Source organism: Embiotoca jacksoni, unplaced genomic scaffold (assembly GCF_022577435.1).
Source record: "Embiotoca jacksoni isolate LCO1_2020_lvr unplaced genomic scaffold, fEmbJac1.0.p SCAF_12, whole genome shotgun sequence".
Taxonomy (NCBI): domain Eukaryota; kingdom Metazoa; phylum Chordata; class Actinopteri; family Embiotocidae; genus Embiotoca; species Embiotoca jacksoni.
Window position 1 is genome coordinate 4,984,281 of NW_027185252.1, and position 72,089 is coordinate 5,056,369.

At 40.2% G+C, this 72,089-nt stretch overlaps 2 protein-coding genes and 1 long non-coding RNA gene across 3 annotated transcripts; 2 read left to right on the forward strand and 1 right to left on the reverse strand.

Annotated features, from left to right (window-relative positions):
* Positions 1 to 18,417: 18,417 nt before the first annotated feature.
* On the forward strand, positions 18,418 to 21,794 carry six2a (SIX homeobox 2a). Its single transcript, XM_069144364.1, has 2 exons — positions 18,418 to 19,362; positions 20,873 to 21,794. The coding sequence occupies exons 1-2, from the start codon at positions 18,803 to 18,805 to the stop codon at positions 21,183 to 21,185; spliced, it is 873 nt and encodes a 290-aa protein (XP_069000465.1). The 5' UTR covers positions 18,418 to 18,802; the 3' UTR covers positions 21,186 to 21,794.
* A 21,162-nt stretch (positions 21,795 to 42,956) lies between these two features.
* Positions 42,957 to 45,978, reverse strand: six3a (SIX homeobox 3a). The gene is made up of 2 exons (XM_069144368.1): positions 45,157 to 45,978; positions 42,957 to 43,298 (listed from the first exon to the last, which is right to left on the reverse strand). The coding sequence occupies exons 1-2, from the start codon at positions 45,846 to 45,848 to the stop codon at positions 43,106 to 43,108; spliced, it is 885 nt and encodes a 294-aa protein (XP_069000469.1). The 5' UTR covers positions 45,849 to 45,978; the 3' UTR covers positions 42,957 to 43,105.
* A 2,624-nt stretch (positions 45,979 to 48,602) lies between these two features.
* On the forward strand, positions 48,603 to 57,639 carry LOC138195188 (uncharacterized). Its single transcript, XR_011178001.1, has 3 exons — positions 48,603 to 49,077; positions 49,306 to 49,432; positions 50,611 to 57,639. It is a non-coding gene; the product is annotated as an uncharacterized lncRNA (long non-coding RNA).
* Positions 57,640 to 72,089: the final 14,450 nt, after the last annotated feature.

Consider the following 72,089-nt stretch of genomic DNA (forward strand, 5'->3'; position numbering starts at 1 on the left):
AAATTAAGAGTACATAAGACATTTTAGATGCTTTCTCTTTATTTATTTCCTAAAACATTATCTGGTCTCTGATCTGAATTCAGATCTGAAGCCTTGCACTGGGACTTTTTACAGCAGGTAGCATGGGGAGAAGATTTGCTCTTTTCCTGTCAGATATATCTTTACCCTGCGCTGCCCTGCAGATCGCTGCACACACTCCTTTGACTATTTATGGCAGCAGTTAACTCCCAGCACTCTGGTAAAGAGCTTCAGCAGCAGGTGAAGTCAGAGATATAGCGGAGAGCCATACCCCAGACTTGACACAACATTACAACGCATAAACTCACAGAGATGAAAAATAGCGCAGGCCCGACTCACCAGGGTTAAAGATTAAAATGTGTGTGTTTGTGTGTGCTTTAGGGCTAGTAGTGTGATACCAGATTGATTCCAGACCGGTGTTTCTGTGGTTTTTGGAAAGGGAATACGCTCTGGCCTCTCTTTTTGCTGTCGCGCTGCTGTTGCACAGCCTCCATCCATTCACCTGATGGATGTCGCCCAAGAGACTCACAAACACACTGCAACCTGCAACAACAGGAGGGAAGAGGGGACAAAAGAAGAGAGGAGAAGGGAAAAGAGGACAAAGGAAAAATAGAATAGAGATATCAACGCAACAAAGCACAATGTCATTGAGATTGTGCAGCCAGCCACTTCTCTGCTGCTCCATTCTACTTGATTCTGTTCTATTCTTCTGTGACACGCAGCTTAGTGTCCATTTTCTCTTCCTCATTCCAACAGAGGGATCCATCCCTCAGGCCATAGACTGTTTCAAAACAGCCTTTATTGTAGCACGCTGTTTCTTTTGATTACAGGAAGGTCTCACTTTACCCCACCACTCCATAGCTGCAGCGTATCGTATTTCCAACTGTCCTGTGAGCGTGTGTGTATCTGTGTGTAAATATGCATGTGTATGCAGGTATGTAAGCGTGCAAACTACATGAATTCTGCTTGTGTTGCAGATTAGGGTCTCGTCTCGCCCCGAGTCGAGACGTGCAAGTTGGATTTTTCCTTTTATTTTCACCTTGAAATTTGGGCTATTCCTCACCTTGCACTGTTCGTGATATATCATGTTTGATGCGTTCGTTTGTCTTTTTTTGAGACAAACATCCTCTGATACTTTCCGAATAATTTTTATAGAATCTGCCCTGGGTGATTTGTCTTGCTTACTACATGCTGGCTTTAGTTTGAGCTGAATACTATTCAAGTGGGTTAAAACATGTCTAAAAAAATACTAAAAGAGTACTTAATTACTTAAGCATTTGTATTATACGTTCTCATGTGTGGTAGTTCTTCTGAAAATGCTGTGAGGAAAATAGCATGTATCCCAATTAAGATGCCATCAGCGGTCAGAGAAAAGGCAGAAACACTTTTTACATCTTTTCCAAATGCATATCACAACCACATCTAGAAGTGGAACTAAAAAGCAGAGAATATAGTTGCATTAAATGTTCCATAAATTGAAACAGACGGGCCAATAAAACCCTGCCGTCTGCTCCGGAGGGGTCATTCGAGGGTCAAAGGCCGAGGCCCTGATCCAGACAGACAGCCTCGATTCCATGTTTTCTGCAAAACACAAACGGGTGAAATTCATACTTCAGCAATGTCAACTTCCCTCTGCAGCGCTGTCACTTACAGCACGGGCCTCGGAGAGTACAGAGAGAGAGAAACAGAGGATATATCCTGTATCATTTCCTGTTCTGCCAAGCGATGCCTCTCTGACCTTGTTCATGATATGCCTCGGTGCTTCTCAGTATCCTCCTCCCTGGCGCTTTTATACGTGATTCTGTCTGCCTGTCTTCCTCACTGATGCTCTTTTTATCTGTCTCTGTCTCTGTGTGTCTCCCTCTCGACTCTACCTGTTTCCCTCCATCTTTAACTTGCTCTTCTTCTACTCCCACGGCCTGCAGCTGGCAACAGAGGGGGCACATTGCGGGCCGAGGCGGGTATATTTGCTCCCCCCTTTCATTCCAGGCGTCAGGCCAGATGCCGCCTCTCCCTCTGTACCCATTTTTGACCACATGGTCAAGAGGGAGTGTTTTCTGTTGCTCTTGGACGGGGCTTTCAAAAAGCCTTTCCTTCGCCCTGTCTGTCTGCGCTTACACGTCTGACGAAAACTCAGACCCCTTTTTTCCAACCAGAAGTGCTAGTTCTGGCATTGCGAACGGCCCTCTGCAACACCAACCCCACCCCTCCATGCATACACACACACACACACACACACACATGCTAACCACACCTCACCCCCCTCACTAAAACACCAAATATTTCATTTTTGAAGCAGCGACCAGGAGGCAAGAGATGAGAAAAAGAAAAAAGAGAAATACAGTATATTTATGAAAACAAACTGGGCTGATGCTTTAACAAGTGCAGTTTAGATTGTGGGTATATACCAACAGGAAAGGTGAGAGGCAGGTAAATGTAAACGTTCATTAAATTACCATCGACTGCTGGGCCTCTGATGTACGTTTGCTGGTTTCTTAAAAGCTCTCCTCTGACCAAAGTCTAGCTTCTTCTAATTCCACACAGAGCTCTGGGAATTTATTAAATTACCTAAAATGATCACATAAGAAAAAGGGCTTTAGAATTTGCTGAGGTGCACAGGATAAGCTTTCAGAGCTATCTTCAGAATCTCTTTAATTCACCAAAAGTGTGTGTGTTTTAAAAAGTCAAAGTGCCTCAGAGCACATATTTTGCTGAGTTGCTAAAATCTCCCACATCCCTCTTTTTGTAAACAGGAATATTATTTGCTGTGTCGAGTGAACCAGTCTGCATGTGCGTAAATACTGAGTGAATTATTAATTTATATTTCAATGCCTTTCATATTTCTTCTTACTATAAAAATATATTGTCAGTTTTACTTATAAAATAACTATGTATTTCTTCCATCTTATTAGAATATAACACATCAAAGGCTATTTTGCAGTAATTACATGTAAATAAATGCTCATATAGATTGTTTTAGGGTTGCAAGTAATAATTATCCTCATAAGCAATGCCAATTGATTAATTAATTGATTAATCATTTGGTGCATGAAGTGTGACAAAATTGTGGGGAAAATAAAAAAAAATTACTATCAAAATTTCATAAAGTCCATGAAGTATCTTCAAATAATTAATTTTATGTGACCAGCACTCTAAAACCTGAACACATTCATTCAAGTATCAAATCAGAGAAGCAGAAAAATCTGAAATAAGTTGACTTATTGAGCAATTTATCAGTTAATTCATTGCTTTAGTGCTGGGTGATTTACAGTCATTTCATGCCAGTGTTGTAAAGTGTTGTTACAACTACAATTTTACTATCTTTAATATCCCAGACTGTTGAAGAATGAATCATCTGAGAGACAATGGGCAGTAAAAAAAAAAAAAAAACACACAATATCTCCTCTTCTCACAAATACAGCGTGGAGTTTAAAGGTTCTGTCCAAATTGAGGTTAAAGAGTATCTTTTCACCATTACAAGACTTGGCCTGAGCACAAAAACACCACCCAGACAGCTACACACACACACACACACACACACACACACACAAACACAGAGCACTGTGTTAATGAGAGTGTACTCTCCTTCTGTTTTGCTCTCGCTCTCACCCCATCAGGGAATATAAAGTTTAACAAGCATTTTGCTATCAGTGACCCTGAGGAGGAAATGTGTTCACCACTGAGAAAGACTTCTAATTACACCAAACTCTGTCGTTGTCTGTGCTGTTGTGTGTGTGTGTGTGTGTGTGTGTGTGTGTGTGTGTGTGTGTGTGTGTGTGTGTGTGTGTGTGTGTGTGTGTGTGTGTGTGTGTGTGCTGGAGAAAAGGTGGAGGTGGTAGTCAGGTTTTAGATGGGTTGGTGGATTGGGGGCGGCAGGCTAATTTATGTCAGCACTATAGTGAGCTCTTAGATTTATTGATGGTAAGGCAATACGGAGAGATCTGCTTCTTCAAAAATGCTCTGCAGCTCTCCCTCCGCTCCACTCGCACGACTTAATGCCCTCCACCTTCCACCTCCCACCTTCCATTATACAACATGTCTGTCTTTCACACCGAGCCCGACTGTAACTGTAGAGGCCGTACTGCTGCTGTGCTGACGCAAAGGACATATGGTCCCTCAAGAAACCATTAGAAGTATTTGCAAATAGGTGAGGTGGGAGTATCAAGACGAGGAAGGAAATTCCCTGTAAATTTTTGGACGCGATGTCTGTTTCTCACCATCAAAACCCCACAACTGTATTTTGTAGTACTTCTGTTAAACATTTATACAGTTATTAATGTCCAGAGTACAGTAGAATATGAAGTATATAGGTCGGGATTCCTATTAAGGTCCTCTGTTACATGACATAACTCATTTTTAGTCCCTAATATATCAGACTTTCTGAATTCTCAAAGACTTGAGGGTTTCACTCTTTGTTGGGATTCTCACTAAAAGTCTGAACTTTATCCATTTCTTTACATGTTTGAATCTCTTCAAACTAACCTCGCGTAAAAAGTGCAATTTTGAATAAGTGTATATTGTTGTTCACTTTTAATATTTGCATGGCCACATGTGTCCACAGTGTCCCTGATTGTCTCTTTGGTTGAAGTGGAGCAACACTTCAAAGTCTTGCTCCAGAAGGCTCAGTATTTTTATATGCAGGCCTGGGTTCTCTCCCAGCTCATGTCGTTTCAAAAGAACTCAAGGCCTATAAAAGCCATGTTAGGGTTATTATGTACATCCTATCTGCTTCAGCCTTCACTGACCCTCAAACTGTGTGTGTGTGTGTGGGGGGGGGGGTCATTAGGCAGAGCTACAGTGGAATCCGTTTACTCTCAATAATTTCGCTGTTTGGTTTTTGTGAGCCTGAGAGGAGGAACGAACATCCTGAGTTTATTGGCCATTAGAGAGCTCTAGACGTGTGTGTGTGTGTGTGTGTGTGTGTGTGTGTGTGTGTGTGTGTGTGTGTGTGTATATGCTGGTGTGTATATATGTGAATGTGTGTGTATGTCAGGAGAGCCAGTTTGTTTGGCTAAGTGAGGCAATTTTGGTCTTTAAGTATCTCATGTCACTTCCCCTCAAAAGGAGGCAAATGATACAAGCACTCCATTCTTAGCAGCACACACACACATACATGCACGTATATGCACGCACACACACACACACACACACACACACACACACACACACACGCCTCATGCACATTATTCAGAGACTCCAATTTAACTTAATTTGGTATCTAACATTCATTTCAAATAGTGGATTTGTATTTAAAATACTTTTTGTGTAATAATATGACGTTTCAATATGAGGCTTTAGTGCTCAAGAGTTTATCATGTTATGAATCAGCTCTAAATTATTTTCCTCCCCTACAGTTGTCTCACTCTCTATTGTTTTGTGTGCGTATCTATTTCCTTCGAAGCCCAAATTAAGCAAATCAAAACGACTAATCACTGATGGAATTGAATTCAAAATATTGGATCCTTCAAAGCAGAATCATCGGCAGAGAAAACAGATGAAGCTCAAACATATACTTTGGTGCATCACCGGAGGAAACATACAAAAGCGGCATAATTCCTTTAAATCCAGTAAGACATTACCTGATTGGTTCTTCGGGGTGGTCCTCTGATTAACCTGACCAACCGGAAACAGGACGACTTTGATCTTTGATTGGTGAGGTCACTCGATGAGGTCAGCCAGCGTCTGCGTGGAAACTGAGACTGCCGATGATGAAGTATTTGAAGAGCATCGTTGCAAAATGAGATGTGACACCTAATTTTACCCCCCCCAAAAAAGAAAGAAGAAAAAACATGATTGCCGGCATGCATGAAAGGGAACTCATTGATTCATATTGAAATCATCAGTTCACAAAAGTCCAGGACTTTTGCAATCAGAGGTTCATTGACATGCTATGAAAGTGGATAAACGGTTGGGAGATACAACTGATTTCATAGGAATATTATTTTCTTATCCAGATTTTCATTGTATCATTAAATGGCAAATACAATATGCAAAATAGGTATTTAAAGTGATCAAAATGATTTTCAGTTGAGAGACGTTTGCTACGTTGTTTCCATTGTTTATTACAGTCTACTAACAGTTATGAGTCAAATCATTCACTATGACAACAGAATTTTGTTAAACAATAATATGATAGGATCATATAGACATAAATCATTTCACCAAAAGTTGAACTATGAAAAGAAAAGCCGAAATGATTGGTTAGTCAGTTGGTTAGCTGACTCAGAAAGTTAATCTGTACTTATTTTGATTGTCAACTATGATTTATGGACTAAAAATGTCAGTCATTCTGTAGTTCTGGCTTCTCTACTGTTGTTTTTCTCTTGTATACCATTTTGATTTTAATATTTTCAGAATTGTTACCATTGTTTAGACAAAACAAGACATTTGAAGATGAAACGTTGTACTTTAGAAATTGTGATGGGCATTTTCTTTAGACTTTTCCTGATATAAACAAATAGTCTGCTGAATTATGAAAATAATCATCCATCCTGGTGAAATAGCTCTTTGAATTAGTATCACCTATTGTCTTCTTTTGTGCCTTTATCTGTCCTCTATCCTTTACATTTGCCTTTTTTTTTTTTTTCTTTCTTCTCCACTGCATCTTTGTCACCGCTGTAACTTTTCTTTTCATCTCCTGTGCTGCTTCAGAGGAAGATGAACTCTGAGCAGCTGTGGTGCGCCCTGCCTGTTGTGAGTTATGGCGAGCTGCTGTCCTCTTGGCTTTTATTGATAATATTACACTGGCTGATGTAAATATGACTCTGGCTGCAACAACCCTGCCTGCCCCTTCTGTCAACCTGATACAGAGGCCAAGCATCTGTGTGTGTGTGTGTGTGTGTGTGTGTGTGTGTGTGTGTGTGTGTGTGTGTGTGTGTGTCAGAACAAGTTAGGACGTCAGGAAAAGATTCACTGTGTATCTATATTTCTGCATGCGTGTTATATTCACTTCCTGACCCCAGGACACTCCTTCCCAAGGTAGAAGCACAACGTCAGGCTACATGCAGTTTGCAGGAAACAGCGAGCTGAGCTCCAATATGATAAATGCCGCTGAGCTTCAAGCTGGCTAAAAGAAGATCCTGCCCTCATACATCTATATATATATATTTTTTTTTTTTTTTGGTCTGCCTGTACAGGGCCATGACTTCCCGCGGTGCTCTAAATAATATCTCTTTTCATGGGTTGATGTCTCCATACGGTGCACGTAGGAACATGGCCAGATTTTACAGCCACATCTGATTTAATGGCTGTAGTTTGTCTTTACATTCCTCTTTTCTTCCCGTATTAAAACATGTAAGGCAAATCTGTAGAAAAAAATTGTGATCAGAGTGCTTAAGAGTTAGCTAGTGTGAGCTATAACAAGTGTGAAAACACACACGCACATATACACAAACACACACAGATTTTTAGCTGGCAGCTGCATTGTAAGCGCTGATTAGGTTTTTGTTGCCCTGACCTCAAGGTGTAAATTCTACATTAATTCCTCGTCTATTAGCTTGACTAAACTCTGATTGTGTTACCACTGAAAGATACAACACACACACACACACACACACACACACACACACACACACACACACACACACACACACACACACACACACACAACTAACCACAAGCATACATCCATATTCAGAAAAGCACACAGTGTCATGCAGCTGCTGTCCACCCACACACTCCAACCATGTCACCTTCCCACCACACACACACACACACACACACACACACACAGGTCCACTGCACCACATTCACTGCATTCTGCCATTCCTCTAACGCAGACGGGCAGGAAGCAAATGTGTCATTTATTAGGGCCTGTTTCCAATCTGTGCTGATGATGAATATCTCCGATCTCCCCCATGCTGCTGCTGAATATTCTGAGACAAAAGCCTCTTATGCAATTATACTGTCATTAGAATTGACTGCTCTGATTAGATAGCGGGACTGGATTAACCATCTGCTTGGCTGTTTGGCAGAGTAATGATATGATCAGAACTAATTACAATGTATTCCTTCATGAGAGCAAATTGAAGGATTTAGTTTCAAAATAGGACACGTCGTATTCGTTTTTTGAGTTGCTGAATCATTTCCTGTGTAGTGGAATTCTTTAATAGAGTATCATTCAGTATGATGGGATGCTTTGTTATTGATAAGTTTGAAATTTGCATTTATAAAGTGTATGTCAACCTTCAACAAAAATTATGATCTCATTAAAACTGTCCCAAAAACAAACAAGTCAGTTTGTAAAATGTTACAGAACCCACGATAAAGATTGTATGATTTAAGATCTGTTAAATCTTAAAACATGGGGTGTTCGGCGTGTTTCTTTTGGCTCCTGAAAAGAATCATCTCTCTATTTTGAACCTCCATACCAAAGTTAACATTTCAGATTTGCAATGCTTCTTCCGGGGGAAGCTGCCTAAAGAATGGAGCTCGTTGTGGGCAGTGTGTGCTGCTATAAGGAGTCGCCACTGTGGAATGGACATATGTAGCAATTTATCACTTGTCTCTCAGCACATGTGTGGGTGGCCCAGCAGTGGGTATTACTGCAATTTGGGAGCAATTGACAGTAATCCCCTCTTTCTGCCTGTGTGAAAGCTCATCATCCCTCTGCCCGCCGACAGGCACGTCTTCACTAGAGATGCCGTCCAGAGCTGGTGGAAGCTTTGGTTCTGTCGCAGCTCATGTTCTGTATCAGCTCTAACTTTATCTTGGTGGTCTGAGGAGGCCTCTCAGAGTAAAACGATTCACTTTCGATGAAAAAAATGTGACGGTAATTATGTGCAGAGCTAGTCAACGGACTCTGTGACAGAGGAAATACTTTTGCATAAGTTTTAATCACAAACATCACAATAATAACTTGTGTACACTGGACATTCAAAACACATGCAGACAATCTGGCCATGACTCCTTAACAATCAACAGACAAATGGCTACTAATTCATCTTTTTTTCTTTTTATTGGAATACAGCAATAGTCTTCTTCCTGCATTGCAATTTAATAAAAACAGAGCTAAAGAAAAATGTCTCACAAGTTTGATTTAATGGAAAATGTAATATAGCTCTACTGTATTGGTCCATGGCTGTGAAGAGAGCTGACCCACAGAAGAACCTCAGTTCGGTGGTCATTCTTCTTATACCTCTAAAATTTGTGTTGTTGCTACAAAACAAGATACTAAAAGGAAGTATTTTTTGTCTGGGTGGCATTTGGTGAACATCTGAGAGGACCTAAAGAGTTAACCTGCTGTTACGTTGATTAAAATGTGTTTACTGGCAATGTCTTTTTCAATCAATGAAGCAGGATGTGTTGCAGCTACTGTCCAGAAAACAAAGGGAGGAGGTCAGGGTGGATGGTTTGGCCTTCAAAACACAAGCCTTAGACAGCAAAGACCAAAGTTTGCTTCCCACATGTTATTTAGTCTAGGATACCAAAACACTTGGTTAATGCAGGAAAAGATTGCGGCTTTGGTTAAATATATAAAGTCAGTACAGACTGTCTTGAACTTCAGATCACTGGTGATATTTTGGATGTCTAACCAAGACCACGACACTTCACCAACCTTAAACTTAAGTGTTTTGACTTCCTATTTGTTGTTTCCAAATGTTGATAGAAAAAAAACATGTTCCAAATATGTATGTCCTCATTATGTTGTTAAAAACCTGTTCCTGGCAACATTACTTTTCTAAACATGTTTCCTTCAAAAAATTAGTTGCATATGAGTACTTCTAAATGTCTTTAAGCCATATGGCCATATATTACAGAATGGTAACAAATAAAACCCATAAGCTATATTGCCCTGAACAAATTTAACAGAACATAAATGTAGTATTTCAATATTAGATTATGAGTTTCCCAAACTTGCAAAGTGATCACAGACTATCAGAGTTTAGGGCTTAAATGGTCTTAAAAAGTACGATCCAGGGACCAAACATGTACAGTATGTATATCATAATAAATGTATAAAATAAAACTCATTTTGTTTTCTACCAATACAAAAAAAACTTCTATTGGACATCAGGCTCACTGATGACTCACTGGCTCAGACAAAGTGCAGTAACGATCATTTTACAGATATGCATGCTTTTTGTTAAATAATGAGAAATGTAATACTATTATAGTACAAATGTAATTTGCTATAAATGGAAAGTTTAACTTTGGCTGTAAGAGAATATTTTAAAAGGTAATACGTTGAATCACTGGCACGAACAGCAAAACTGTATGGAGAAACTAAACCTTAGTAAAGTGTAATGATGCATGAGGTAGTTCCTCCGCTAAGCCCCATCCTTTCTTTCAAATAGCTGTGGTTGCCATATGCTCAGATTGACTATAATTGTTAGTTTCCTGGACAAAGTGTTCAGAGGTTTGCAGGCATTTAATATACCCTGTAGGCAGAATTAAAATGCAATAATGAAATTCTACGCTTCCACATAAAAACAAATGAGTGATGCACTGTGCCACACTCCTATTTACAAAGTAAACACTTGCCTTCATCTTCACAATGTCCCATATTAGGCCTAATAGTGAGCAGAATACAACAGAAGGTTTGACGGATGGTTTGGTTTAATGTGAGCGAAGTCATTTAGACGATGAAAGACGAAGCGCTATTAATGGGGTTTCTTGTGGGCTTCAGAGTAGAAATGGGATTTGCAGATCTTGAATAACTAACACACTGAACACAAGAAAAGATAAAAGTGAAAGGTTCACGTGCTCTCTCGCATGTTATCACTTTTTTATTGTTAGCTATGTTAGCATCATAGCTTCATGGATGGTAGTGCTGGTCTGTTGGTTGGTTCATTGCTTTGATTCAGACTGAAATATCAGAACTACTGGATTTCGATGGATTACTGTCCCCAGAGGATAAATCCTGCCTAAATAGGGCATTCTCAGATTTTTTTCTTGAGCTCCACCAGATGGCTGACATTTTTGCTATCTGGAGTAAAATGTCTCAAAATATATTAGACGGACTGCCCTGACACTTACTTGGTGCATTCACGGCTCCAAGAGGATGAACCCTACTCACTTTGGTGATCCTTTTTACGTGTTTGTTGAAATATCTCAACATCTATACAATATACTTTTTTTTTCCCCAGCAGCTGGCATTTTATACCAGGAATAGCATAAATATAACTGTGATATTAGTAAAATACCTGTCATGAAAGTGTTCTATGAACTGGCACTGAACTTTGTACTGACATTCGTGGCTTCCAGATGATATATCATGGCGACCCTGACTTTCCCTCTAATGCCAGGCCATGTGGTTGACATTTGTAGTTTTGAGAGAATTATCTTGACAGCAACTCAAATTTTATGTCTTCTACTGGATGGATTGTAATAACTTCGACGTAATTACTTGAATCATTTTGCGCCACCATCAGATCAAATTTTAATATGTCCACTATTTTAGTTTATGATCAAATACTTGCAAAACTAATAACATCACAATAAGCCTCAGCTTTACATTGTGTTTGGTGCTAATTAGAAAATAATGCTACCATTCTAACACGCTAAACTTAGAACCTGCTAAATGGCATTGTCACTGATATTTAATTTACGAAATCTCACATAGCTGCTACTGTAGCATGACTGTTGACAATTGAGGTGTGTTGCAAAAAGTAAAACTCTTTATACCAGTGCATCTGAAGACAATAAAGCGAAGCTACAGTCACATTATCAAAGATTCATTGTCAGTCATCTTCATACCATAAAAACACCATGTAGTGTAATACAGTATAGTATATTAAGACAGCTCTCTCTGGTACAGTATCAGTACAACCGCTGACTCTATCATGGAAGTATTTACTGCCCATATGGCCAGTGACACGGGGTCAGGCGTTGTGTTTCAAGTGAAACCACCAAGTGTTGTAAAAACCCCGCATATAGGAATGGATACAAATTCAAGCATTAGCACATTGCTAATTACTGCGGTCGCTTTTAATAAATTCTTTCCTGACATACGAGTTCCAGCTCTGTAAAAAAAAAAGAAGAAAAAAAAGGAAGAAATGTTGCATGAGGAAAAAACATTAAGGAATGCTGCAGACGTTTACTATAAGAAAGCTTAGGTTGTGTAAGAAGGAATAGTACTGTAAGATCTATAAGCTTCACACAGGATACTGGACCCTCTGTTTGACTTAAAGAGAATACTCAGCTTAATAATTCACACATTTTCTTGAACTAAAATAGACACCCAGCTCGCAAAGATATTTTTTCTGAGTAAGTTAATAGTTAGACACATTTTAAAACCAGTCCTTCAGCTGTAGAGCCCTCTATGGATATTCTGACATGTTATTGTTTTCTGTGTCCATGCTTTCTTCGCTGCTTCTGTGAAACCAGCTTCCAAAATAAGTTATGATTCAAGCTTTGGCCTAATTCACCCTGAAATAACATTGTGGTATCATAGTCAAGTCCTCTTTTTATTTGTTTTAGGGGTGGAGCAAACTCTTCCCTCGTGTTTTCTGGCCAGAAGAGGTATTTGTTTGCTGTTTCGAATGTTACATGATCAGAAGCAGTTGGTTATCATGATCCAATTATATGTCCCAACCTTCTGTCTACTTTGATGCATAGCAGGCCGAGGTTTATCTGATCCTACATATTGGTCCCATGGTGGTTTCTTAGTTGCCGGCGTAACAAAATCCTCCAAAGGAGCAGGTCAATCTTTAGCTGGTTTTGCAATTCCTGCAGAACTACAATCTGTATCAATTTTGCATGATAATTCATATAAACTAAAGCTATTTAGTAAATGCCTTTATCAGATTAGACACCCAAAAAAAGTGTAAAAAGTGATATCTATAACAGGTCTAACTAATCCCTTCACAGAAAATCACAGTAACAGCCTCTCAGCTTATACAAAAGAAAAAACCTGCATGGAGCGAGTGCATGCTTTGGCCTCTGCCCTATTTGCCAAATTATAGATGATAATAATACATAATTCCACACTGGAGTGTGTTTGCAGTCATTTAAAACAAGCCCACAGCGTTGATATAAATCAGTGTACGTGTGAAGCCCGTGTACCTGCGTGCCTGCACGCTGCCAATTTGACATGAGACAGGTCTGAGGGGATTTCACCATAAAGGTTAGAAACCATGAAATATCTGAGAAGTGCTGGAACCGCTCTCCTCTCCAAATTATAGCCAAATGCATGCTATACAGTCTGAGGGGGTTGAGGGGAAACGCCTTGGCAGCGCATAAAGGGCTCAGTGTGCGTCTGAAATGACCATGCGACTCCTGAAAATAAACAGGAATCAAATGGAGTGATTGATCGAATAAATTAACCTCAGCAGAACTCTCTCACTCTCTCTCTCATTCACTCACACGCACTCTCTCTCTCATGCGCGTGCGCGCGCACACACACACACACACACACACACACACGCTCAGCTACTCATCTGCTCCAAGGAACAGCCTTGTAGAAAAACAGACACTTGTTGCTGTTTGCTCCAGTGGTAGGTAGTGGTGGTGTTTGTTGGCAAAGGCTTTTTGACCAGTGGGTAATAGATGTAAATCCATGAGTTTATAGTCTGTGCTTAATGGTGGGGATTAATTTGTCTTCTTAACTCCAGAAAATGCTCGTATTGCAATTATATTAAATATATATGCATCAAAACCGATTTTTAACATCCTGTTTATGTTAAATTTACCGGGTTTATTTATTTAGCCATTTTTATTTATGTCCAATACAGCAGGAAAAGTAAAAATCTGATATTTACTCTTTGAGCGTCATATCCATCCATGTCCACATCATATGGCGCTTCATATCCATATTCAGCAACCTATATACAAAATCTGGAATTTAGCTGATTCAGTAATATCTTTATAGTTCATTTATACTGTGTTGCATTTAAGACCGTTTCCACAGTCATTTCCTGGGGGCCAATACTATAGCTCGGCTTTATAAAAGATAAAAAAAACAATATCTTTTCTATCTGGTTTTGTTTATGCTGCTGTGTGTGTCCCCTGTGGTGATCATCTGATGAAGGTGATGCTCCACTCACCTTTTAACTGCCTTTTAGGTTGTTGTGTTTTGTGCAGGCCTAGAGTGGGCCTGCAATGTAAACCGTCCAATCTGATGAACCTGCCGACTGGTCAGAGCCTTCATGAAATGAAGACAGGGCCCCCACACAAGCATAGACACACACACATACACACACACACACACACACACACACACACACACACACACACACACACACACACACACACACACACACACACACACAACCCTCCATCCCCCTCCCTGCTGCTTGCCAGTGTGGTTTAGTGAAATCTCCTCCTTGCGCTATAGGATAGCCCTGGCCTCTGGGGTAACAAGATAGATGTAAACAACCAATTATTGGATAGGCCCTCATTCATATCCAGTTAACCGGGATAGACACAGAGGTTCTGGCTTTAATAATTTCTCTCTCTCTCTGCTCAACATTTGGATGTCTGTCCAAAAAAAGGATACTAATCAACCCCTTGTTGCGCTTGTCTCAGGTCAGTGTATGTAGCAGCCTTTAAAAATAAAAGCCACCTCCCAATCATGCCCCAACACATAGTCCATGCAACACATACACTACAACACACATCTTGCAGTAATCAGCTCAATTAGAGGAGGTCGTGGTGGAGAGTGGTCGAGGTGAGCAGTGGGAGGTTGTGAAAATAGGGAGTTGGCTATTAGGAGAAACGTGATCTCCATTCATCAGTGGCCGTAATAATTACCGTTTCAGAGCCAGAGCTCTCTGATCAAACTGATCCGTGGAAACAAGTGGTTTACAAACACTGTCAAGGGCCAGACATGGGACCCCTTCACTGCCGGTAAACACATCCAACAGTTCTGACCACGCCAAGCCCGATACAGCGAAGATACTTTACACTTATATTCATATTTCTAATGCTTGTTCAACTTGCTTTGATAGATCCTCTCTGCTGCAGTCACAAGCCACTTCCCTGCGCATTAATCTTCGCCTTTCAGAGGCCTCTCAGATATAACAAGCTTATCTAGGGGCAACAAAGATTGATGCGAGCAGGTGCTGATTGAAACACGTCAACAGGATTGACAGTTGAGTGACAGTTTCTTCAGGGTGGGATTATCTCAAAGATTTTTATATCAAAAGCCACAATTTTATTCATCAGAACTCCGTCTGTTCTAGATTTATGTTTGGCAGTGATTCCGAACACAGGATACCTGCGATAAGGCTTAGTGAGGTGATAAACTGCTATTATCCCCACATTCATATTGCATCATCTCATAAAAATAACATCTAAAGAGACCCATGATGGTCTCAAACAGATGGGCCCCGACCCTGTTTTCATTAAACCGAGTAGTGCCCATCATCCCTGAAAATAATTCAAATGATTAAAGACAGAGTCACCTGAGGATGACCTGTTCATCAGCCTTCATGTATCCACTGCTGACTGCAGGGCTGCAGCATCAGTCTGCAGGGACACAGTTGTCACAACTTAAAGCTGAGATGAAGAACTTTGTCCAAAAAAAAAAAGATGAAGAAAAATGAAATCCGATGCAAAATACAGCAACAAATCTATATAATTTTTCTCAATAACAGCTCAGTCTGTAAAGTCAAGCAAATAAATGATCAGGCTTTAGGACACACACTGAACGACCTTTGATATGAAATGTAAAAACAAGACGACACAGGAGAATACTGTATACTGTGTAATTGCAGCACCTCTCTCACCAGTGGGAGAGCCTGCGGAGTGTTTGAGGCTCAATTACGAGGTATTTGGGTGTTTGAGTTAGATGGATGGAAAGATAAGTTTTATCTGAAATCAGTTTAAAATGTCATGTCTGTAAAACTGCGTTTACAGCCGCTCATATTTTCACTCATCGGCCGCCAACTTTCTGACTTTCATCAGATGTATTTATAGATTTGCTCGTTTATATTAGCCCACAATATATGACGGCGTAATGTAAACACAGTTGTTATTATTATTATTATTATTATTATTATGGGAATACAACTTTATTAGTGGAGTTATGGGGTTTAAGAGCCATATGTATATAGGCTAGGCGAGATCAAATCGGTTCTTTGTTTTTCTCTCAGCCAACCCTCGGTCCCCTGACAATTACCATCAGTTAGCCTAATGCCGTAATACTCTGAAAACTGCGCTTCAGGCAAAACCCAAGTCAATTTATTAAACAGAGGAAGAACACAACGCGGAAACAGGGATCAGGCTCCTCTTACAGGACTGTGGCGATAAACTCACTTCATAATTACACTGATAATTTCTCTTAAACAGCCGCGACTGAATGATTTTATGAAATAGCTCGTCACAATATACAGCAAAAAATATTAACAAATTGCACTTGATGTGGAGCAAAACTGAACGCTTAGTAAAATAAATTGTACATAAAAAGATGCAAAGATTTTATGTTTTATAGGCTACACCTGAGATTTAAGGCAGCTGCATGCTAGGAATTTAGATTTAGATAAATATTTGCAACCTTTTTTTCTTTTTTTTTAAATGTAAAATTGTACATTCAATCTCGGCTATTGAATAAGAAAAATAATGATAATTTAGATTTGTTTTTACCTATTATTAAACAAGCGTCAGTAGTTCATTTTCGGTCTGAAGTGTAATCTGTTGGATCTTATTTGCAGGTAACATGAAGGTTTTTTTTAGATGAAAGCTGCTGAAACCGATCTGCCGGAGGAGAGAGAGGCTGCGTGTGTGTGTGTGTGTGTGTGTGTGTGTGTGTGTGTGTGTGTGTGTGTGTGTGTGTGTGTGTGTGTGTGTGTGTGTCTCTTAAGTGATGTGATACTGAGTGTGGGTGTAGCTGACAATCGTATCTCTAATGAAGAGGTCCCATGGTGAGACGATAGAAATCTACCAACTGGTCAATCTTTGGCCCAACAGTCAGTAACACACATGCCTGACCGCGTGACACACGTCTCCGTGTACCTGAGTCAAACACCACAACAAACCGTGTAACTGTGTTTATGCGCTCATCATGCTGCATGCCACTTTCATTTAAGCTGCACTTTCATTGCAAACCAGGACTCACATCGCTTTCTCCCCATGAATCTGAAACCATCTCAATCTTTTTACCTCTTAAATCCATTCACTTACTTTTAACTACAACTTCTGTTTTCTCCAATCATTTTAAATGTTCTTATTAAAATAGCGACTCCGGATTTGTCAGCAGATCTTATCTTCCATGTCCCCCTTACTGTTGCACTAAACCGTGTCAGTCAGATGAACGGATTATTTTTTGTTTTTGTTTGTTTGTTTTTTGCCTCACCGGTGTGCTGCTTGATTTCTCCTCCGCTGCTGCCGACAGACTTTCCTTCTCTGCTGTCAAACTCCACAGCGCACACGACCCCTTCATTCCTCCATCACACCCGCTGCACACCTTCAGATTGTTTGCCTTTCTGTGCGCGCCTGCAGTTACTGACTCACCCCTCGTTTAGATATTCATCACCCTTGTCATCACGTGCATTCAATAATAAACATCACGGCATTATTATAATAAATTAGCGACATAGCAACATATAGCTTACTTCATATAGAATTATAACATTTATTATGGGATCATGAATATACAAATGTAATTTCAATTTGTTGAGTTAAGTGTACAACTGAAAGACTCACTTTGGGCTCATCATCCAACTTTTGGAAATCGTCTACTTTTGATGAATTGCTCTCTGTAGTTTTCGAAGGTTTCTTTTTGTGGCTATCATTGTGGAACACATATGTCACACAACGCACTTCTATGATTATATCAGTGACATGCAGTCAATTTTCACTAATGTAGGCTATTATGGCGTCAAGTTGGATCAGCTATAGCCGACTTCACCAACTTCAAATGAGCTTACAGTGATTCGAGGTGAGAAAAATATGACTTGCTGTCCTCTGTCAGACTTAGTCTAATTTATTTTTGTATATATTTACATAAATTTTGCTTCTTGGCAACCACCATAACCAAATGGTACTTTGGATAACTTTCCATTAAACATCACGTAACTTGTCGGCAGCTGTTGAGAGTTATTTTACTTCTATTAAATAATAAAGTTACAGCCTTTAAGGAGATCTTGATTGATTTGTGAGAGCTGCCAGGGGCTTGAAGACATACTGCAGCCGGCTCTGTGCGCTCTGGCGCCATCCTTCCCCCAGCTGAGGGATCAGCGCGGCTCCTTTACTCCACGCTCCCCACAGCTCTGCGCTCTTTGGCTGCCCGAGGTGTCTGTCAAAGTGAAGGGGAAGAAAAAAAATGTTTTAGAAGAAAAAAAACTGAGCAATATTTCTATTGGTACGCGGGCTGCTCGTGAAGGGAACAATCGGATTGACTTTGCCAGGGAGCCACCTCAAAGCATATCAGGTTACTTTGAGTGACAGGGTAACCATGGCAAATAATTTGACTAAGGCTATTGTCTTATCCTCACCATCCCCGGGTCAGATAACCGACCAATCAGAGTTCATATAATCGCTTGTCTTGCCAGTTTAGAATAATATTATTAAAACAAGCCAGCGAGCCCGGTCTCCGAGAGTAGTTTATGTTGAAACGGTGTAGAAAAGGTGGAGGAGGACGGTGAACGGAGGAGCAACTTTCTCTCCTTCTCAACAACTTTATGAGGAATTGTCGCCTGGGGTTTTGCATGGCTGAATGGACTTGACTTTATTCCTCAATACGCAGTTGGATATTGCCTAACCTCGGGCACTTTAAACTTTTACGCAGTTCTTTTGGGGACCTTTTGTCGCTTATGGACTTAATGCGTTTTGATTTAATGAGAGACTGAGAGGAGAGACGTGGAAGTAAGGCACAATATAATCTGTATTGGTTTACGTTGTCGCCATGTCCATGCTTCCGACGTTTGGTTTTACGCAGGAACAAGTGGCGTGTGTTTGCGAAGTCCTCCAACAAGGGGGGAACATCGAGCGGCTCGGGCGCTTTCTCTGGTCCCTCCCGGCGTGCGAGCACCTCCACAAAAACGAGAGCGTCCTCAAAGCGAAAGCCGTGGTTGCCTTCCACCGGGGGAACTTCCGAGAGCTTTACAAGATTCTGGAGAGCCACCAGTTTTCGCCGCACAACCACCCGAAGCTGCAGCAGCTGTGGCTCAAAGCGCACTACATCGAGGCGGAGAAGCTGAGAGGCCGCCCGCTCGGCGCCGTGGGGAAGTACCGCGTCCGGAGAAAGTTCCCCTTACCCCGCTCTATCTGGGACGGAGAGGAGACCAGCTACTGCTTCAAGGAGAAGAGCAGGAGCGTCCTGCGGGAGTGGTACACCCACAACCCTTATCCATCCCCACGAGAGAAAAGAGAGCTGGCAGAGGCCACGGGACTCACGACCACGCAGGTCAGCAACTGGTTCAAAAACCGACGGCAGCGAGACCGAGCAGCTGAGGCGAAGGAAAGGTAGGAGTATCTTTACTTCTTAAAGCTAAGGCAAAACATGTCTGACAGTAGATGAACTTCTACTTTTTAATCACGTGAAGCAAAATGTAGCCTGAAGTCATATTTTAAACTAAAATGTTGCTGAGTCATAAACTACTGTTAACTCTGTGTGCTCGAGCAAAAATAATTTGCTGACCTACATCTGGGACTGACAACATATTGAGATATTCAGCTCTTATTTAATCGCCTCAGCCCTTTTCACCAGTTGTTGTTTGTTAGTGGCAAATTATGTTAGAAGATGTCAGTTTTCCCTACTTCAGGTTTAGTAAACTCACGTCCTCTGCTTGTTTTTAATTATGTATGCAAACGTAAAAGTTAAAAAAGCAGGAAATTAAAGACTTGTCAGGTAAATTACAAAGTTATAAAAGTTATATTTACCCTACTTTTATGTTTTACTAATCACACCTATTATAACCTGAAATTTGACTTTTACATTAAGATCAGAAAAAGTACAGTTAACCCTCCAGTCACTGGAGTGAACATAAGTGCATGTAACTAAACATCTCAGAACACGTTTTAAAAGATGTTTTGCGGTGTAATTGATGTGGCTGGCTGTCTCGCCTTCGTATCAGCCCAGTTGACATTTCATTAGGAGTCGTCTGTACATTTCAAAGTTTGGAAATTACACAGGCAGCTGTGAAGAGAGGTTTTAGGAGAGGTCTTCCAGTCAGGTGTTCTTCGGGTTGGTGTCTTCTTTCACCCTCTGGCCACTAATTCGGGCTGAAAGCTCCATGTAAATCATGTCTTCCCACTGAGAAAAGCCTCACTGCAAACACATGAACTGTGCCATATGCAGCACGCACACGTTTCACAATGATTAGGCTTGTCATTTATTCAGACGTGCGGACATGCTCTCGTCAGGCCGCTCATTTCGAGCTCCTCCTCGGGTCACTCTGGTGGAAATAATTTACTTTAAACACACCGGCAGGTTCAGTTTTAGATTTATTGCCTTTACTACTACTGTACACCACCGTATAACTCTGTGCACTACTGTAGTGAACTGAGCCTCTAATTATTTCTGTGACTTACAAATTGTTTTTGTCGTGGCACAAGTGCGCATGAATGCATTAGTGTTCGAAGCATTCATAAATAATTAAACTAAGCATTTCTACATTCACGAGATTATTATGGCTGCTGTAAATATGACACAACCCAATTAATATCCAAGTACACAGTGTGTGTGTGTGTGTGTGTGTGTGTGTGTGTGTGTGTGTGTGTGTGTGTGTGTGTGTGTGTGTGTGTGTGTGTGTGGGAGCTGCGTGCGTCTGTCAATAATGATAATTGTTGTTTTTACAACTGTAAAAAATATTTATTTACAAGTATTTAATTAGTATATTTTATTCCGTGTAATCACGATTTTAGCGAGATTAAAATCTGTCCATTTCTTCTTTCATGTTTCAACTGTACAAAGATACCAGAGTTTGTCTGCTCTCGCACCAGACTGATATGTGATGTTGTTTTCTGTTGGCAGAGAAAACAACGAGAACTCCAACGGCAATAGTCACAACCCATTGACTTCTTCCATGAATGGAAATAAAACTCTATTGGGGAGCTCGGACGACGATAAAACACCTTCTGGGACACCGGATCATACGTCTCCGAGCCCGGCTATGCTCCTCGGCTCAAACCCCGGTTTACCTTCCCTGCATGGCCTTGCGCCCCCGCCGGGACCCAGCGCAATCCCGGTACCCAGCGGTGCAGACTCGGTGCTTCATCACCACTCATTGCACCACGACACCATACTGAACCCTATGTCTTCTAATCTAGTGGACCTTGGCTCTTAAAAAATCGTCACAGAAGGGGGACAGAGAGCACCATTTTTACAAAAAAAAGAAATGTTTTTTTGGAAAGGTAATTTTACGAGGTGGCGCGAGCAAAGCTTCAAGCACTTGCAGCAAGGTGCAAGACTGGAACACTGCGAAAACAGCCACCGTAACAAATCATTTAGTCTCATATTCAACCTTTAAAATCTTTTTTCAACAAGTGGGAAAAATATGCCAGTGGGCACAATAACCTACCGACTCGTATCCTCAAATGAAACGTCCGCTCGTTTGGGAGATTTTTTTTTTTTATCGAGAGCAGAGCACTTAAGAACTTTCGACATATAGGCTACTCAGACAGCTTCCATCTTCTCACCCCCACTGGCACATTTTCTCTTTAAGTCGCTTAAGGAAAAAAAAGAATTGAAAAATGAATATATTTCAGATTTTATGACTTGTTAAGACGGATCATTTTTGCAGTGGTGGTGCAGATAAAAGCTGAAGCGGATCGTTTTAGGTAAAAAAAAATAAAAATATACAAAAGAAAGAAAAAGAAAAAAGTATTTTACCGGAATGTAATAACGTAACATGTTATATTGTTGAAAACAATAACAATAAAGTGTCTTAATTCTTGTTACTATACCGTTGTTATTTTAGGGGTTTAGTATCACCAGACTTTATAGGCACAAAGTTAAAGGTACCCCGTACCTTTTTGTTTACATAGGGTTTTCCAAGAGAGCCATAAGCAGTTATTTTGTTTGTTTGTTTGTTTGTTTTTTTGGAGGGGAAGGGGAGGTGGGGCCTGGGGTGGGCAGATGGGGTATGATATTTTCAACTGTCTTATAAGAGCCGTGATAGGATGGAATATCTTAATCTCATGATATTATTATTGACATTTTCATTTGGAAAGAGACTGCATGTAAACTTTGCGATAAATGATGAAACGTAAAACGATTCAAGTATAGTTTCATATACCCTCTTTTACAATAAAAAGAAAGAGAAATACATGGATTTAAAGTGAGGATTTCTTTGATTCTGAATGATTGTTGACATCAACCAGCTTGTTTACTGGCCTGTTTGTCTCCTGAGGCTCACCTCATCTTCTAGCCTATTTTTTTTAAACTGTTTGGTTACATTTTATGAAATATTTAAATCAATTATAGGCTACATGAACAAATATTCCTTTACTTGACATTTTTAGAGCAGCTGCAGGAAAATGTCAATCTTTAAACAATTTCAGAAGGTTTGCTCACTGGATAATGTGTGTGCATTTTCAAATGATTTCTTTGCCAATTTAATTGAGGCTTTTTGGAGTTTGAGAATATATTTTTGACTCAATCTGTAGTAAACTGCTGGTTCAACTCCATAAATCACTGTTTCCTCTGGCCTTTTGAACGTGCGCTGCTGACTGAGCCACCAGCTCCATAATAACGTCAGGTATAGCATTGCCTAAAATCAAGAGCTCTTAGCCTTTGACACGTAGGCCCGCTCTAAGAAAGGGGATATTGTCCTTAACGTGTGGGCAGTCTGCCTGCGCGCGCGGGGCGATATCCCGGGATTATCTACCGTCTGATCATAAATGCTGCAGGGGAAGTATTTAAGAGGAAAGATATCTGTTTCTCCACATTTCCCACAAGCTGTTTCTCGGATGCTTTCTTGGAGTTTGCAGAAAAATGAGAATGAAAGAATTTGGACTAAAGGAGCTCACCTGAAAAGTCCAAAAAAAACAAAACAAAACAAAAAAAAAACTAGGCAATAAATTGTGTTTTTATGTCTTTGTTGTTTTGTTTCTTTTACAGAGTTTTAAAGAACTAGTTTGCGATTTTCTGAATTTATTTTTTTCATACCTAGAAATTGACCTATTTTTAAAGTGATGACTGAAGGTCAAAGTTCATCAACGTAATTATTGCCGATGTTAAAATGTCAGTATGAGAGAGAGAGAGAGAGAGAGAGAGAGAGAGAGAGAGAGAGAGAGAGAGAGAGAGAAAAGAAACCTCGACACTCAATCCAGTACTTTGTAAAAACAACACTCGTCAAGAGGCTGAAGCATGTGGCATGTGGCCATTATAGGCAAAGCTGGGCGAAATTTATACGTGCTTTTCCAACGGGGAACCTTGATGTTCAAGTGATGACACCTTATCTCTCCGTGCTCGGCTGAGGAGAACAAAAGTGCCGTAGTGTTTGGCGGAGAGGGGAAAAAAAAAACAGAGCTGGAAACGGGCGTTGAAAGAAGACACTTTGTTTGAACAGCTTCAGCCGCGCAACACCTTCAGCTCCCCCTCCACTCAGTCTGCTGCCCGAGCTGCTCGTGTAATAAACCCAAAACAACATCTTCTCTGCTCCTCATATTTTCAGCTTCAGTACTTTCCCTCTTTCTGGAAGCAGATTGTGCTCTTTGCATTTAATTATTATTCTCCTTATCAGAATAATAACATTACGAGAGCAACATTTTTTGTTAGATATTTTTTTTATGTATAGTGTATATATTGTTGTGGTATGTTTTTTTTTTTTTTAGGATTTCTCATCCACCAGCTGATTTTGGTCAGGTTGTTTCGGGAAATTTTAATTAATTAATTAATTAATTTTAAATTCTTATCCACTATGACATCATTTACTGGGTGTTGTTTTGGTTCACTCGCAAATCGGTAGAGAGGAATTTTCTTTTAATACTTAAATCAACATCTTCCCTGTGCTTTATTAATAAACTATCCCAGAGGCCCGTGTGGCCCTAATGGGAGTGCAAATATGAAAAGTGTACACGACGAGAGTGTGAAGTGTCGCCCTCCTGTCTGTAAACTCGGAGGATCAGTCGCACCGTGTTGGGTACAGCTTCTGGCGCGTGAAGGTCAATTACACACGCAGCTCAAAGCCTACTCTTTATAATTAACGAGGATTTCAGTGCATATGGGTCTATTCAAAACAAGCCCATAACAGCGGCTTGTGAGGAGACATAACACGGAATATTTGGCCTTTCACCAAACCAACTCTGTAACCCCGCAAAGAGCTGCGAGCTTTCGTCTCCTCGTACTTTCACTCTCTCTTGTTTCCCATATGGCTTGAAATGTGAACTTGAACGGGTATTATGAGTGCGCCATGTGTGCCCGGGAAAGGGAGGCTATTAAACGTTTTTTGGGCAAAAGATGTTAGGAAAATCCGCCAGCACTGAAGAAAAGGCCTAACTAGGCGCGCTGGTTATAAACGCTGATCTGATTCTGCCAAGCAGGCTTATGGGAATAAAGACCCTCCAGAAGAGCAGGATAAACCGTTAGACAGGTGTGAACTAGTCGTGCTGTCGTCCTGTGCAGGCTGTTTCATCGTCTTGTCAGTTCATCACGGTGTGAAGATGTTACGAGAATTAAACACCAAAGTGAGCAACAACTCTAGACAAAACAATCGACAGTAGAAAAGTTAACTCCACTTTGCCTCAGGACAAAAATCGTGAAACAATCAGGAGAGAATGTTGAGACCTGGCATTGTAAACATCACATCCATTCACTTTTATAGAAGAGCGAGCGGCCTGTGATGAAGTTGTTCTGACCTGAGATCAGCTTTTGTTACATGACTGATAATTATAGCCTGATAGATTAAAGTTATTGCATCAGCGCGCTATCAGTCAAAAAAAAAAAAAAAAAAAAAAAAAATGCGTCTCACAGACACGTTTTCAACCTATGTTAGCGAATAATAAAGTTTTAATTGTTTTAGATTTGCTGAATTAATTGAAAAACATAATTTTTTTTTGTTATATATTGTTAATATTAGATGCTGGAGCCGCATGTATCCGCACGGCTGCTTGCACATTGCAGCCAGACTATTATTGTTTATTGCGCCTTTTTTAATCTAATTATTTTTGATTAAACGATTTTTTATTTTTTTTCATATTTTCTATCATTTTTGTGATATAAAGGAGCAGCGCAAGACTTTCCCCCCAATATTACCGTCAGTTATGGCAGATAAAGTTACTCAGGTAATTTAGTTGTGCTTAAAATTTGAAACCAATTATTGTCATACATTTTTGTTCAATTTTTTTAAGAAGTTAAATCATGGTAATGATTTATTAATCAATGAGTGTTGATTAGACTTAAAGGACTTAACGGAAAGTTGCATCAAAAGACATGAATTTCCGAATATAAATTGGTTTACTCTGTTTTGAGCATTTCCTCTGAAAAGATTTTGAAAATGTGATATTTGTATTTGCTTATTTACTTCAAATTTCAAATTGTAGGTTAAAAGGGATAGAGCAGCAAACTGAAAAGAAACTACAGTTGTTTAGGAGTTGGTAGGTTATTTTTAATTAAATTAAATTCATTTTAAAATCAGTCATCAAATGAGATTTGATACAAGAAAGACCTTATTGACAAACACATGATAAAGATGCTCTCCTTCACTTTCACGACTGCATTTATTGACCAGCTGCAGGAAATACTGTTAAAGCACCTATTGCAAAGACAATGGACTTTCAGAACTGATCACAATGACAAATCACACACTGGGTTACTGTTGTAAGGTTTAAAAAACTAAAAATACAAAAAGGAACCTAAAAAAAAAATCCACTTGTACCTCCAAAATGTTGCAAGGCATGAAAAACTATGTTTCAGGCGTATCACAGTGAACTGTCCAAAATAATTGTAAACAGTGTTGGTCCTATTTAATCCACAGAAATCACCTAATTTTCATCCAACAGCATATTTTACTCATTCAGCAGGAACATTTTGTTAATTGATGTTAACAAACTCAATAGAAACGTCAGGTACAGTGAGGGTGGTTATAATGTGACACATTATTGGCCCCAGTGGGGAAATTCTCCTTTCACTTAGACCCCCTTCAGGGAGGTCAGAGGTCAAACATTTATAGCTGCAGCCTCTGAGCTGGAAGGGACTCATTGGTTTTGCTCGCGGAAACTTCAGCAGAACAGAGAGTTTAAACTCAGGTTCTCTGGGTCGTGGATGGTTGATGAATCTTCTGTGCCAGCTGAAATGGGAAATCTACTGGTCTTAAAATGACCCGAATAATTTTATAGACAAAATGTGCAGCAAGTGACAGAGCCCTGATGCCAGTTAACTGTAAAGAATTACAGCTTGAGTTACAGCGAAGATGACAAATGTTTCAGAAACAAATGATGACACGAGTGTGAATAGTGAACAGTTCATGCCACTTGTTGCCTCGAGAGGTTCGTGTCTATGCTGACAGCTGGGATTTACATTACAGTCTGAGTCAGACGACAGACATCACCATCTTAAAATGACCTCAAAAAGGTGTGTCCCAATTTATTTATACTTTATTTGTATTAAATGAAGGCTTTGACATCAAGACATTCTTATCAGGAACCACTTCTTTTGATCCCTTGTGTTTATCATGTTTATATCTTTGGATCAGAACTGGACTACATGTCAGATTCAGTCAACAGTTAGTGAGAGAGACAACCTCTTCCCTCTCCTCTGGTTGTGAGTAACATCCGGCTCAACACAGATTAAACTGTCATGTGGAATGGGAATAACACGTTTCATACAGAAAATTCCTCTTTTATAATCTAAAAACCTTGACAGGATCATACAAGAACTCGAGCAGCTAGACAGTACTAAAGCTCAAAAAGCTCAAATATTTACCTTCAAATTTTGATAATTGTACCAAAAATAAGTTTGTGATTTTCAACAATAAAATATAATCAGTGGAATATAATTCCTACATATTTTTCTTTAATTACACATAAATGGATATAGATAACTTCATAAAGTCTTTTAAAAAGTTTAGAGTATTTTTTAAATAGCATGATTATTCAAAATCAATTCACAGTGTATAATGCAAAGAGGCTGTTGATTGAATGGAGTGAATTGTCGGTTTTGAATGGTACAGTTGCAATAACAACAGTTTTTTAGATATTGATGAATAAATGTCTCGGCCAAAAGAACATCTTGACAGACAAAAGAATAAAATCAAAGTCCATCAAAGTATGACGGTAGTTAAGTCCTCATTCTTCATGCCTCACCTAAAATCAACACCTTATTTGGAGGAGTTCAGACACAAACCAAACTGGGAGTAAAAAGTAAACATTAAAATCAATCTGAATTTTGATGAGTTGCCCCAACAGCAAAATTTAAAACACAGATTTTGAAACCACCTCAACATTGCTTGGCAGATCCATTACCGCAGTCAACACTAATGAAATTATAGACGTTAATGGTTGTTACCTTCAGCAATATTTGTAAATAAAGCAGACTATATTTTCAGTTATGACTAGCTCACCCAAACAAAACACTTTAAACTATTTAAATGGTAAAAAAATACCTGTAATTTATGTGCTCCAGAAATACACAGTGGGCCTTTTAAATTATTCAAATTTTGGTTGCTCAACATATAAGTCCTATAAAAAACAGCTATGGACAGAATAATACTATTGAAAATATTTACCTTTAAACACATTTTGTGTTCTTCTGTTGTTTTTATTGTTTAATTTTATAGCACTTTGAGGTCAAACACAGTTGTATGTTTGTTGATGAGCACATTGATTTCAGCCTCTCCTCAGCCATTATGCATTTTTGGTGTATCGGGTGTGTCCCATAAAACAGGATAAAACTGTAGGGGGTCTGGGGAGTGGGAAGGCGGAGGGGGACGGGGAGGGGGACGGGGAGGGGGACGGGGGTGACGGGGTGACGGAGGGAGGGCGACAGGGGGAGGGGGGGCGCAAGGTGTAGAGTTACGGTCAAAAAAAGAGGGAGCGAGAGAGAGATGGCCATGGGAGTACGAGCATTAATGCACTCCCTGTGAGCTGGATGCGTACTGTTACAAAACACACACTCTCACACACACATCAGCGCACTGCGGGTGCTCTTTGCTCGAGTGAAAGGTCACCTGGCAGACCACGTCCTGACTTCTATCCTGAGACCTGAGACAGCGAGAGACATATCAAGAACTAAAGCTCAGTCAGAGGAAAGCATTTAACTTCCTTATAGCACAGTAACACAGTAACACAGTAACACACATTTACATTTAAACAGTACAACAGTGAAAACAGAAACACTTTCCTACATTAAATGTCCCCTTTAAAAGCAGTATACAAATATGACTTATAACATTTATGTGTGATATGAAGAGATTTTCACGTTTTAAAAAAAATCTATTGTGTGTAAGCAATTATATAATGTACTTTGAGGACACATGTATTACTATAAGTGTGTTTTACTGTGTTGGTCTTCATTATCTGTTTAAGCAACAGCCTCCACTGATGGATAACTAAGGAGTAATTAATTGCTGTTTCACAATATACTGCTTATTAATGTTTAATGGTTTAATGGAGGCACTTGGAAGTAAGGTTTGTGAAGTGAATTAAGGCACAGATTTTCAGGAGTGTTTGTTTGAGCATGTGTTGATGTGAAAAGCAACAGAGGAAGGGCCGCAGTATTAATGTACAGTACGTGTGTGTGTGTGTGTGTGTGTGTGTGTGTGTGTGTGTGTGTGTGTGTGTGTGTGTGCGCGTGTGCGCGTGTGTGTGTGTGCGTGCACACTGCAGGGGTTTAGGAGGTCTCACCTGGGCTCTCTCCCCCCTACTGTAAATTCCTGGATGGGAGACAGACACGGGCCACTCTGATCGCATTAGGTTCACTCCGATGGCTTTTCCAGCTATCGTCACTTGACACCGTTCCATTAAATCTGTCCAGCTAAAAGATTAACTACACCATTCTGTATGCTTTCACAGGGTGTTCACTCCGAGCTGCAAAGGGCAGGTTAAATCATGCACAAAATTTTCAATAGAGCGCTGTATTATACGTTCAGACTATCAAGCCTTTTACTTGATGTTTTATCAACTAGCAGTATGGTGTCACTCAGATAAATTATTGTAAGACTAGTCAATGCATCAGTTTAGTCATCCTTTCCAGTAGTCCTCTGATATTTCAAGAACATATACAAATGCAAAGTTTTTTGTCACTTTTTTGTTTGCTTATAGTTTTGGTTGAGTTTGTTCGCCATCATCAAATAATTATTTTATTATATTTAAAAATCCCCTACAGGCATGTTTTAAGATCTGTTTAAAAGCTTAACATTTCTACTTTGAATGAGAAGTTTTGTCCACAAAAAAATCCATTATTTTCAAAAAATCTTTAAATTGACCTATTTTCCTGACATAATTTCAGAATCTATAAACATCTGGAATATATGGAAATATCTTAGATTTGTGTTATATAATTGTAACGTTTAACTTCAGGACACAAGATGTCTCATGCTTCACTGTAAAGTCCATATATCTACTGGAAGTTTCAAAGTACTACAACATACAACTGTAATTGTTTAAGTTGAATATTGGACCAAGATCTGTAAAATTATTTGTGATGTCACAAATCACATTTGTAGGCCCGTCCCTTAAAATCCTATTTTCCTTGAGTACAGAGAAACTTTCCTTCTTCAGCAGATGAATTTGTGAAAACAGTATCTAGTTTTAAACTGTGCAAATGCGTCATTCTGCACAGTGAAGCGCAAACATTCAAACAACAGTAGGACCAAGAAGACAAATATACATTTGAGTGCATGGGGACTGTAATGCTATCATAGCTCATTACTGAATATGCATTTAAGTTTTGTAGTTTTGAGACCTCCTCTGGGTTTTGATTGGACTAGCCTGGTTGTGGTAGCCTATTAAGTACAACAAATTCCACAAATAGAATATGAATTTAAATACCGACAATTTTCATAACAGATATGAAAGTGAGATTTATTTCGTTTAATTTTTTTTTATGTCACAGCACCCTGAAACTTAAAAAAGGTGATGAGTCATCAATATATGACAATTTCAGATTCAAGCTTAGTAGTCACTATAGGTCTTTGGTTTCCAACTTTAAGTCCCATAAATTTGTATAAGATGAAATTCCAACTTAAATACTTAATACTTAAGTTAAATAACTTAACTTAAACTTTTTTTTCTGTCAAAATTATTATGTTTCAGTTATATCTATGTTATCAAATCTTCCTCTTTTAAATTAGCTCATTAACATGAATATAGCTTGAAAATATTACAAGATAATGTGGCAATCTTTTCTACCACATTCAGTTTTATATTATGTAATTGTAATTGTGTTCTTTATGTTGCCCTATTTGACCTAATTTTGATTGTTTTCTTCTTCTAAATGTTTTCCTAAATGTTTCACAGAAAAGGGTGACAACACTAATGTGAAATGAGGAAAAGAAAATAGAATGGGTCTTGAACCTTTCACATTCCTATGCAACTTTGTTTTAAGACTATTTGTTACTTCAACGGATTAAAAGTTACACACCTCAGTCATATCCTGCTTTGGGTTTGTCTGTTCCAAGTCAAGAGTGGGAACTTCCTTCTAATTTCAATCAATCAGTGTTGATTGTACACACTAGGCCTGTCTGTCTGAGTATGTACAATGCAGGTTTGTCTGTTTCCAACTAAACACACCAACGGGTTTAACCTGCCAAACCGTTGTTGATTCAGCAGTGTGTGTGTGTGTGTGTGTGTGTGTGTGTGTGTGTGTGTGTGTGTGTGTGTGTGTGTGTGTGTGTGTGTGTGTGTGTGTGCGCGCAGTGATGATGGCACTATCCAGGGAAATAAGAGGACTTAATTGTTTTCAAAAGGAAGACAAATATCCATTAAATTTCTGATAAATGCTACATTACAGCATGTACATTTTTTTTGTAGGTTGCAACTTTAACACCCCTCACAGTTAGGTGTGTTCCACAGTTCCACTTACATAATATGTAGTCCCACACTGTCACACTGCTTTCACTCCACTTAGTACTGTGTAGACTTGTTTAAAGAGTAACAAAACCTCAGAACAGAAGTGATGAAAGGGAACTATTTGGTCCTCTCCATAATTTAGGGGAAAGCAGTGACACAAAAGGACAGGAAACCCTGAACACTGCTCCCACCTAGTGATCAGTAAGTGTAACAGCACATGTGTGGGGAAGGGTACAAGACACTGGTAAAGTCAGAACAGAAAAGGTAGCACAGCTTGGTACTGATACTCCGGCAGGTGCATGGTGGTAAACATATAAGAAAGCAGCATATGTACTGTCAAAAAACACCAAGAATAAATGATAGTAATGTGAAAATAAAAAAAATAAAAATGGGCTAAAAGCACACATAACATTGACACAGCTTCCTTGTAGCCGACAAGTCAATTCATTAATTCATCCACCCTTTGTTTATACAGGTTGGACCAGTAAATATTGTTTGCTCTATTTTGCATGACTGCCAGATCCATAGACAGGAAATAAAAGCATTACGTTGTAAAACAAACACTGAGACAACTATAACAGAAGAATAATTACTTTGTCAAGCAAAAACTTCATAATGTTGAAACATGCAATAATAGCAATTGATAACTACGAATATAATGCAAACTCAATAATTTAGTCTAATTCAGTACTTGTAATACCTGACTGAGCGCAGATCTTTAATGTTGACCAGGTTTTTGGTATTTCCAATCATGCTCATGCTGCCAAGACATGTACAGAGCCCAAGTTTAAAGTATCCTAGATTATTTTTGCTGCACAGAGAAGCTCGATGATGTTGTAGTAACTCAAAGTTCTGTGACAAAAAAGACAAGTAATGGAGAGGGATGGTGTCACATGATGGCAGGTACATTTCTACTGGTAAATAACTTCAATACAGTTGATAATAATGTTTTTTAAATCTGCATGCTTCTTCAAGTGTCTTCCAACTCAAGTTAGTCACTATGAAAAACAAGAAATAGCACAAAACTATACCGCATTGTGTCTGTCCTTCCTCCTGTTCCCCACCCTCCTCCCCAATCTGCCTTATTCCTCCCGATAATTTACACTAGACTGCTTCCCAAGCTGCGGACTCCTCTTGTTGTCATTTTTTCTTCTCACCCACAGCAGTGGCAGCTGCTTGAAGTCTCTTTTGCTTTGTTGCCATTAACTTGCTGCTTGATTAACTTCTCCACTGCACTTCAAACGCTCCTGGGTTTCAGCCAAAGCAATTTTGCAGTGAGAAATGCAGAAAACATGCCACAGGTATAATTTCACTCCACAGTAAGAGGTAGGAATAGAGGGAAAGGCTATGTGTCAGTGACCTTAAAGCTTCTCTATACACCATTTGTAATTTATTGTACACTTGACTTGACACACACACATGTAACTACTGGAATGGATCTGGAAGCCATGAATGCCATTAGCAGCTTGAATAAACAACAGGAAATGCTTTGTGTGCTTTAGAGGGATTGTATAAAACTATACACTGAATAGTTTTACATGTAATGCATTCTTAGTGAGCGCATCCCAGACACTTGTTGTTTTCACTGGTTTATTTACTCTAGTATATTTATCACTTCATGAATAAAATGAGGGATCTCAGGATGACCCCTTGTGGTTAAAGTCGGAGATTTCTTTTAATAATAGCTTGTCATTGTTTAAATAGTGAAAACCATCAATGCCTCAGTGAAAATTATGATTAGTCTCTGTCAGTTTTAGAGCAGTAAATTAGTTTTGAATTTTGAAATTTGGAAGTTTTTGGATTTCCTGGCCATATAGATGCTCATATGGAGCATAAACAATGGAAGTGAGGAGGAGAGGGATATTACGGGATATTGTGGTTTGTGCAGTTTCTGTAGGTAAGTTAAAAGAAGTAATATCAGGAATAGGAAAAAGTAGTGTATTATTAGGAAAAAGTAGTGTATTATTATCATAATACTGTACATTAGAAGCTAATTTATAAAACTGTCACAGTATGTGTTTAGGATGTCAAAGACTAACATTTGTATTGGTAAAATATATAATCATAGAACTGCTTTTTTGTATTTTTCCTTTTCCTTGTCCAAAAATTGCACTTCCATTATACAACCACCTAAAAGAGATGCAAATTCGTGTGACTTCCGTCAATATAACATGATGGTAGGCTCATCGCTGAGCAATTAGTGGCTGCATGGGTGCCACAAAATATGTATACATTTTTGCATGCAGAAAATGTTGTATAGTGATAGCTACTCTCAGTCAAACAATACTTCCTTAGAAGTTTCATGAATGAGTTTGGGGTAATGCAGACAGGGGAGTGGTGAAGATTGAGCTTGTACTGTGATTAACATATGTTTTCTTCTGGAGGATGGCTCACTAGATGGCAGTGTAGCATAATGAGAAGGCTTCATACTCTACAAGTACTGACTCCTGACAAGTACAAGGAGATAGTGTGATTATAGAAGACAGAAGACGCCTGTGTCTGTGCATGTGTATCTGCAAAATTACTTGCATGTTCCTGTTCGCTCTCTCTCTCACACACACACACATGCAGCGTTTGCGCTTGTACTCTGCATGTATGCATGTGACATTTAAATGAATGCATGTGAGGAGGTGCTATCTTAATCCCAGAACAAACACTGTGCAGCGTCTCACTCATCTCTCCTCCCCGGGGCTTTATAGACTACCAGTATGCTGGAGAGGATTACATCAGGGAAATCAAAAGAGTGCACATTTGCACATTGCCCACTGACATTGTCACACCAAGAACAGACACCACTGAGTTAAGCCAATTGACCATTTACACAGCTCTCAACCTCTCCCTTAGCCCTCTCTCAATTCTCTCCAACTGTTCACATTCAATTTTGATCGAGTGTGTGTGTGTGTGTGTGTGTGTGTGTGTGTGTGTGTGTGTGTGTGTGTGTGTGTGTGTGTGTGTGTGTGTGTGTGTGTGTGTGTGTGTGTGTGTGTTCACGTATATGCGTGTAAAGCAGACAGAGAGGAGATACTGACAAAAAGCCCAAGATTTTATGTTGGATTTAAAGAAGACATTGTTGAAACAAAATATTTTTTTCAGTATTTTAAGTCATTTGTTCAAAAAAGTCAACTAAAGGAGAAAAAAATGTAATATTGTTTTAACTTTTTCTGTCTTTGTTTAAATACTTGATTTGTGTAAACTCCTTCTGAGGTGTATGATCTTTCCATTTAGTTGGCTAATGTTTCTGTGTATTTATCCTACCAGAATCAAATCACCTCACCTCACCTCACTAAACAAAACCATCTGAACTTCAGTAACAATGTGAACTTGTGAAGGGCATTTGATGTTTTGACCTGTAACTGGTCCTTTTTCATCCCCCTACATAGACATACATTAGGTCTCTGAGCTCTGAACACTCGGCTGTGTTTTCTTTCTCCTCGCTGGCTCTTATGGGAGCTGTGCAGCTGCTGCTGCTTGCTGAACTGGACTGAGTGAAGGGAGTGTGCAGGGCAAGGCCGGTGTATGCTTCAATAATGCATGTGTTTTGGAGGCCACCTCGGGACAGAGGCCGTTTTTAAATAGGGCGCTTAAAAGATGCTCCACAACCGACTCATGTACAGGAGCCTATTAAAAATAGAAAAAGTGGTCGGACAAAACAGCCGGCTTCAGGCGGGGGCCTCCAGAGCCCTGAGCCAGTTATTAACTAGCAAGGTACATGTTACATGCACCTCTTAAGTACATGCTCTCATAGGCAATGAATTGCGGCGAGTGAATTTGAAACTAGAATTTCATTAAACTTTCTCCATTTTTTCCAGATGGTTAATCTCCATCCAACAGCAACGATGACAAGTAAAACCTTTCAGTTGGATGAAGGGAGCTGAATATGTGAAGAGGGAGGTCGACACTGGAAAGCTCAAAGTGAGGAGACCATAATTTGGCTGCTCATTCAGTATGCAGGTATGTTAATTATATACACTATGTTTGTTTGCTTGTATCTATCTTTTATTTATTTATTCATCTGGTGATTAATATTCTATGTACTCTTCTCTTTATACAACATACATGCTTTTAAAAGGTGGATTTAAAATACACAGATCCAAAGTGCACTTTTTACCTCCAGGCTCTATTAGCTAATATGTGTATGAATGTTGGGTGTATCTCCTTCTAACTGGTTGAATTGTAAATCAACTCTAGTGACCCCAGATAAAGGTTGCTTATATACACTCACATGAACCTGAAATCAGGCTGAAATCGCTTCAGCACATATGAGTGAGTACAAAATGGGGAAATGAGAAAGTCATTGCTTATGGCATGTAAGATGGCAGAATATACCCTTCTGCTGCTGCGATGATTTAATGGTGGATTCAGACGGAGTCGCCATGAGCATTTTACTGTCCATTTACAGTGAAACCTTCTCTGTTGCTGGCTCTCTGTCCTCTCCCTCCCCTTGCCCTTCCTCTCCACAATAGGGGAGTTAAACTCTAAAAGGCCGCGCTCCAGCGGACACCATTATGCTCCCCTCCTCACCACCACCACCACCGCCGGTTCCTCTATCTCTCACCAGTCAGTCACTTGGCTCCTTGGCGGCCTCCGTAAAACTCTGTGTATCAGTTTTGAAAAATTAACCAGGGATCAGAGGTTCTGTTTCACTCTCTGCCGTCTGAACCCTTGATCTAGCACTAAACGGTGAAACTGGTTCAGTGTTCCAACATCATTTGACTTTCACGCAATGAAACTTTAATGAGTGCACCCAGCGTGTATACAGTATGTGTATGTCTGTGGGTAGATTGAATTCACTGGCCTGCAGTTGTCCCTGTAGTACAAACATGTATGTTCGTGCCTGCACTGACATTAACTAGAGCACAAGGAAGATTTACAGTACCGGAGAAGTAAGAAGTCCCAGCTCAAACACAGGAACGTCCTCAGATGTAGCATTGAAGGGACGGTTTGTCTTTCTCGTGTAGATTGCAGGAAAATAGTGCCGTCACTAGTCGGGGAAAACCACTTAGAATATACTCTGTGCTGGAAACAACAATGGCTCCATAAGCACAAACTCGTGTTTAGCAGTCAACCATTTTTACCAGGCTCAAATCTATGAATAGAATATTTCTTATGTATGTATGTAATGCTGCAGCCATAAAAAAAAAAAAAACCTGGAACTTTTTAACAGGTTTACTAGAAGAGTCAAAAACCTTGAATTTTGGTCCACTTTGGCTTACTTTTGGAGGCACTTGACATATGAGGAGCGGCTTGAGAGGACAAGTTTTAGTCACTTTTATACCGCAGGCTTCCTCTAGATGGCAATCAAGGAACACGTTTGGCTCTCGGCTCGGCTTTGCGCCTGCTGGCCCACAGCTGTCCTCTCACAGTGTGGCCCTTCCCCTGGTCTGGGCTCTTTGTGAAGGGGAGGTGGGGGTGGGGGGTTGGCATCCAGGGTAAACCATCCTATAGCTCGGTAAATGGAGGTTAAATTGATGAGAACACCCGGGCCACAGTCAACCCCCGACCTGTTGTTAAGTGAACGGCCACAAAAAGGAGGAGTGTCAGCGGGCAAGCGTTACTAAAGCTGAGGCTCTCTATTGTGTATCACATATCAGGCCAGTCACTGTGATTATAGGATAAACTGTTATTGTGCAATACATATTTTTTGAATTATGACTCCAGAGCACATGCAGGAGACTTTGTGAGTTCATTTTCACGTTTTTAAAAACAAACATTTAAAGGACACCAAATAGCTTGTTTTGGTTGTAATGTTTTTTCCTTTGGTATTTTATATTGGAAATACAAAAAGCAGTTTGAGGTAGTCTATTGAAAGATATAATTTTTTAACTTCAAGATCAGTTTTCTAATAATACAATTCAAGCTTTCAATGAGAGTTTTCAGTTTGATTACGGACTAAGTCCAATGTTTTAATGTCCTGTGTTACAAAAGGCCTTTAATGGCATATAGGCCGATTTATGTTGTTGACCTGTTCCTGGTGTCCGTATCCAGGTTCATTCAGTGATTTCAGTACCAGAGCAGGCAGGAGCTCCAGCTGACAGACAATAGCCTTCAGCATCAGACCAGGGAACAATCAGCAATTCATGGAAGGAAAAGGGGGAGCAAAGAGGGATGTGTCACCAAAATGTACCAAGTCAGGGAGTATAGGACGGAGTCTGTTTTAGTGGTTTCTTGCTAATAAATAAATATTCAGTGAAGTGTTTTTGGAGGAGACTGAGATTATTTTAAACATGAGTGAGAGCAGAGATGTTTTGAGTATCAATAAGGCTGCAGAGGACAATTAGAGGCTGAGGTTTATTTTATTAGACCATCTGCTGCTTTTATTTTCCTGTTAAAGAATGTATCATGCAGCAACGATTTTTGTATTCACTTAAAAGTTGGCTACTGAAGTTATAATATGTTTTAACCAAACATGACTGTAAAGACTGCAGCACGTAAAGCAATAATATGGGGGATTTCGGTTTGATCATTCAGTGTGCTGAAGACAAACAGCCTCCTCTTCTATTTGTGGCACATGGTGTGTACAATGTTTGCGTGTTCACGGCGCGTTTCTCCATGCATGCATCCGTGCTGTACAGTGCCGTGCCATACTAAGAAGGCCTGAGAACTGCGGTAGAAAACACAGGTGCTGGGGCTCTATTTAAGCTGCTCAGCCCTCTGTCCACTCGGTGTGCACAAGGCGAGAGATCACAGCCTGCACCCAGCGCCCCCTCCCCAACACGCACACACACACACACACACACACACACACACACACACACACACATGCTCCATATGTGCTGTGCGTGCAAGGCTGTACGCGTGCGTGTATGCGCGCGAGAGAGGGGGGGTGGTCATGTTCGCTTGAGTAAGCGAGATTTGGGTTGCTTTCATGTTATGCTTGTTTTAAAAAGATGAGGCTTGTGCAATCGCAGTCCACACTAATAAGCATTAGACTGGAGTATTTCTTGACACCCCCACCACACACACACACACACACACACACACACACACACACACACACACACACACACACACACACACACACACACACACACACACCTCCCAACCTGACTATGAAAGAGAGAGTATGAGCCCATCTGCCTATGTAGCCTAGCCTTCATAAAATGAAAGCTTTTTGGCCTGCACCTCTGATCCTCTATCATGACCTCCAAATTACAATTAATAAATGGACTTTTTCAAACTCTTACCTTGTCAGGGAGAGAGTGTGTGCATACTGATGAAACTCTGTGTGTGTGCGTGCGTGCGTGCGTGTGTGTGTGTGTGTGTGGAGGGAGGGTTGGGGGTCGATCAGTTGACTACAAGCAGCAGGTGTGTGGCGCCTGGCGTTGGTAAAATCGCACTTCCTGTGCGGACACATAATCGACATTACGCATAAAACCATAATACCACACATATCGTTATGTTTTCCTGCTTGTAACTAGGCCTAATTATAAAACTGACTTCTTAACCTCACACTATGTGTAACATATCATTACATCTGAATTTGTTGAGATTTTATGGGCTAATTCTGCTCTAGTGTAATCCATTTAATATTACTGGAATTGTGCAAAAATTAAAGTGCTGCAGTTCCTCTAAAACGTGTTGCAGGATAGTTGAGATTTAAGGTGGTAAGGTGAAGATATAATGGGTAATTAATGCAGACTCCTTTCTTTTGGCCTTTACAGGGTTGGCTAATTGCTGCTAATATTTCCCACAATAACCAAGGAAAGGAGAAGAGTATATATCCGTTTAAAATACTGAGCGGCGGGTCATGATCATACGACTATAAATTACCACTCAGTCAAGAGGAATGCTGCATCCCTGCGTCTTACCTATTGAAGAAAGGAGACAGTGAGAGCAGAAAGTTTAGTCCAAAAGTCCCCGCTCATTCCTGCACTGACAGCCGCGCTGGTGAGGCTATAGGGAAACTGGTGCTCTTTGGGTGCTGCATGAATACACACCAATAGAAAAGTTGTGTTCAGTTAACCGGTGAAATCCGAGAAAAAAACAGGGCAGGGCAAGTATTTCTCACCGCCAAACTCCGGCCTAATAATCCCCCTCCTTCCCATTGTTCCCTATAGTTGAACTGACAGTGCATGCTTTAACTTCGGCACACAATATGTTGTGATTTGGCATGAAGAGAATGGAAAACTTTGACCTGTAAGCGGATCACCACGACGCAAACAACCGTCAAACCTAACACAAATCATTTATGTTTTTTCAGATTTTTTTTCTCTCGTGCTTTTCCTCCTTTAAAGACACTTTAAATCACTTTAAATCTGGAATGTCAACATGTAATCGTCTTTATGTTGTTGACGTTCAGCAGCATGTTCATACAAATCTTGTTTGACACTTTTTTTTCCTTTTTTTTTTTTTTTTTTGCACAGATAAATGCAAAACAACTTCGGGGAGCGAAAAGAGGAAAAACATGCAAGTCTCCATTGTTGCCGCACTTGTCTCACATTCTCGTTTACTCTCATGTAAGTATCACACACAGAGATTACTCCTCGCTAAGTTCCTTTGTCTTGTGATCCATATTTGAGTTGACAGATCACGAACAAGAGCTCCCCCACTGTTAATGACCCCAGCCAGCAGCAGATAGACTCACACTTCCAGCACTTTTTACTACTGCTCCTCTGGCCTACATATGTTTACAGCGAGAACAATCATGTACCTGTTTACATGCGTCTCATTTGCATTGTTAAACATGCTCTAATGGGAAAAATCACTGGGAAATGTAATTAATATTGACTTGTGCTTTGTCTCTGGCATCACATCCGTTAGATCCACTTCCTATAATATTTCTCTTCCGCATAATTTGCTGGTGCATTCATGGCAATCCATTATAAATATTCCGTTTGTGGTATTAAAAACAAGCGGTATACGGACCCATGACGGGGTGTAAAGGTGACTCCAAAGTTTGAATCTTTAGCAGACTTTTTTTTACACACTATTTCAAACAAACACATCGCTTTTACTATTTTTCTTCTCAAATAAGTAAAGTTTATGAGCATATTTAAACGGTGCTTTCCAGAGCCGTGGGTTTAATGAACGTAATGTTGCTTAAATGAAGCCCATTCATCGCTTGTTTTATATTCATGAGTCCCAATCTGTGGCTCCATCTCTCAGATATAGCCTTAATCCTCGTGTCCTCTTTTGCCGATAAAAATGCTCTTCAGTTTACGATTAATTTAATCTCAATCATAGCCGGGACTTGTCGCAGCCAATAAAACTTGTGGAGTGCGTAAATGGAGAGGTGGAGGGGGGGGGGGGGGGGGGGGGGGGGGGGGTGTGTGCATGATAAGGGTCTGGTGGTCCGTCGGTGCCATGGCCCCTCGGTGCTCTTGATAGGGCCTATCTGTCTCTAGCAGGCCGATTTAAGACCTGGAATGGGTTTAAAATATGATGAAGATTTACTTCATCTGCTGATCGACTGCCAATGAGTGCGGCGGGAGATGGTTTGTTTCAGCCAAGCAAGGAGCTGAGCTTTGCGTTTGTCTGCATTATGGCTTCGGTTATTTCAGGATCACAGGCCTATTGAGTCGTATGGCTGAAGCTTTTGACACACTTGTTTTTGTGTTTTGATCCGTCTGGGGGAGACGTGCATGGAGATAGCATGGGCACATTTCATCCAGCGGAGAGAATGAAACTAATCCACAGTCAGATCTGGTATACACAACAAAGTTTACTATTTATGACTTTTGTCAAACTAAATCTCATTCAGCAGATAGTTTCATTTCACTACAAAAAACAAAACAAAAATTGGCTATTTAAAAAACAATTTTTATGAGATATGTTTGTTTTTAACGCAACCGTGACCACCACCCATTTTGTAAATAACTTAAAAGTTATTACATTAACAAATTAATCCAGTCTAGATAGACATGCTTTTGTATGAGAATTGGTTTTCTGGTCTCTGGCCTAAATGTTAAACACCTACTTTCAGCCTCTTCTGCGTGCGCATTTACGTACACAAATCGCCCACGGTAAATTTATATTTCAGCTTTTAGATTTTGCACAAAAATGCAAAACATCCTGGAGATTGTCCAAACATCCTGCTCACCTCTGACACCACAGAAGGCCCAAAGAACCTGTGCTACACTTGTTGGACACAGTAAAGTTTCAGTTCTCTTTCTAAAATGAGGGAGAAATCTGCCAATGATTCCAAAACCAGATTTACACTGTTGATGTCCGCTTAGGTTTTCATGCCAGTTTCCAATTTGTAAAAGTCCTGCGGTCTCACTGAGCCCAACAGCAGCCTCTGTCCTACTTTCTGTTGCTAAAGACATGACTACAGCACTCACAGAGTCGACGCGTATCGCAGGGTCGCCTGCACTATATTTACATGGGGGGAGATCCTCAGCGCTGCTTCTAGGAAACAAATCTTTGAGAAAGTGTTTCCACCGCTGCAGTTCGTGCAACAGTGTCCTATAGCAAATCTACCCTAGTCTTGCAGCATAATTGGTTGGGGATTTGGATGGAAAGGGACTGCAGGATAGAAAGCCTTTTTTTGGAGGGGGAAATGGTTCGCGTCCGAGGAAGAAAAGCTCTTTTCAGGGGCCACAATGGGAGATTGGGACAGGGGAGGAGTCCCATCGTGATTAGCCCATTTAATGGCGCGTTTACTTAATTTCTGTATTCACTAGCAACGGTAAACAAAAGAGGAAATAGCACTCACATTTTTAAGTGCTGCATGACGTTGACGTTTGCCAGAATTTGTACAGCGGCAGTCATATCGGGCGATTTTACCTACATGCATGTTTGAATCAGAGGTGTAATAATATAATACGCAAGGGGTAAAGTAGGCTATGTCTCCTTCTGGGAAATATAATCTATAACTTTTACAAGTAAAATTACAGCATTAGGTTGCCTTTTAGCACTTTAAAGGACCAAACTATTTACAACAATTTGACAAATAATCATCATAACAAGATTAAACACTGTTCTGGAAATAAAAACAGACCACATTTTTGTGAGTTTAGCCTCCTGACTGCATAACCTGCTCCGGGGACGCGTAAACCACGATGAGCATTAATGCTTCCACAATCCAATGTTGACCCAATATGAACATGTGTTTAGCCATTTATCACTGTCCTTTATCCGTAATCGGATGGAAAGACAGAGATCATGCAAAGAGGTATAGCAAATTGAATACTCCGCTAGATTTAAAAATGTATGGAACAGAACAATCACGAAAGAAAATTAAAAAAAAAAAAAAACACATTGGATAGGCTAATGTAAATATGCGCTTTGGGCGACCCTGAGGCGGCAGAGAGGAGAGGATGGGGCACCTTGTAGACTTAAATAAATGTAATAACAAGATATCCCCCTTTTCACATCTATTTTAAATGTGACTGGTTACATTTTGACTTTAGCAACCCCACAAAAAAGTAACCAAAAGCAACAAAAACGCCTACAGCACTTGAGTTGTAAGTTTTGACAAATATTTTATGTAGGAACACCAAGTCAAGAAAAGTGAGGAAGGGATAGAAAAGAGGATGACACGGGGGAGAGCAATAATTATGTACAAGCATATTTCTACACGTATATTACAGACCGGGAGAATGATCGCATTATTTGAGATATACATAATTCAATATAAAATTTTGAAAATAAAAATAAAAATCTGATACAGTCATAAACGGTTCCGTTCGACATTTTTTTGACCATGTACCCCACACAGGCAGTGACAGAAGTGTATTAAAAAAGGTGCTTACGACTTAAAATGATTGTCTGATGAACACAAAGTAAAAACAGGATTGCATCTTGTCTGCATGGCGGCTGCTTCACCGTCATCGTCATCATCATCATCATCATCATCATCATCACTTGGACTAAAACCGGAGATGGGAAAAAGTGCGACGGAGACACCAAGACGATCTGTTTTTATTCCCTCTGATCGATGTTCCTGATGGAAAATCTTGCATTCAGGTTATTTTCCCTGATTACAAAATGAAAAATAAAATAAAAAACGTCATGCAAGTAGTCTAGTAGTAGTAGTGGTGGTGGTGGTGTGGGGGTATGAAGAGGAGGGGGGAGGCGTGGGTCCTTTGAAAGCGCTTTTTAATAAAAAAAAAAAAAAAAAGGAAAAAAAAAAAAAGGAAAAAAAAAAAAAAAGAAAAAAAACGACGTGCTTTTATCTCTTTTTATTTTAATATTTATATCAATCGGTCCTTTTTTCATCCGCGATATTTCATAAGTCTTTTTTCTTCCTCTCAGGTCCATTTTCCCTGTAAATATTTCTCTTTTTGTTTGTTTTTGTGTTTTTTTTTCCTCCGTATCATACATCGCACTCCGAGTCACTCGACGTGACGGACAGGATGGACGTCCCAGTATCAACTCTCTCTGTCATACTGGAAACGCTGGTAGTGGGACTGGCCGCGGTCGAAGGCGACTCTGCCGAGCTGTGAGGGGTGAGGCCGGCCTCTGAGAGGGACCTCATACCGCTCGGTCCTATTGCTTGGTGCTGGAGCCTGGAGAAGAAAAGAGGCGAGGAGGGGAGAAAAAAGAAAAGAAGAATTTTTTTTTTTAGAGAAATGGCAATTAGACCTGAGAATGTCCCCCTTCCCCTCCTCCTCCTGCAAAATAGGGGTTCAAACTCGCCTTTCTTTCCCCCTGCCGGCCCCAGCCATGCATGCATGCTTTTATCAAATAGCCAGCTTTCAGGGGACAAAACACAGCACTATTTAGACTTCCAAATGTTGGAAGAAATGTAATGGGCTTTCTTTTTTTTTTGTTGTTGATTTTGTTTTTTGTTACAAAAGTAGACTTCATCAACGCGCAAGTTAGTAATCTGCGATCTAAATTTCCTTTCATGGAAAAGCGTTAAATCCAGCTCGGTGTGTTTAAAATAAGCAGTTTGATGCCGTTTTAAATTTGTAGTTTTTTTTATTTCTTTATTGTGGTTTTAGTCGCTCGTTCATTTGTTCAACGTTTACTATTTTTCCCTAATTCTGCATAGTTTGATTTATCTACACCCCGGTGACCCTGCACGCTCAGAACCAAATTATTATTGTTTTTTTTTTTTTAAATTAAAATATTGGCCTTTGAACAAATGCAAAATGTCGTGAGGCTTTGACACAGATGTAATTCAGTCTGATAGAAGTGGAAGTGTATGAATGAGTGACGTCGAGATCGAGGCTACTCCAATCATCCTAAATGTTTATCTCCAATCCACTACTGCATCACGGGGGGATAATGTCAGTCTGGAAATATATCTATTCATTTAGCAAAAAGATTAGAATAGTGTTCATATGGCTTAGTTCTCTCCGCGGTATTTTCTAATCAATTATAGCATTTCAATGGAATGATACCACACTTAATGTTATGAATACAGGCTGTGTCTCCAAATGCTTTTTAATACGCATGCTCATTTTAGTCGAGTAATATCAATAATATCTGTAATATCCTTTGAGATAATCTTTCTTTTCAACAGTGCTGAGTAACATGTGATGTTAAAACAATAACTGCAATATAGTACATGACAAATGTGGCTGCACGCTGTGTAGCTTAAATAAATCATGACATAGCTTTGGTGAGAAACATAATAATATTCAAAATGATTTGCAAAACATGACAATGCCAAACGAATGTAAAGGTACAGATACAACGATTTAACCTTTGACATAATATATTAAAGCTTGTCCAGTGTTGTTTATTTTATAGCCACAATGCATAAGGTTGTTTATCTTCTTATCATCAAAATTGTTTTTATACTATAAATAAGTGAAGTCTAACCGTTGAAGATTATACATTTAAACACTCTTTATCATGTATTACAATACTCTCAGTTTTACGGAAAAGATAAACACGTGTTTCTCTTTGAAAACAACACTGCGCATTAATCGTTTCCTCGGTCTAACAGCAAATGTAGTTTATGATTGTATTATATAATTATATTATTTAGAGGTATGTGACTATCAAACTTGAGTTTTAACATTATTAGTGTTTTTTGTTTTGTTTTGGGTATTTTTGTCTGATAATTCCATATTTTATTGAAAATACCTCCGAATTAATAATCTATACCAAAAATATGTTTGAAGCTTTTCTGAATAAAAAATAAAAGTGTGGTAAATTTAGGAGAGTTCTGGAAATTTACACAACAGCACAAATCGTGTTTTAGACGTTATCCGGTTGCACTTCATAACAAAAATGTCGCCGCAGCCTGCTCCCTCCACCTGACAGACAGACTTGTCTTTTTCCTCGACAGCCTCTATCCCGAATCATAACTCCATGTTTCCACAAATCTCCTCTTTTATTTTTCAATGTTTGTATTTTAGTGCAACTTTACTATATTCTAGTGTTTTGACAGTTCATACAAAAATCACCAACCTGTTTTTGGCCGCCGCAGCTCTGTCTCGTTGCCTCCGGTTTTTAAACCAGTTTCCGACCTGTGTAGGAGTGAGTCCAGTGGCTTGAGCCAGTTCCCTTTTCTTGCTGGGATTTGGATATGGGTCCTGAAGGTACCACTCCCTCAGCAGGCTCCGTGTCCGCTCTTTGAAACAGTGCGTCTTCTGCTCGCCGTCCCAGATGGTCCGAGGCAGCGGAAACTTCTTCCGCACCCGGTACTTATCGACGGGTCCGAGGGGACGACCGCGGAGCTTCTCTGCCTCCTGGTAGTGAGCTTCCAGCCACATGGCCTGCAGTTTGCCGTGCGAGTCCTTGGTGAACTTGTGGTTCTCCAGGATGTGGTAGAGGTCTCTGAAATTCCCCGTGTGGAACGCCACCACGGCCCGGGCGCGCAGGATGGACTCGTGCTTGTTGATCGCCTCGCACGCTCCCGGAGCCACAGGCAGAGACCAGAGAAAGCGGCCCAGCCGTTCGATGTCCCCGGTCTCCTCCAGCGTCTCGCAGACGCTTGCCACCTGCTCCGGGGAGAAGTTGAGGGTCGGTAGCTGAAACATGGACAAGTCTTCTGGAGACCTGGTGGTGGGAGCGCTGTTCGCCAGGAGCAGAGGGCGATCAGCGAAGTTTGGCAGGAAGAAATGGGAGGGATAAAGCTCTAAAGGGGATCTGAAAACCATGGAAATGACCTGAGAGAGAAAGAAAATTATCGAGAAAAAGGGAAAAAAACCGAAAAATACGGCAAGTAAAAAAGATTGAATGATTCAATGGCTATCGCCTAATGACACCAGCCTCATAATATCTCCCCCCTAAATCCGCCGTTGAGTGTAGCATTGAAACATTTTGTTTCCCTTTTCTATTGGTCTTCTTGGTGTCGTTGTAGCGTTGTCATGGCAGCCCTGCCAATCACTGTCAAGCGTGCCAATCATTAGCCAGTACGTAGCGCGAGGCTTTCACCACTTGTGCAGCACGCACGGGGGGTTATCAGAGTCTCCGATCTCCACAGCAACCCTCCCACCGCACCGCGCGCATCAGGCACAAGCCAATGCTCGCCTATCTGCTGAATGGAATGAGCAATTAGAGGGTGGAATATTATTGCGATCTTAACGAGGCTCGTTAAAGCTAAAGAAGATATGTAGACTGGAGATGCTTAGCAGAGACGGGAAGGGAGGGAGGGAGGCAGAGGGAGCTTTAAATGGGTGACAAATGGACAACCAATGACTGCAACTCCGGAGTACACGTTTTGTAGAAGCGATCAATTTGCACATTATTTTCTCATAGTTTTTCCTGTAGTAGCTACTTTTTTTTTTTTTTTATATGTATATATCTTTTTAACAATTCATTGATTTTTGTGCGAGGGAAAGGAAGCGTTTTAGTTTCCTTTTCATATCTGTTATCGCTTTCCATTTTCAGAGTGTGACACAGTCTTAGAATGTTTTGGCATTTGTCCTGGATCCGTTGATAATTTGAAAAAAAAAACAGAAAAAAAAAAAAAAAAAACCTGCATGCTGGCCGTTTTATGACATGCTCTGAGCATGATTTTTGCTCCGGCTCGCTGGTGTGTGTGGTCACTTTATGTTGGAGCTGGTCCGGGTGCTGCAGTGTGATGCCGCTCCCCCTCCTGCTGTCCCCGGTCCTGCCTCTGGGACTCTGGGTGCAGCCCTGGCCCTCTGCCCGCTGCCTTCTTTCCAACCAACAAAATTTATTGTTCCAAATGAATATCGATGCGCAGCGTTGTGTTAATTAAACAAAGATCATGGCATTGCAGTTCGAAAACTAATTTGCTGGTGGCATCGCCCTTTTAACAGTTTATCACGATTTTGTATAGTTTGGCCCTCTAATTAAAACAATTACTATTGGAAATACAATCAGGTGGCTACATGAAAGCTTCTTGGGGACATAAAAGCAGTTTTCATGTATTTGATCTAGTGGTGAGGACCTGATCAATGTCCACATCCAGTCATAGGATTCGGCTTATAGCGGTAGCCACGGCGGTGTGATTTTCATGTTTATGGCTAAAACGGCTTCATATTTAGACAGGGCTTACAGGGTGTTAAAATGGTGTGAGTTCACTCTAACATGAACAGTGGTCACATTGTGAAAGAGCCGTGTACAAGGCGTAGCATCTAGACTCCGCTTAATCCGCCCTCAATAAAGCTGACATAATGATCCTAAGCCGCCTTTCTACAAAATCATTCAGGAATTCAAAACTTTTGCTTCCCTCTCTCCGATTTGCACATTCTCCAGGGCTGGCCAGATAGACCACCGACTTCAATCTTGGAGGGACAGTGAGTAGACCAGCTTGATTTGCATACATAGTCAATGCTACCTGTTTATAGTCACCATTTAACCTTAACTGACACACTTTAACAACTGTGGGTGCCAGCGTGCAATTGCGCACTTTTACGCACAAGCGTTTTGGGCATTGGGGTGCTTGAATTCTTGCGTGCACGTGCGTGCACGCGTGTGTTGCAAGTGTCTGTGTCTGGAGGTGTGTGTGTGATGCAGAGGAGGGGTTGTGATGATCCTGTAGCAGGATCAGACGTTTGGTTTGTGCGTTACTGTTGGGGTTGCGCGCGCGCGCGTGTTTGTGTGAAGGGGGGGGGGGGGGTAGGGTGGTATATGGGATCAAACCTGTCCACTACGAACTTCAGGGGGACTAATTTCAAGTGGCACTTGAATTGGTCCCATTGGAAAGCTCCGTGGACTGGAAGTAAAGGCTAGTATTTTCATGCTGGTGTTAAAACTAACCTCCTAGCCTATTTCCCCCTATTTCTCTCCCGGTGTCTGTCTCTCACACACATCCATGCACGACCCCAACATTAAGTTGAGAGTGCAGGCTTAGCAGCTCTACTCCGAATATGCAAAGCCTCCTACCTGACTGGGTTCCCGCTGCACCAATTTAGGTGATCACCATTCAAGCCGAGGCTGCAGGTATTATCCAGCATTATGTTTTGGAGGAGCCTTGTTTGGGAGTAGCCCTCGCAGGCAATTCGGAAATCACTCCTAGAAGAGACTAGAGGTGAAATGTAAAACCTGAATGGGGATTGAGAGAGGAAAGCCACTGCTAATTCACATTCTTTTACATGGCTTTTGTTTACGTTAAGCATGTAATTAACACCCCCTCCCAGCCCCCCCACCCCCAAACAAGTTTATTCACCTGCAGTAATTGTGTGTTTATCCGAGAGCTTGCTGAATGTTCCTAGCAGCGGGGGACGAGAGCTCTGAATGCACATCGAGCATTTAGCGTCTTCTTCGTTTACTTACAGCCTAAACCTCCAGACATGACAACACAAACAGCGTTTTGCCTTCTAAAACTCTGGATATTTTTTTGGTCAAGCAGACGCTGACGCCCGTCTTCTGCTCTGCAGCCACATCTCTGCTCTTGTGGTTCCTTATTCCTGTTGATTGATTGTGAAATGCACTGAACAACTTTAAGAAAAGTTTTGAATACATGAAGTTATTAGTTTTGTGGTTGAAGAATAGGTTACTTCTGTTCTTTGACTCCGTTACAGTAGTTTTTGAGGCACGCATTGTTAAACATTAGTTACCATGCTGATTAATTTCCAGTAAGTTATTTTCATTATCAGTCTGTTCCAATAAGGGGAGCAAATAAACAAAGCTGATGTTACGTCATGTACGGGAGTGAGAGAGAGAGAGAAGGGGACCGGATGAGAGAAAGAAAGAAAAAGGTGATGACTGTAAAAGGTAAGAGGGATAGAGAAAGAAGGCACGAAAGAAAGGGTCTTGTTTTATTTTTTGCTCCCTCGTTGACCCCGGTTTGGCAGAGGCTGGCCAGAAAAGGCAACAAACCCCTCCCTGGCAAACCCAGGAGAGCCTCATGTGCCTGCTGCTCCATCCTGGACTCATCTCAACAATACACAGGACGTGACTCTGGAGTAATCACGGGTACGTACCAAAAATCAATTCTTTTTGGGATTTTCTTTTTTTTTATTCTTTTAAACAGAATTGCCCAATTTGTTCTTGAACGCTTGAGAACCTTTAATTATAATTGTCCTGTCAAGAGATTGGTACAATTTCATCTTAATTAAGTGGAAACTCATTGCTCGTGTTGCATATCAGGATTTACCTTTTTCTTGTTTTTTTTTTTCCAATTGCTGTCTTCGTTCCCTGCAGAGCTGTGAGGAGGGTCCAGTCCTCGGACTGTCACCATTTAAGCTTGGAACTGGAGGTGGCACCGGTTCACTGCTGTTTCACTGGTCAGTGTATCCAAGATCGTGATGGAAATTCAACTGCGACTCCTGTAAGTTCTGTCACCTTATCCACTTTGTCAAATATGTTCGGTAAAACTAGACTTTTTTTTATTTTTATTTTTTTTCGGACACTGATTCAGGCTTATTTATTTATAGCATTAAATAGAAAAGCCTGTCAGGCATTTTAGTTTGAGCCAAGACACATCTTTTAATCACACGAGTCCGCTTTTTATTTGGTGTATTTGTTATTTTTATTCACCGAGCACCAGGGAGATGTGTGTCTTTGCAGAGCAGATGTGTGGTGCTGTCGGGACGGGGCGCACAATCCCTCCGTCCCATGCTGGCCATTCCAGGCTGCGGAGACGCTACACTGCGCCTACACTGTAAAAAGTGTCAATCTAAAAATACGTTTTTTTTTATTTTAGCATTGAGTTATGAAATACGGTGAATGCGTTTTGAAAATGTATGAATGTATTCCAGAAAATGTTTTGCAGAAAAACTCTAAAAACATGTTGAGATCGTTTTGTCTGTTTTCATTCCTATTTTTCATATTGGATCAGTGTAATTTTCTTAACTGTAATTGAGAATGGACATATTCTGATTTGCTGTAGGGGTCTAACATTTCTTTCTACAAAATATTCTGCAATGCATAAAATTTGTGGAATCAAATTTGACAGAATTTCACCGATACAAATTGCATGATAAAATTAAGACTGAAATGGTTAGATATTTTTTGCAGTGCATTTTTCCTATTCTCACAGATAAAGCCATACCCAGCTGCTGGAATATTTGTATTTGATATTTCCTTTACACACACTTTACAGACTAAATTTACGCATGTCATTTTGCATTTGATTTATTTGATTGGATGACCTCCACTGCCAAAACAATTGAGACTGATGCAGCACCTTGAAACAGTAAACAGTTGCTATATTAGTAGGACTTGTAGGTGCAATAGGTCAACCGTCTTTATACGTTTGTAGAAACTTATACCAAACACAACAGTGCCCTAATTTGAAATTAAATAAATAACAAATAGCAAGGATTGAATAAATGCATTTTTTTTTGTTCAAGTGTTTTCACAATGATCTGTAAATGTGGCGCCAACTTTAAATAGCAAAGCGTGTACAAAAGTTTTAACATATCTCTCCCTCTCTCCCCCTCTCTCTCCCTCTTTCTCGCTCCCTCCCTCCTTTCTTTTATTGTTTTTATTGTGTGGTCTCATTAGGGGGACTTCCTGGCAGGGCTGGGAGCTTGTATCGGAGCTGTCCAATCAGTGTATTTACACGGGTTGTTAGCGACAGTTAATGAGGGCTCCTCCCCGGGCCGGTAGAGAAAGGCGCCTCAACATTAAGATTTACCTTGTGTCAACTCGTTACTTCTAATGAACCTCCATGCAAAAGCCTCCTCGTACTCAATGGAGCCGTGCGCCCGGATCTTGTGTGTGAGACCCTGGAAGAGTGGAGCTGCAAGCCGGCTTCCCTCTCCCCCATCCCCTTTTCTTCCGCTCACTCAGGGAGAGTTGCTTTTTCTCTGCAGGACCCGGGTCTATGATGCATGCATGCTCTGTATGTCCCCGCGCGCGAATGTGTGTGAAATCAATTGTCTTTAAATTGCCACTATAGCGCACGATCATATACCGCTGTAAATCAACATATTGTTGAAATTGATAAACATTTTTTTTAAACATTAATGTCTAATCATCACAAAAAAATGTGGTCAGGGAGGACAAAGAAGCAGGAGGGTGTTTGTGTTTGCGTGCCTGTATCACAAACCTGATACGTCTTCTATTGTTTGGTGAATGAGGCTTGACATGTCAGCTTATTGCCTCTGCAGAAGTAAGTTCATTTATAATCACCCTCCATCCCCCACGAGAGCACCGAGCACAGATCGGGCTCTGGTCCCTCTGTCCAACCCTCGTCTGGCCCCCAGTGTGGCTTGTTGAGCCGCATCAGCAACACATCACTGCCCCTCAATTCAGGTACAAACTGGAGGAGTTTGGCAGATCCCTGAAGTGGACTCCCCTCTTATTCCTCTAAACCACAGAGACACCACTTAAAAATCAATTAGGCTCGTATAGTCTCTCTTTCACTGACAGTTATCATTTCAAAAACTTTACCAAATTTTAGGGGAATCAACTTAGATTCATTATTTGATTTTAACTTGCAGTGGCACCTTATTTATAGGCTACTCTTTTTTTTTTTGCTTTCATGAGGTAATTTACATATTTTAGTAATCTGTTATTTGACAGAAATTAGAGCCTACCAGGTTTTGGATCTTTTGAAGTTGCGATTTGGTGAATAAAACGTCCCCTCTTTATTCATTTATTTGATACTCTCTAGATTTTATTCTCGTGTTAAGCAATGCGTTTAAACTGTTACACAATACGTTTGCACACGATAATGGGATTTAGTATTTCTGAAACAAATCTACATCCAGCAGCCACCAGGTGACAAAGTGGCCGCAACTGTATACTCACGGTTGTTGCCTCTTTGTCACCTGCTGGGGATCGTGACAGAAAACAGTTTTGTTTCCATATCTTTTAACAAAAATAAATAAATAAAAATGATTTCTATAAATCATTTGATCAAGTCTCGATAAGTCATTAAGGCATTTTTTTTTCATGACGTCTTTTTCAACATGAGTTTAACGGCTCAGCCGCCTGGTCCTCCGTGTTACCGAGATGCAGCAATATGACACGAGGCAGCAGCGCTGGAGGAGCCCACGTGCTCACTCTTCCAGGTAGATGGGCTGATTTGGAGACAAATAAATGTAATGGGCGCATATCAGATGCATTGCCCCAAGCTTTACATATGATGCTCACCTTCCATTCCCCAAAGACTTTTTTAATTTATTATTTTTTTTTTTTTTTAAATTTTTAAGAGCAAAACATTTTGAAGAGTAAAACAAAACCTTCACTTTTTTTTTTTTTTTTTTTTTTAAAGCTGAAGCTCCAGTGTATTTCAACATAACCCTAAAGAATAATTCTGTTTCAGTCTTTTCAGCTGCATGTGTGGACCTCAAAGAGCACTCTGGGATGGGGGGGGGGAAGCTAACAAGATGGCCAGAGTTACATCAGCACAAATGTTGACAGAATTTCTGTTTTGGATTTGGCTGTCTGGGCTGATTAAGCGCCCAGGCTCTCAGATGCAGATAGGAGCTGTGGAGATGGCCCTTTAGCCCGGTGTCACAGGAGCTGACAAGCTGTAATTACTGTGGCTGACATATCGCTCTCCAAGCTTATACTAATGTGAGCGATGTGGATACCACAGACAGCATACATACATTGGAGACTACACAACTCTTTGGCCACGCCAGCCCTGTTTAACCCCTGATCAGATGCTGCTGGGGCGGCCACATGCGCCGCAGCTGACCTTTCCCATTTTAACATTTCAGCAGTGAAATAGCCTCTTATTTATGAGCTAGTGATATGTAGAGGAGATCATAAGGCTGGGTGTGAATGAAAGAAACAGCATGCTGCAATGAGACATAAAAGTACATCAGTAGAAAGTAGCTGAGCACATTTACTTCATGTATTTGAGTGTTAGTTTATGCTAATTTACTACTCCAATAGATTTATTTGACAGATAAATATTTGAAACCCAAACGTATGATCATCTTCAAGATATTATGCAGGTAAAACTAATCAGATGCATAAAGTTTTAATACAACTTCACCTCCTTGCATGTAATCTATTAGTTCATATTTCAATAACAAAATACAGAGGGAAGTAAACTCACTGCATCAGTAGTGGAAAGTGAAAAGTACACTTACTCAAATACTGTACAAATTTGAAGTACTTGTATTTGCTTGAGTTCCTCTATATTATGCTTAATCACTTCTACATTTATGAAGGAAATATTTTACTGTTCACTCCTTTATATTTATTTGACAGTTAGCTGCTGCTACACCTTGACCAACGACATTACAATTATAATGTCTCATTGACAACATTTCATAAATATTACGTATCACAAAATACACTGAAAAGGACTATTCTGCAATGTGATTACTTAATGTTTGAACATTTTGCTGATAGTTCTTCTTTGACTCAATTACAATTGTAAATACAACTCTTTCAGGCTACTAAATGAGCATACATCTCTTCTAACAGGATGGATATATTCATCATGAATAAAGATAGATAAATACACCATTACATGAGGTGAGGTGCTTGATTTTAACCATGAGATGAACTCATGTGACCCAGCACACGAGTTGGTGCAAACCGGAAACGTGTTAACAGTCAGAGAAGCTGCTCGATCATTTCATTCCTCTCACAACATACACAACTTCAGTTTCTCAGCGGGTAAATGCTTTCATTAAAGCTTCATTTTGTAATCGACTAATGTGAGTGATCTATAGATCCATATCGAGTTAGTGCCCCCCCCGCCCCCCCCCCCCCCCCACACACACAAACGCTGTTTCTATTTGTGTGAAGGTTAGTCACCGTGTCACCTGCGATCCTGTCAGTGTCTAACATTTTGATTGTTGCGATGTTTGCAGGCAACCAACAAGTCACCTCTCTCTCTCTCTCTCTCTCTCTCTCTCTCTCTCTCTCTCTCTCACTCTCTCTCTCTCCCCTCCTTGACTGCAGCTTTTGACATTACTCCGCTCGATTGCCCGTTTACCCCCAAGTCAAGTTTGAGGCAGGCATGAAGTGTAAAAGAGGTGGGCCATGTCATGTCCGCTCAGTGCGCATGGGGCTGTTGGCCTGCACGGCTGTGATCATTGTTCGGGAGAACAATTCCTGCACAGAGCAGACAGGAAGACAGCGGATCAGAAAAATGTGGAAGAATAGTTGCAAAAGGAGGCTGGTGGGACATTGTGCTCATATTTTTCTCTGCAGCAGTCTGGGTTCATTATGAGCGCCTGGTTTGTTTCCGTGCAGGCCACACTCGGACTGATACTTCTCCTGAACATTTAGGTTAAGACTGCAGTCTCTCGTTGAAACTCTCTACAGTACGTTTACTTTGCTTGGTGTCGAGAAAGCACCATCTGACCCTTCCATCTGAACACCACTTCAGTGATGTCAGTATTACTGAGATCGCATATATCCACCTTAATTGGCTACAAAAACTTCACTTCTCTTTGGTGTCTGTGAATGCAATTTCCGTAAACAGCTAAAAAAAAAAAAAAATCCCAAGAAAATCAGTTTTAAACTTGACGGTTAATTTAAGACGTAACCTACTAAATGACGTTTTAGTGCATTTTTGGACTGAGACAACCCAAATCAATAGGCTAGATTTAATTAGGCTGTACGTTATATAGCCTTTAGCTATGTAGCATAATTAGCAGAGTTTTATATTGACTTTTTGTACTGTTATCTCCTTATTTTCAAACGTGCTAGACACCGAGATGTCAGTCTAAAAAAAACAAAAACAAAAAAAACCCCATTTGTTTTCGGGCTATTTATCATCCAGTCACCCCTTTATGAAGTTTAACACAATGTCACCTCTGGACAAAGTGCTCCTCGTGCCATTGTAGTCCTCTATGTGGCCCACCGTCTGATCAAATGAAACACCTCTCTGTTTTAATGATTGATTAAGTCGTCGGCTAATTGTTCTCGCAAATTAAAGTGGTTGCTAGGCAACATATTAGTGCCGGTGTACTGACCTTCTGCTTATGCAGACTCAGGTGTGAGTTTATTGCGGCTCCGACTCAGCAGCCAATCAGAGGTGAGGACCGGAACTAACCGTCCTATAACTGGAGATGACAGTTTACGGGATAATAAGGAAGGGATGCAGCGGGGCCGAGGAGAGCTGGTTACTCACGAGCAGCACCCCTTCCAATCTAATTTGTGTAACATCTCCGTTTGGCTCGACAGATCGATAGCTGACGTCTGGGAGAGATGAGGTGAGAGAGGGGTGACGGGGAAAGGAAAGGAAAGGAAAGGAAAGGAAAGGAAAGGAAAGGAAAGAAAAAATAGACTGGGATTAATTATGTTCGGAAAAATATATTACTAAATTATTATTATTATTATTAGGCCGATTATTATTCATTTATTTATTTATTTATTCATTTTAAAATCCATAAAAATTCAGCCACATTTTGAATATTTTACAGCCTTTAAAATATCTTCAGCTTTGAATAATCAAACACTTCACATGTCAATATGTGCAGATATTATTAAAATTGTAAAAATTTATTCAGCCTATGTCCCTAAATGGCAAAAGTGCCCCCGTTAGGCTGGCCATTCCCCTTCCCTCCACTTTATTCATTAAAATAAAACTATGACGTAAAAAAAAAAAAAAAAAAAAATAAAAATGCAAGATTGCTTTCAATTATTATTATGATTGATATTATTTAAATTTCAGTCAGACTGTCTTTGTGGTACGAGACTATATGAGTCAATCCTGCTGCCTAAAATATGATTATTCCGTGATTGAATGTGGTGGGCTGTTTTGCTTGCACACAGTGCTGATTGGCTTGCACAGTATCAGTAGTTTGTATCAGGTTAGTACGCTCACCACGCACACCCACTCCCTGCTATTGAGACCACAATGTTTTCACATGCACGGGGCTCATATACACACTGCTGAAATCATTGGAGCCTGCATGTAACCAGCAATCTCTTCTGAGCAGTTTACACACGTAAAAAAAAAAATAATAAAATAAAAAATAGTGATATGCAGCGACAGTCACCGCAGGTATTACACACAAACTGAATAAAGACACCTCTCGCGCTGCAGACTTGACCTATATCCGTCTTGTCTGTGACACATTAAGATATTTCAGCTTTATTATTGCTGTTCATTCATTATTCAGCTTTAGATGATTAGCTGTGGATGGCAGATGTCAGAGCGTGATGGAGATGTTTATGTTTGACTGATTTAAGGATCCATTATCCCGCCCGCTTATCAAACATTCATGTGTGGCAGCTGTAGTTGTGGCTCTGCCCTCCGTCGTGTCTCCTGTGGCCGCTTCGTTTCTCTTCTTATGAGGCGACCACGACCTTTCCACTCAGTTAACCTATTATCTTTTAACATTTAAGAGACAGCAGCGTCTTCTGAGGAAAAAAAAAATATCTAAATGCATTATATATATATATCAAAGAAAATATGGGTTATATACGTAAAAAAAAACAAAAAACTCCCACAGAAAAGCCAGCACTTTATGGCACCGCGAGCAGAAAATACTATAGATTATTGTGAATTTAAAAGTGAGAGTATAGCATCAGGAGAGGGCCCATTAAAACAGAAATAACGCAGCTATACTGTCCAATATTACTTATGAAGTGCAACGTATGATAATGCCAGAAATATGACAGAAAAAGTAACTAAGAACATGCTGATTAATGTTACTATAAACAACTTCTATGACTCAGGTTGCTGCTGAGCACTACAGACCTACCAAATTAGACGAATATTACATTGACCTTTGCTTGAAGGTATCGATTCAGTTGACACAATTACTCCTTTCAGCTAATTACACATTTGTAAAGATCATAGCAAAACAGCAGAGCAATAGACAGCAATTAATTCTAATGTGAGACATCATTATTATTTCTAATGATTTAATATGACTTTTAGTTGTTATTCAAAAGAAAACACAAACAAGTGTTATCCTTTATTTATTCAGGAAAGTTCAAATAGTGGCTTTATTATTTGATGAGTGATGAGGGAGTTTTGTTTGGGAGATATTTAAATCAGTCTGTTTTCCTTGTGATATAACCGTAATAATTGCTTGAAGTATTTGTGCTGTCTCACCATAAAATATTAATCAACACAACACTTTAAAACTTTTCCAGATTTTGTTTGTTGCTTTTATTTAATTTGTGAATTTGATCTATTCCTATTTGCTGTGAACTCCATGAGTCCCTCCATCCAAACAGATACAAAAAGAAATGTAACTTTTCCACTTTAATAGTTGGCAGCATGGCTGTTTTGTGTTTTTTTTTACAAGCTAAAAAAAAAAAAAAATCCCTGGAGCCCCTGCTCTTCACAATAATATTTTCTCTCCCGGTTGACTGTGGCTGCACAGACCATCCAGCGTCCATGTCTTTTTGTAATTGCCCTGTGAACACGGTGGTTTTCATTCTTTTGACCCCTCCGTGAACAGCACGCCGCCGCCCTCGCTGCTCCCCTCCACCCCTTCCAAACAGACCCACACAATGCTGCGTGTGCATGTGCGCTCTGCGGTATGTGGGCTAAATGTCGTGCAGAGGTAATGGGAAGTAGTCGGAAGGTAAGGTCGCGGGTTCACGGCGGGGTTAAAGAGACCCGTCCGTGGCTCCTGTTTGGTTTTTTTTTTTTTTTTTTTTTTTTTTTTTTTCCACAACTCCGCTTCCTTCCTACAGGAGGATGTGTCCAGCGTGCCACCGTCCTCACCCCGCAGCAACCCCGTCACTGCACAGACCGTGTTTGTTTTTCTGCGTTTATTAAATCTTCCCCCGGCAGGAAAACGACCAACATCACCACGTCACGGGTGCTGGTGAGTTTAGCACTTTGCATCCCTCTTCGGCTCCCTGAGAAATCTTTTGTGTTTGGGCTTGTGAAGTCTCGTTTCTATTTATATCCCCACATCTTGGCTTGCTGTTCAAGGCTGTTGCAGTTTATCCTATTTTCAAGGTGTTTTTTTTTTTCCCCAAGATGTTTTCAACAGGCGACACAACTGACACATTTACAAATTTTTATAGCAAAGCAAAAAACAAAATAAATACAAGCGTTTCTAAAACCCTCTATCAGGAAACAGATTATAATGATATACCCTTTAGCCTTTAGCACGGGAAGTTGTTTCACATCTTTTCACTTTATTTAAAAAAAGTATTCATCATTTTAATATCAGAAAGAAGTCAGTGAATGCCTGATGATAAACAAAATACCACTTATGCCCATTTGCATTAAGTTTTTGATGAATCCACACTATAAACCATATTTAAGCAGCATGAGAGTGATCTAAGTTTTTGAAAGGAAATAGACATAAATGTTCTTTTTATTAGTACAGAGATTATTATTATCTCATTAGGGATAACTGCCTGCAGGGTCAGGTGGGTTATCCACCATTTTAATTGCCACAGCATCATTGTTCAGGCCTTCAGCCATTTTATAGTTTTTTCTCTAATGTAAGGAGAAAGTGTGCTTAATGGAAATTGCATCTCTGCACATGCACATTTTTCTTTTAAGAAACCAAGTGAATTACTTACGATTAAAGCCCGGGAGTGCATGCATTTTCTATTATATCAGCCATTCTATTAAATGTACTCTGTTTTATGCAGGAGGCAAATGTTATTTAAACTTACAGCTTGTTTTTGCATAAAGTTTATCAAGGAAAGTTTAAATTTAGATACAAATTTGTTTTGTCCACAGATGAGAAGAAAAAAATATTTAATATTCTATTTGAAAGACTTGATACTTTTGCAGTTAAGTTTTCTATCACACATTTGTTTATAAAAGAACAATAAAACTATTTAAAAAAAAAATCAATTTGGTGTCACTTTTACTTTTAAAAGTAATAATTTATTTAAAAAAAATAGAATTATGTGTGTAGTTGAGAACTGGCACAGAGGATACACATATACAGTGTGAAAATGTTAACAATGACTGTATTTCATATTTTATATGTACAGTCGGTTTCCTCTGTTTTTAAAACAGCAAATGAGTTGAAAAGTTGTTTTTGTGGGTTTTAATACTGTCCTGTTTTTGTTTAAATTATGCAATTGATGATCACATTATGACAACTGCTACATAATTAGCACATAATCTAATGCACTTATACATTGTACAGATAACATACAACAAACATGCAAAAAAAATAGCATTTTCTGTTATGTATTAAATGTCATTTAAGATGACTCTTCACAACCCAAAGCACGTGTTCTGCAACCCTTTTGTTGATATGATTGTAATTTGCGACATCAAATATGTCGTGAAACAATCATGAATGTGTACTCTGGTTTTCTACATGGACGATGACCCCTGGCATCAAATATGTAGAAACACTGGTAGCGTCTCAGAGGATGACAGAGTATGAATGAAACGGCCCAGAACAGACTACCACCCGGCCAGTCCTTTTACATGGGGAAGCAAAGATGGAAGCGAGGATAGGAGGATGGACAACAGAGGGTAAAGAGAGCAGAAGGATGATGAGAAAAGAATAAGAAATAGAGAAAGAGAAAGAGAAAAGGAGAAAGAACGAAGAAGTCATATATCCTCAAAGCAGGTGATTGAGATTCATCCAACAGAAACAGGACAAAAACAGAAAGAGTAGCAGAGGTACAGTGGGGCTTTGCATTGGCATGGAGAAGGCCTATGTTGTCATTACCTTCTCTCTGTTTCTGTGTTTCCCTGCGTCTCTCATCCTCTCTCGTTTGCTTTGTGTTCATATAGAGACATCTATACCGGAGACGGGAGACGGGAGAGGGAGAGAGAGGGAGAGATTTTGGTCGTCTGCCTATCTCCTCCTCACCATGGCGCCCCTGAGACCAAGCAAGCAAGGAGAGTACACATACACACACACTTTTAGCTGCCACGGAGGAGAAAAGCTTGGCTCTGTGTTACACTGAAAATCCCACTTTCCCTCAATCAGACAGACAGGTAGACAGCTGGGTGTTACGCTAAATCCCTTCCCCCATGTGTCCCTCCTAACAAGGGCTCCGCGCTCTTACTGTCACTTCTCTCTGTCTGCTGCTCTCTTTATCTCATGCCTCATGCTTGAAAGCTGCAGGGGAAGAGCGTCAGCTTTGGAGAATATGTAACTCTGATACGATTGTAAAATGTAGAGTAGTTTATAAATAGTTAAGGAGGTTTTGGGCTTTAAAACTGCAGAACCAGGCCATTTAACGCGCTGAAAATAAAACAGTGTTTCTGACAGAAGTGTTATCTGTCCCTCTCTTGTCCCTCTCCACCCTGACCCCAAGTTCGCTCCTTCTAAGCACCACTTCACCCCCAAGCCCACATTTTGTGTGTGTGCTGAAAGCTTTTTGATTTTGTGTGTGTGTGTGCGTGTGTGTGTGTGTGTGTGTTTGTGTGTGCGCGCGCGTGTGTGCGTGCGTGTGCATGTGTGTGCGCACGATAGAGAGAGATGAGAGAGGATGATGGTCAGGCTTGGCCTACTGACTCATCCACAGAGAGAACTGTGTTGATACAGGAATGAAGCCATCACACACTTACACACACACACACACACACACACACACACACACACACACACACACACACACACACACACACACACACACACACACACACACACACATAGACAGCCTCTTCCCATCAGTCTTTTGTTGTGCTTGCCAGTGGTGATGATCTCACCACATAGCAGGACTAAGCCTCAATAGTCAGCCAGTCTGTCAGTTTGGCAGGCAGACAGGCAGACAGTCAATATGCACATCAGCCATCCAGCCAGGCAGCCAGTCAGTTATAGCAGCTAATTATCAAAGCAGTAAGTTCCTCAGACACTTAGGCAGGTAGTTAGATCTCAAAGGAGATTATATTATCCCAGTCAGTCAGTAGCTCCTTATAGACAGTTACCACCTCAGCTCCACAAAGTCTTACTTCTTCTCTAAGGACACAACTTGAATCAGACACTAGAAAGAAGTGGAAGAGGAAGTGTGTCAAACAGAAATATTGTTTTCCTCAGAGGTCATCTCAGCTCTGTCTTTGAAACTCTTGTGAGAAATCCTACTGTAAAGGCTCGGGTAGAAATTCTAACAGCTTGGTCGAGTCAGTGAAAAAAATCTTCAGTAATCAAAAAACAGAGCTTTCAAGTCCAGACAAGATTTTGAAAAACATATCCTGTATTTCCAGCAGTTTGAGTTTTAATAATCTTTTTTTCAGGTCTCCCCAAATATGTCCTGTGAGGCTGCGGCCGATAGGTTCCCAACAAGGACGAAAAAAACCCCGAACATGTGTAGTTTAAAAATCTCTTAAAGACCAAAGCACATATTTCAGTAGCACCCTCTTGATTTCTCAGTTCATACAGCGGAAGTGTGCAAACTGTTCCTACATGCAGAAACAGCATTTACTTACACAGCGCTTTAACACTTTCAGTTAGAAGATTTAAGCCGACTGATCTTTAAAACCCAAATAAAAAGCGGTCTTGTTTTCTACTGAATCTTAAGAACCATTATTTAACACGTGCTTATCCTGAATTCACCCCTATTTGTTTGCGTTTCATCATTTAATGAGATTTATTTGTTTCTATACTCATAATAAGTTATTTAAATGTATTGTTCTGCATTTCTTATTTGACGTCTGTCTGAATTATGTAAGCCACTTTGACTTGCCTCTGCGAACCATATAAATAAACATTGTTTGTATTGTAGGCAATTCAGTTCTTTGTTATATTTCTTTAGTGACTAAAACATAAAAGATAACTCTGTTTTTTATAATCACATTTCCAGTGAGAAGTGCGAGTGGGTTGGAAGAGTTTATGTCATTTTAAAGTGAAATTTAGTTTCTGAAACTTATAAAAGTTACTTACTTTTTAAAAAAACAAAACAAACTGTCAATTCAGTGTGTTTCAGTCATTTGGAGAGATTAAAGGAAACAAACAGTCTCCATTGTTTGCATCTGTAAAAACATCCCATGAACACACCATCCTGAAAAAGAGAATAATGTGGTCTGATCGATTGTTTACCAGATAATAGCCCTGTCGTTACTTATCTAACAGTACCTGCCTGATTGAGTTTCACTTCCCTCAGGCTTTCCCACACCTCTAGTTTGAGAAAAAGAGACGGGAACAGAGAGAGAGAGAGAGAGAGAGAGAGAGAGAGAGAGAAAAAGCAGATTTATTAATTAATTAATTTATTTTTAAATGAGAGTCAGAGTTGATATGCAAGTGGTGTGCCTGATGAGCATGAACAAAACAGAGCTGGAGTTGGAATATTCTAAGAACAACTGTATCCGTTGTTGTGCTAATCCTAAATGAAATATGTATTCAGTAAAAGGATTAGGGCGTCCAGTGTCATAAAAGAAACCACTTACCAGCACCAAAGGTAATTTGTAACCTTAGCAACTGCTTGTGGAAATGAATGGGGGATTAGGATTGGCTGTAGCCAGCGTTGTCCTCGTGCAGTCAAAACAACCTGCACACACTCACGCACAGTGTTTGTTCACGGTAGATTCAAGCATACTGAGCACATATGCACACATAAAAGCAATGGAAAAGTTGTGCAGAGACACAAAATGAGGGTTTATACAATATTTAAGTTGAAAAAGTAAAAGTAAGTTCAAGGAAAGTTACCAGATTTTAAGTGTTCTACAAGAGGAGAAGAAAAAGAAGAAAAAGAAGAAAAAGCAGAAATAAACCTTTTGTTTTTCAGTTCATTTGTTTTCACTTTATCATTAATGAAGAAAGACGCCAAGCAACAGGTCAAAGGGTTTGTTAGTAGTCTTACAATAGTAAGGCTGAGGAATCATAAGCAGAGTGATACCAACAGTAATTCGTATGCCTTCCCTTAACTGATATTTTCAAGACAACTGTGTGTGTGTGTGTTCAAAGTTGTTTTTCTACTATTGTTCATGTGTATTTTTTAAGCCAGGACTTGTGTGACAGCTCTCAGGAAGGAGAGGCCTCAACTGTACCTGCAAGTTCTCACATTACACTTAATGATGTCAATTCTCGCTTGAACAGACAAGGTGTGTGTGTGTGTGTGTGTGTGTGTGTGTGTGTGTGTGTGTGTGTGTGTGTGTGTGTGTGTGTGTGTGTGTGTGTGTATATGCATGAGCATGTGTGTGCACAAGGCAAACAGGGAGACAGAAAAATACTGTAAATACATTCATGGCTTGAAGGATACGCAGGTGCAAAGACACATACACAGATGTGGAGATAAGTTAAATGCAGAGAGACAAAGAGGAGGAAAGAAGGAGAGGGATTATGTTCTAAATAGCCACTTCTGTCTAGTTGCACCACCTTGTTGGAGACATCTCAAATAGCTAATTGCTTAATCATGTGGAAGTGACAATGGCCCAGCCTTGTTCTCATCTGTTCTCGCTCTCTCTTTGCCTTAATCCCTGTGTTGTTTTGTGTGGTGCCTCGCCGTACATGTGTGCATTTGTTTGTCCTCCTTCACTTTGTCTATATCTCGCTCCATGTGACTCATCATCTTCCTTCTCTCACCTCATACCTTCTTACTTTCTGTCACTCCCTCCGTAAGTCTAGGGAAGCTATTAAAACGGTGGCAAATGGCTTCTCGGGTGACATTTGCTGACATTCAAGGAAGTGCATTTATCAGTGTACTACAGTTCACCTTGGTGAATGAAATCCATTTGTGCTGCTGTGATGGCCTGGTGGCCTCTCTCTATCCCTCTCTCCCGCTCTAAGTCTCTCTCTCCCTCCATCCCTGTCCCTAAATGGATGCCCACTGTACAGGGAAATGGCAAGGTGGCGCACGGCTTCACAGCTGCTCTCAAATGTCATGCTGAAGAAAAAATCTTTAATGGGCTAAGTGTAGCCTTTCCAGCCCTAACTTGTCAGGTAATCAGAAATCTCTCTCACTCTCTCTCTCTCTCTGTCTCTCTCCTCACCCGTCTTTTCCTCGTTCCTCAGCTCCCCAGGGCCATGACACACCACTAATTACCTGTTATACCAATCGGAGAGTGGGACGGCATAAAAGAGGAAGACTGCTTTTAAGACGGGAGGATATCACATCCTCCTTCTCATTTCCTTCAGTCAGATAGGCTGCATATTTTTAGCTTGGTTATATGTGTTTTTTTTTATGGAGCCAAGGCAAAACTCTATGGCACTGGAGTCACCTGGAACATGACACCTCTTTTTATAAGTGGGTGATTTTCATGTAAGTGAGGGGATTTCTTTCACTATACCTGCAGGAACTGGTGTTAACCCTTTTGCCGATTGTTACTGTTTTTCTCCTGGGAGGGTTTACATTGTGACATGGGGAGACAGAGCACATAAATTGGAGTGTAAACAAATCCCCAGCTCATAAGACACTTGGTCTAATTACCCACTGTATAGAATAATTGAATTTAAATGTTTACATTGAAGAAGATACAACCTGTAACAATATTTAGATTGGGAAAAATGAAACATTTAAACATAAAGCTTACTCACAGATGTACTAATTAATATTTTCAAATTAAAAGTGGGTCAAATGATTACATGTATACCTAAGCGTGACACTTGTAGTGAAGGACAACATATAATTATTATACAACTCTGATTTTCTGAGGAGCGTTTTTGCATCTACATGCTTGTTATAGTTTTACGGTCATTCACTCTCACTGCTCCCATCAGTCTCATTTCCAGACAAAAGCGTACAACTGCCCAGCAACAGACAACAGATAACTGCAGTTATAATTTACTGATTATTTTGCATATTTATTTCTACTTTCTTGACGAGCAAAAGTATTACTACATATATTCTGGTATTTATATGTCAATGTAGAGTTAAACTTAATGGTCTCATTTGCTTTTAGTAATACAAAACAAAACAAACAATTCCTACAGTAACTAACCTGAAGTTTACAAGTATGCCCCAGACAACATGGATGTGATAATGAAGTTTAGTGTGACATGTAATCCGGGCAGAAATGTTCTTTTCTCCCTGTGGGTGTCAGGTGATTGACAGTAAGCAGTGTCAAGTCATGTGTACCCTGGTATAAAAACACACAACAAAATAGCAATACAACACAAGCAATATTAATGACAACATATTAAAGCTTTTTTAAGTAGTTTTATTTCCTGTGTATAAATGAATGGCCCGACATGGCATCTTCTGAAAGACAAGGCTAACTTATGTTTAATCACTTCTTTATGTGAAATCTTTTAAAACAAAGTGTGGATAAGCTTTTATTATGTTAAAACAGCTGTGGATCAACAGGAACTGGAGAGGTAACCATGGCATTGTGAGAAAAATAAGGCACGCAAACTGAAGCAGGAAGTAAAGTACAGACCGTATGTAGAGTTTAATAACTGAGAAAAAACATTGTTATTATTCTGTCCTGCTTGACTCTTCTGGTTTTTGTTCCTGTTGTGACGGAGATTATATTTTCTGGAATAAAATCACTTTTTTACTGACATGTTCTCTCTTTGTTGACAGGCCTTACTCTCACGCTACGCTGCAATGTTTACGTGCGTGTTGTGATTAAAATGCTAATGCACGGTGAGGAGCTGCACTCCAATGTGCTTTGTAGCTAGACAATAGCCCAGGTCAGTGTGGTGAGGCAGGCAGGGGAGGGTTGATTGTGGGAGAGGTGTGGAGGCCAGGGGTGGCCATGAAGCTAACACACCCAATCAACCAAACCCTTTCACACATGCACACACACACACACTCACACACACGGTCATGTTCACATAGGCAAGCAAAAAACCCCAACTGGAAACAGGTATAGGTACACACACACACACACACACACACACACACACACACAAACCAGCGCTTGCCTGCTGGCATCTAAGTGCGTGTACGCACACACACATGTAAAAAGTTCCTTCAATAGCAGGGTGTAATGTTATTTTCCTGTAGGCACAATGTTAAGAACAAGCAGTTGAAAGGAACAGATGAGGGAGGGATGATGATGCAGAAGGAGACATGAGGAAATAAAGAAATCATGAGTGACAGGCAGAGGGTTGTGCTCTGAGAGATGAGCAAGAGGATTGATGGATTTGACCTTTTTGTAGCATTCCATCCTAAAGAATACTTTCATATAGAATTTTTTTTTTTAGATAAATAAATTGTATAGCTGGGCTGCAGATTGTTGTTCTTTTTTCCCTGCACAATTCAAAATACAAGCGAGGACACAAGTGTGTAATCTGAGTGACATTTTGGCAATCAAATAACATCCTGTTGAAATACAAGCTAAGTAACTCCAAAAAGTAATTTCCTTTTTTTTTTTAACACTCCATATACTTAAATACAGTGCTTTTTAAAGTGTAACTTAAATTATACCTAACTAAAACATGATTGCATTCCTCAAAATTAGTATAATACAATTTGAAAGCAATAATGCGAAGGCGAATGGAATTTCTTTTGCTCACAGCACTGAAAAATGACATGTAAAAACTCAAAAGTAACTTGTCTTTTCATAATCCACAGAAATCAGTGTGAACAACAGAAACATTAGAACTGAAGAAAACATTATGAGTTGTTTGCATGGTTGGATACCATCAGACGTAAGAGAGACAAGACAAAATTTGGTACGTTCAGGGAACTTCATATCCTAATTCTGTAGGAGAGGCAATTCTTTTAACAGTTTTTCTGTGGTCTAATTCTGAATATATTCAATTTATGATTTGTATTTAGTTATTTCATTGCGAACAAGCAGAGTGCTTTACTTTAAAATATGCCAAAAGCTTCTCAAAGAACAATGCTCAAAACTGATGGATGGACAATGGCTACATGGTTGTCCAAAGAAGCCAAGAATGATGATCCAAGCCTGTGGATTTTCTGTAGTTAAAGCCTATGTTTTGCTCTTTTGTATATTTTTTTAGTTGCACATTTGATTGACCAAAGACATTCATATAATCTTTGCACTGTATAGTAACTCAAGTTAAAGCATTTGCATGGAATGCATCCACATATTTGTAATCATACACGTGCATCACTTCCTCACTCACACATATGTGAATACACACTTAAATACACATCACAAAGTCCCCGGGTTCGGGGTGTTTTTTGTTGCTGTCAGTTCTGCCGTTGAGCCGAATGTGTGAGTGTTTATGAGTTTGCCATTTATTCTGTCGGCCGCATTCGCCGCCTTTGCAGAGGACCAGACCCTTTAAAAGTCAGTCCTGCCTTCTTTTCCACATTCTGGCCTTTCATAGTGCTTGGCCTCTTTATTGATAAGCAGGTTTTCCATTCAGGGAAACATGGACTGCTGTACAAAGAGTTGAGAACAGGGAGCGACCTGTGGGGCCACACATCATTTGAGAGAAATAATTAAATTTTTCACAGCTTGGCTGTATAAACATGCAGCTCTCTCACTGTTAACGTATTTGTACCACAGCAAGACGAGGCAGAAACATCGGGACAAGTTTATCTTTTCTCCCTGCCCTCCCTTCAGGTGGCAGAAATAGGGGTCTCTTACTGTGCAACACGGGTGCTGTCAGGGATTCATCCCCGCACAGCAGAGTGAGACCTGTCTCTCAGGGCTCTTTGTATGAGTGTGTATGTGTGTGTGTACATGCATGCATAACTATTAGCGTAGCTCAGCAGCTCCAAGAAAAAAGCCACAATGTATCTTGTTTGCACCTTTCCCCAGACAGCCTGTTCATGAAGTGCTTTTCTGTGTTAGAATCTGGGACGTGTGTGTGTGTGTGTGTGTGTGTGTGTGTGTGTGTGTGTGTGTGTGTGAGCGTGAGCGTGAGCGTGAGCGTGAGCGTGACCCCTGCAGACTTTGCAATGCTACCGGCAGTGAGTTGACGTGAACATGACTGAGTGTGTGTCTCAGTTATGATAGGGGAGGCAGATAAAATGTCTGTCCGCCTAAACCGCCTCCATCTACGCAGGACAAACAATCATTTTCATGTGAGAGGACAGTTTTTATGCTCTTCTTACACTACTTCTCTCTGCACTTCTGTTTATCAGAAACGCCAGACCAAAAAACAAAACATATGTACAGCAAAAATAACAGGGCTAAAACAGATCCTTCTAAAACTATTTTCATGGAAATGATTAATTTTGGCTTATACATTTCGTATTGAATGTGTTCTAATCCCCTGATTTTGGTAATATGTTTTGCATGCAATTGACTCTTCTAACCTGTTTCTCCTTAAGACAACTGGAGATGATACATTTGTTTTGTGATTGGTCACGTTTTCAGGAATAATCATGGTTTGTAAATTTGAAAAATAAAGGCAGAGAGAGTTTAAATTAGTGTATCAGACAGGTATAAATAAGTATAAATGGTCACATTTTGCAGAGTGAAACTAAATAATGTTGAACGTAGGCACTCAATCTCTTGCATAAGGTTAGAGAAAGTACACACTGATTTGCAGCACATCATTACACTGTGTCCCGTGCTTTGCATGCCCACCTCCTACCTCGCCTTCTGCGACATCACACCTCTTGGGCAAAAAAAAGGAATTGCCAATGAATGTAACCCAGGCAACAATTTTTTTTTTTTTTTTTCCCAAAACACATTAGGGGCAGCAAACTACTAACTTAATTTATAGTTTCATAAAGGAAAGGGTTGCAGAGATACGCACAGAAAAGTGTATATTTTACACACATAGATGTACACACACATACGCATATACACACACACACACACACACACACATGCAGAGACACAGAAAGACAGAAAGAAACGATCAAGTATCTCCTCCTTAATGAGCAAAAGCATATCTGCAGTTTGGTTCGGTAATTATTAATTATTAGAGGGTACTCTGCCTTCGAGTTCTGTGGCATTTGATGGGGCCATGGTGATAAGATGTAGTGCTACACTAATGGTACCATCCACCAGCACGACACTTCAAAGACTCCGGGAGTGGCAACCATGACACTTTGAGGCTCAGCCGAAGAGGCCGTGGTGTAATCGTAATTGTTTCTAGATCAAGAACTCCGTAATTAATTTGCCTGTCTTGAAGTTCGGCAAAGGGGAATAATGGCTGCTGGTAAAGAGGAGTGAGTGTGTTTAAGTGTACTATATATCTGTGTTTGTGTGTGTGTGTGTGTGTGTGTGTGTGTGTGTGTGTGTGTGGAGGAAGGGCATATGTTCTCTTAAAGCATCTGAGTGATAACAAAAGCTGGGAAAAAGCAATAAGGATAAAAAAAAAGAAGTGTGTGTTTATATGTTTATCTACGTGCTGCTTGTCCGTAACAGAGGCCGAGGTGGTGTGTGTGTGTGTGTGTGTGTGTGTGTGTGTGTGTGTGTGTGTGTGTGTGCGTGTGTGTGTGTGTGTGTGTGTTCGTTTGTTCGTTTGTGCATGTGTGTGTCTTAACGCCATCCCATTGCGATGGAATTGAAATGCCATAACAGCGACAGTTTGTCCGGCAGCTTCTCTCCACTTAATAGTTCTACTGCGGCGGTATTTAATGCAAGGGGCCCTGGCTTTTTAAAAACTATTTAAAAGAACGCACACAAATCACAGTGTGCAGAAAATGACCGTCTTAATGAAAACAGTGTTCCCTCAACATTGCTCCACAGGAGGTCCAGGACCTGGGGGAGTACTTGGGAATGCAGGGACCACAGGGTGCAGAATAATGACCATGGAACCTGGACTGCAGAGTGCTCGCTTGTTATGCAAAAAGGCAGGACTGGTAGCCTAAGGGCTGAGATGGGAGGGCAAAAACATACATACATAAACATAGGGAGGGGGCAGGACAGCTGTTCCTTAATAACCTCTGGTAAATAGTGCCCAAGGTAATTAAGGTGCCCAGTAGGACCAGAGGAGACAAACACTTTTAGGCAGCTTGTGCTTTAGAAAGTTGCTTTGACGAATAAGTTTGGAGAAAAAATGACAGTGACTACCCTCAACTGCTGTTTGTTCATTTATTTTTGTTGTTGAAATGACATCTTTACATTTACTAACAAAACACTGTTGCAGTTTTGTCAATAATGGCAGACATTTCTGTAGGGAAAGCATAAGTAGCAAGAAGTGAGTGAGTTGGATGCATATTGGTGCACGTCCCGCTACCGAACAGCAGCCAATGTTGGTTTCTTGATACCATTAAGACCCTTATCAGGTAGTTTTACTGATACTTTGGTGTAAATATTACCAATTTGATTTGGATTAAATCCCTTTTTCCCCTTCTTCTCTTCTCATAATGCTCTCTTAATATATAACCTCAACATGAACTGGAATATTGTGCGTCAATTTCTGAATATTCAACACAAGGACTCAAGGTGTTACTTCTCTACGTGTGTGCGTGTGCGTGCACGCATGCACATGCAAATGGTTTACATTTTACAGGCACTCGAAAACAGTAATAAACAAAGATTGCTGCCAACGGCATGCACTGATGAAGGTGATGATGATAGTGATGAGGGTGACAGATTTGATGATAACAGCTGTCACTGATGATGACTTTGATGACAGTGATGCTTCCTTTGTGTGTGTGAGTGTATGTGTACCTGACTTATTTTCTTCATCCTCAGATTGGATTCCAGAGCAAAAGAGGTGTGTTCCTAATCTTTGCAAGAATGTCAGGTGTGTGCGTGTGTGTGCGTGTGTGTGTGTGTGTGTGAGAGAGAGAGAGAGAGGGAGAGAGAGAGAGAGAGAGCGTTGATTACACCCTCCTCTCCAATACCGAGAGCCGACATTTCTCAAGTGTGTGTAATTATAGTGAGCACACATCCTCCTAAGCATCCTGTCAATCTGAATCAGAAAGAACACGCACACGTACACATGCACACAAACACAAAAAACTATTGTGTTTTGAGTGTGTGCTTTCAAGTGTGTGTAATTAGCCTCTAGGTGTGCGTGCATGTGTGTGTGTGTGTCTGATTTTAGCCCTGCAACCCTCCATCCTATGTGAGAATATAGCTCCAGAGATCGTGTACATGTCTGCACAGAGCCTGATCTTCGCTCCTCCTACCACACAATGACAAGATTTGGGTCTCAAACCCCCACACACATGTACACACAGACTGACAGTCAGGTGCTAAACAGAGGGTATACCGATTACCCTTTTAGGTTATAGCTCAATTATGGTCTCATTGAGAATCTAGCCCAAGGATAGAGCTGTCAAAATGTCCGATTGAACGAGAAGTTGCACATGGAGAAGGAGGTGTGTTCATGAGGTTCTGTAAACACCGGATTAGGTTCAATGGCAAAGTTTTTAAAAAGTTCACTGTCAACATAACAATCAGTTACAGTTAAGAAGCAAATACAACTTTATATTTTGGAAACGTTATTGTTACGGTCACACTATTTTCAGAACCAATTCAAAACCGGTAAATGTAAATTGCTGCTGCAATTTTGTGAAAGTATGGCTGGGATTACTGAGGTAGTTCTGACTTTGAAACACTTGAAAAAACAAAGGAGGAACCATTTTCGTGTCAAATCCCAGAGTGTGTAACATTACACCTACAGTATACGAACATAAAACAGAAGTCATGTATTATTTATTGAAAGTTAGACATTTCAAATGCAATGCATACACCACTAAAATATGTTACTTTAAGCAATTAGCAGAGTCAAATAAACCTTTCAAAAGATTTACAACCTGTTCATCTCATTGTTTGGTAGGTGCACACATGTAATATGCAAATTCTGCATTCTACTGTAACTGACCACCAAATATAGATTTAGCACACAGAGAATATGAAAATCATCTTCCACCGCAATGAGACAAACTTTAAATTGTCACGTGATTCTACGTGACTTGTGCATTGTTTTCCGACCAATATTTGTCGTACACACATAAGCAATATAGATCACATCTATATACACTTCATATTAGGGGCATGTATTTTAAATTACTGTTTGAAAACGAGCTATCTGCCTCACAGAAATCTTTTTTTAAATGATTTGATGCAAAACGACAAAAACTGTTTGTTGGTGAGCGTCTGTTGTTCAATCACTACTCCTCTCCTGTATGATGTCTCACATGTTAAACGTATTCATGATGGAAACCCCGGCGGCTGCTTGAGTTTCCTCACCTCACTTTCTCCCTCTTGCTATGAATTAAACAGGGAGATAGCGAGAAGAGGGTGGTGGAGACAGATAGAGAGGGAGAGAGTTAACAGAGGAGAGGGAGAGAGATGTGGTAAATTACATTGTCAATTCAAATCCTGCCACTAATGCATCTCATTGAGTCTGTGTCGCTGTCATCCCGGATGCTCAGTTATCTGTGTCAGTGCA

Coding starts and splice junctions, on each gene's coding strand:
- six2a (XM_069144364.1), top strand. CDS start 18,803: ATGTCCATGCTTCCGACGTTTGGTTTTACGCAGGAACAAGTGGCGTGT. Junction 19,363..20,872: donor GCAGCTGAGGCGAAGGAAAG/GTAGGAGTATCT, acceptor TTCTGTTGGCAG/AGAAAACAACGAGAACTCCA.
- six3a (XM_069144368.1), bottom strand. CDS start 45,848: ATGGTTTTCAGATCCCCTTTAGAGCTTTATCCCTCCCATTTCTTCCTG. Junction 43,299..45,156: donor GCTGCGGCGGCCAAAAACAG/GTTGGTGATTTT, acceptor TTTCTTCTCCAG/GCTCCAGCACCAAGCAATAG.